Below are 72,089 nucleotides of genomic sequence, written 5' to 3'. Positions count from 1 at the left end.
AACTTCTGTATATCATCATCTAGATTACTGACACAAATTAGGAAAGCCAGTGGTCCTAGTACAGATCACAGTTGTACTAATTACTGTATATATATATACAGTTTTATTATCTCTGCATAAAACCACTTAAATTTCATTTTTTACTACATTTCTTTGCTTTTATTTATTAATTGTTGTTATTACCCTACTGTATGTAGATTTTAGTTTGTGATTTTATCACTATAACCATTTGGGGAAACTCAGAATAAGTAGCTTCTTCCTGTGGCGCATGATTTAATTTAAATCATTAACCATGAAGTCAAGAAAACTTTGCAATAGCAAATATACTTTAATAAAATAGAAGTATTAAAACCCTTAATCAAGCATCTGCTAAGGATATTTTACAGTAAATTGGTCCACAGCTGAAGGTTAGTGCCTTCAATTTATAGAAGACCTTATCTACTATACTAAACAAGTAAACTGTACCTGTCAGTGAACCCATATATTTTGAATTTATTGGAAATAGAACTGGAAACTGAAAACAAATAACACAAAATGTGAGGCCAGACAAAACTTCTCTTAGAAAGTAAAGCATTTCATTTCCAGTCTTTAATGACTTTTTTAACTAAACACACCATATTTTGCAATCCTAAAATGCAAAAATTACCAAAAGCTATTGTACTCCATTATATTACTATTACTCCTTTGCAGAGCGCTATGTAAATATGAAATTAGTCCTTTATTAAGCAAATACATTCAAATTTTAAGAAATGCATATATACTGTAAATAATGTATTTGTAATAGTCATATGTCAGGAAGAAGAATGATGGTTAAAAATATTAAATAAGTACATTGTTTTAAGTTCTCTTACACGCAGCCCACATTATAATTTACTGCCTTGAGTATGGTGGAATTGCCCTTCGGCTGTTCTCCAAGTCAAGACTGCTGCATTGGCAGCAAGTCCCCTTTTAAGTCATGTACAGGGTGGAAAGTTCAGCTATTGAGTAGAATTGCCACACTTGCCCAGCTGGACTTGAATTCTATACTTTTCCTGCAGAGATTTTCTTGTAGGATTTGTGATGCTTCCTTGAAAATGAAGTTCAGCAAATTTTTCATTATCTGATGTACTCCATATGTTTCCACACAATTATTTCCTAGCCTTTGACTGACTATAATACATTTTTACGTGGTACAAATTCTTGTTCAGAGGTCATAGGGTCATTTCTCTTTAAAAAGATCTTGCCTGATTGGTCTCATCACTAACACACTGAGGCAAATTTTAAACCTATAATATCTTTCTCTTTGGGGGTTTAGAGTGATCTTTGCTGCACAACAACTACTAGCAGAAAACAAAACCAGCTTAATGCAACTCCTAATAATTATTACACAGAGGATTGACATCCTCTGTCAGGAAAGGAACAGAACTTTTTGCAAAGCAAAACTTGGTAGTACTGCACAATGAGAAAAAAGACAGCTACACTATATATTATCCGGCAAAGATTTGCTATCTTAATTATAATAAATATTTTACTAATTTCTTCTAAATTGATTGGTAGTAAAGTGAACAAAGAGTTAAGAATAAATTAGGCAATGTGATGTGTGTCAAGGTGTTTGTATGTTTCCCCCGTGTTCTTGTGGGTTTATTCTGGGTGCTCCCATTTCCTCCCACAGGCCAAAGACACTGTACTTGTAGGATAACTGGTTGCTGGGAAAACTGGCCCTGGTGTGAGTGTGAGCATAGTTGTGTCTGTGGGTGCCCTGCGATGGACTGGTGTCCAATTCAGGTTTCATCTCGCCTTGAGCCTATTGCTTGCCAGAATAGGATCCAGTTCCCCCCTGACCCTGAATTGGATGAAGCAGTTAGAAAATGGACTGTCCGTATAAGTCAAGGAATTTTCTACTTTTTTAAGTTTGCACTGATAACCACAGAACAATTAAACAATAACATTGAAATATAGAAAATTAAAGAGAAGCTTTTTTGTTAGGGTTAGGGTTAGGGTTAGGGTTAGGGTTAGGGTTAGGGCTAGGGTTAGGGCTAGGGTTAGGGTTAGGGTTAGGGTTAGGGCTAGGGTTAGGGTTAGGGTTAGGGCTAGGTTAGGGTTAGGGTTAGGGTTAGGGTTACATTTCAGTGTAAATAATATCCTCTTTAACATATTTAATTTTTCTCTAGGTTTAACCTTTAAGAATACTACAGGAACAAGATCGAATTTGAATATCTGGAACATTTCTTCAAAAAACACCTTTATTATTATTCTTACTATCAGGCTTTTTAAATGTATTTATTTTCTACTTTAAAAGTATATAATCCTAACTGAGAAATGCAATGGTTTAAGTTGTTGTTGTTGTTGTTGTTGTTGTTGTTGTTGTTGTTGTTGTTGTGATAAAGGCTTGTTAAACACAGTCTATATATTTTTGCTATCTCAAAATAAACAGCAGGGCCACTATCTATTTCAAGAACTGAAATATTGGACTACTCCACACCCCACACGCACAGATACAGGCAGTGGAAACCTTCACCAGTTCAGCCAGCAGGTTTTCTTTCATTTCTTCTGGTCCATCATTCCACAAAGATCTCCTGGAATTTAAATTACCTGCAGGAATCAACTTATTTTTCTTTTACAAAGTCAAGTATATATCCAGAGCAAGATACTGTGACATTTTAAAATACGTACTTTTTCATTTATATTTTAGGCTTAAAATAAAATAATAAATTATAAAGCATAAAAACCAATATCTAAGAGATAATCAAATATAACTGAATAATATTAAAATAAAATCTCATCATAGAAGCCAGTAGCTAGTTACTGTACACTGTTGTTGAAGCACCCACTTAGTATTTTGAGAGCTCAACAAATAATATTCTTGGGCTACTTTAGCTGAAGGCAAAACATTAAATATTAATTGTTTTTGTACTGGGTCCTGGTCCTTGTAAAATATTTAACATTTATTTTATGAATCACTGTCTGAAATGGCTTAAAATAAATTGCAAAGGAACAGGTAAAAGTTTGTTCCTTGTCGAAATGAAAAGAGACAATGTTTTGGCTTCCATCTTTTCAGCATGGAATAAACCTTTACCTGTTCTTTTACAGCCTAAGCATGCTGACACAGCTACCTTCTCGAACACATTGGATGTGCTGTGTATTAGAAAATTAGTTCCTGCAGGATCTATACCAGGTGCACGATAGTGATGCTGTCTCTGAGACTCAGGAAAGACCAACCAGCTATTGGAGTATTTGCTAATATTTTGGTAGTGAAATGTGTATGTACAGTATTGTGACAAAACAGCTCAAAGAGAAACAACAAGAAAGATTTAATTACTACAAAAACCAATAGGGAACCTTAGCAGAGGTTTTATTAATTTTGGACTTGCTATAGCCTTGACAATACACAACAGCAGGGGCTCTTGTTAAGAAAACAAAGTATTATTGAGCTTCCTGTAAGAAAATCTTCACGTAGGTGGCTTGTGGCTTAGTGCTATCATGGCTGATGCTGTTGCTTTGCAGCTGTCAGGTTTAAATGTGGTCTGGAGCATGATCAGTATGGAGTTTGCATGCTCTCCTCAAATCAATACGAGCTTTCACTAGATGCTCTGAACTCTAGAATGATACACAGTCTAGAAAGATTGGCTTCTCTGAATTACTTCCTGTATGAGTATCTGTGCTCTGTTTTGGACTGGAATCCTATCCAGGGTATAGTCTTACCTTTTTACCTTTCCTGCCAGGTTAGGTTTCAGCTCATCCAGAGCCTTGAAGAATAAAGTAGTTACAAAAAAGGTTGGAAGGATTCTGTATTGTCCTCTCTGGGGCAGTGTAGGGTGTTCTGGAAGAAATATGTGTCATCTTGCTGGTCAAAGGCAAGGTCTGCAGTGAAAAGCAGGTTAAAGAAAATAACATTTTATTTATTATTCCTCTCTTTATTGTATTAGCAGATTAAAAATATATTTAAAATTGTAACATTTGCAGTTTTTAAATTTTCACTTTGATTAGAATAAACAAAAGCTTGCTCATAACTGAATTAAATCTACAGGTGAGCAGTCAATATAAGGCTCTGCAGTAACTAATTTAGCGGGAAATTCTAATAGACTTGCTGTCAGGTGTTCGGCGGAATTAATATCATATGATCCTATCTAAATAATCCATGAAGTTACAACTCTACCATAAAATACAGAATTATAAGGATTAATTCATCTCAGAATAAATTGACTCGAATTACTGAAGAGTAACACAATTATGTGTTTAATAAAAATAGTGAGTTAAAGGAGTAAAACTGCAACATGGCAAAGGCTTTTTTCACAGCAGTGTTCAGTACTACTCATCCGTCCTTCGGATGAGACGTAAAACAGAGGTCCTGACTCTCTGTGGTCATTAAAAATCCCAGGGCGTTTCTCGCAAAGAGTAGGGGTGTAACCCTGGCGTCCTGGCCAAATTTCCCATTGGCCTTTACCAATCATGGCCTCCTAACAATCCCCCTCTATGAATTGGCTACATTACTCTGCTCTCCTCCCCACTGATAGCTGATGTGTGGTGAGCGTTCTGGCGCACTATGGCTGCCGTCGCATCATTCAGGTGGATGCTGCACATTGGTGGTGGTGGAGGGGAGTCCCCATTACCTGTAAAGTGCTTTGAGTGGAGTGTCCAGAAAAGCGCTATATAAGTGTAAGCAATTATTATTATTATAATTACTATACAGGCACGATGTGATTATCTCTTTCAGTGTGGATTATTCAAAGTACAACATCATGTGTTCTAGTTACAAGAGAAGCATATGATTTTCATCTTTGCTAGTTTTAATCTGATCAGATTTTTACCAAGAGACTGCTTTTTGTGGACTATTATAGAATTGTCTTGTGGATTTGGTTTACCCTCCCACATACACTTTGCTTAAGCCTGTTGATCAATCAGTTGAATTCTAGATTACACCTGTAATGCAGGTGTAAGAGCACCTCCGCAGGGCTTTGTGTTAAGTTACTAGTGGAACATGCATTTCCATCCCAGGATGAAAACATCTTGGGATTGAAGTACCAATCTCTGGATTTCAGAGTATAGTCTGTGTCCCCAGTAAGCACCCCTGCTGGTTAATGTACATGGACGCCCCTCAGATGCATCACACATCAGTATGCTTAAAAATATGTCGATTTTAATTAGGAACAACATCAGAACAGTAATGCTGCAGTAAATATATAAATGGAAAAGTGCTGGCTTGTTGTATTATTAAGTAAACCATCTGTGATGCTGTTAATTAATGAAAGAAGCTTTGAGGGGCATTAGCTAGAGCAACACTGCCATCTAACGTTGACCCAAACATAGTTTATGGAAGCAGGGAAGTACAGTGGTTTCCTTAAAGGGGATTCATTTTTGTTTACAGGAAATATATATTTTTTATCAAACCTACTTGTTAGCAGCTACATTATCTTTTTTAGTTTACAAAACACACTACATGAGTGTATTCCTCAGCAGTATGCCTCTACAACTGAGATAATCTTGAGAACAGAATTACTGTGCTCTCAGACTTCCTACTACTCTCATATACATCACATTAGGTTACTGTGGTTTTGTGTCTGACAGTATGAGTTCTTATAATGTTCAGATAAAGATAGATTGTTGTCCTCAATACTCTTTCATTAAGAGAAGTCAAGCAAAATTAAACTATTTTGTCATGACACCATCCCACAACTTTCCAATTTTCATTTTTAAATATTTTTTATTTAACTAAATATTCTGTGTCTGGCACATGCACAACATTTTGAATTTAAAAATTTTGGAAAGGAGCTTTTGGTAAACTGATGCTGAATTTTCTTTTGATATCTATAGTACAATCGTTGCCCTCTGAGCAAGTGTAAATCCTTTTCTCATCCATTATTGTAAACCACTTATTCCTGGTCAGGGCTGAGGCAACCCTGAGCCTATCCTGCAGGTGGAGGGCACAAGATCAGACTACATCTGGAACGTGATGCTTGTGCATCACATGGTGCACACACCAGGATTTACTAATTAATCAAGCCACCATGACTTTGGAAGTGGGAAAAAAAAACAATGTGCCTAAGGAAAGCCCACACATCTATGGTAGGAATATCTACCACACAGAGGACATCCCTGCCCAGAATCCAACCCAGATTTGTCTGGCAGCAGAATTAACCACCACTACAACATGCCAGTCCCTTATCTTTGCCCTTTATTGATAGTTACCAAAACAAACAATGTTGGTCAGGAAAATACAATGTATGTTTTGAAGCATACCTTCAGGTAGAACTTTGACATACAGTTTTATGGGACTACATCCTATTAAAAATTTAAGAGGTACAAATTACAATTTTTAAAAATCTAATCATAAATATTAAAATTTCCTGAGTAGGAGATGAACAAAGATACATAGGGCAAAATAAGTTTTCAATTAGTGAGACAAAGTTTATCATCTTCAAACAGTATTCTCAAATAGGAAGTCTCACCCACAGCAGGAGGTTTAAATCTGAAAATAGGCCTTAAAGAACAGCTGAACTTGGCTCCATTTGCTAGATGTTCTGGCAGGAGGTGTACATTATAAACATTGTACTTTTTGTTGAGTTTTATTTTCTTTTAATAAAGTCAAAATGCCAGCTTATGCCCAAAAAGACATGTATGGATGTCAACAAACTTTTGATTTATTATATCAAAGTACACTGCTGTGAAAAAGGCAATGACATTAGACAGTCAATACATATGTTATGAGAAATTACAAGTTACTCAAAGCCTCCGCGCATTTTCTACAGCTACTATCATAACACTCTACACATTCATAAAGTTAAAATGCCACTTTCCTACAAGAACATATACAGTATATGAACAAGTAATAAGTTTATTCCATGCTGAAAAAAAGAAGAAAGAGAACACAACGTTTCGGCCGTGGAGCCTTCAGTATATGGTTAATATGTCAGGGTCAGCCACTGTTACAGATTAAAATAAAATTAACAAGTTTTCAGTAGAAGAACACCAAAGACTTGAATTTCAACATTAAGAAGTAAAAGATTTAAAACTTTTCTATAGCAGTATACTTATATTTTGTTCATTTGTAATGAGATACTTGAATACTTTGTGCCACCTGGTGGATAATTTGGGAATGCACTTTCTAGTCCTGATCCCAGGATTGTGACCCCTGTACCTGCCTGTCTTTCGCATTGCTAAAAAGCCACCAATTCAAACTACACGTACTTGAAGGCACAGATTAAGAGTTGAAAAATGAATGAACAATAATTACATTACTGGTTCAGTGATACTGGAGTATAAACCGTCAGATACCACGGACACAAGGAACAGGTATGAGTATTAAAGTCCAATTCTTAAAGATCACGTGATCATATGGATTTACAGATTTAACTTGCAATATAATTACAGAAATAATTTGACCTGATTATAGGCACACTATTTCATTTCGTTTTGCAGTAACAATTTACTTTTCTTTCCTCAGTATTTATTGTTCATGATTTATTTGTTCATGGAACAAATCCTCCTTAATTGGTAATGTAGCAGATAAAGCTGTATGTAAAAAAGTCCCTTGATGTGGGAGTTTAGACAGCAGATGGAATAACCCTGATGTTAAGTTTCCTTCCCTCCAAGTAAGCATTGATGTAAATGAATCCCTAACCCATCTTCACAAAACATGTAGAAGAGGAAAGCCCTGCCTGACTGGCCCCATTCAGGCAAGTCCTCTCAATACCGGTCTTATTTTTACTAGCAAATGGCATATCAACAATTGAGTCTGCTACCGAAAGGAGGGCTGTTTTGTTTTTGCATTTATCACTACTGGAATATTTTCCCCTTGTAAAATGTCACCCCTGATTTCACCCTGGGATTTCCAGTCTCACCATCAAAGAGACTTGTGAAGGTCTGAGTAGACAAACCCTGTTTACTCTGAGTGTATTTTTATAGGGAAACTGTCCACAGGTGCAGCTACTTTCTTATTCTTATCTCTATCTAATTTCCTAGTGAGAATGTCATAATATCCTGTTCTGGGGGTGTCTCAATGTCGCCCTCTGGCGGCTCTTTTTAAACTTACAATTTGGCTGCCCTGTTACACTCATAAAAATAAAAACGTAAAACATATGTAAAAAGAATCATAGTAAAAGTAATTAATTGTTCTTCTGTGTTCATATATGAGATGGTTGTAACTTTCCACTAAGGTTCTGGTAAGAAATATTGAATTTATCCTGTTAATTAAATTAATTACAGCAGTTATGTGTCTGTCAAGACTTTAAAGACCTAAAGACGGAGTAAGCATTAAATACAAATTGAGCTTGATAGTAGTGTCAGGATTTTCAATATTTATTAAATATAATGTGATCACAGATTAGGTGCAAAATGTTATTAACTTGACCTCTCAATCTTATATTTGTAATAAGTCTGATGTAATTGAGTAAATGTTTGAGTGGGGAGCCGTGTCAGTGTGCGTTGTCTGCAAAGGAACAAATAAAGGTTAATTTCACACTGAAAAATACAATGGGAAAATAACAACATTTTAGCCTTGAGCCTTCTTCAGATTCAGAATATCGTGTTTCTTCTTTCTACATTTTGGCCTGGAATGAATTTGACCTGTTCCTTCATTGAGTAAATGTTATTTATTCACTGCTTCATTTAAATATCAGGACCGTGTTAACAGAGGGATTTCTTATGCATTTATTTTGCATTCTGACTTAGACCTATAATGGTTCAGATGAACAAAACACCAGGGATGTATACTGTAAATTTTATTTAGCAATCAGAATGCCTTTTCAAATAGGATTTCAGAAAAAAAAACAGTAAAGTTCCTATCTCAAGTATCCTCTGTGAACATAATAAAACATGTCTTTTTTACAAGACACAGGTTTGGGCTTTAATACTTTTCTGCTGTGCAGATGCTTGTAACAGTGGGATGGTAAAAGGTACTATAAACCAGCTTAGAAGATTTTAGAGCTTTACCACAACCTCCCTGAAGACTTCTTGCAGATGCCTGTTCATCCCCTTGTGGTCTGTAATAGCAATTTACCATGTTCAGACAGCACACATCAGCAGTCACTGTAACCCTGGAGGTTCATGTTAACAAACAAGAGTGCTAATTGTGGCTTTCACTTTATGGCATTTATATTCTGAAGAAACCTGGGAACTTTTCCTTCTGTTTCCTTTCTTTCCTCTTACACCCCTCCTTATATTTTGAAAATAGGACAAATGGCCACCTGTAACAGTGCTTTTGTGAGAGAGGAAATCTGGAAGCAAACCAGTGAAACACAAGACTCTTCCTGGCCTGGCCTCATATTTTCAAAAGAGACAGTCTTGTTTATGGACTGGCGCTCGTTCTTAGTATTTTATATGGAAAATGAAGTCTTTTTTTCCAGCCAGCTCGGGTTTATATAACTATATTAAACAAAATGTCAGGCAAACAACACAAACCAGACTATGGGACATTTAGACCTTTTAGTCACTTATCTTCCACCATTTCTTCCTTCAATTTCAAAAATTATGTTTTCCTTGACAAACCTGTTTGTGGATGTGACATATCAACATTTTAACTTGCTAAATTTTTAACAATATAAGAGTTTAAAATACAATTTAATGAAAGCAAAACAATTAAACTATTATTAACATCTATAGCTAGATTTTATTGTTGAAATTGTTTTTTCTACGTTTAATTTTATTGTAACACATGCTTTTATTAATGATGAAATGTTGTTTTACATGCATGTAAGTTTTTCTTTTTGTGTATGAAGGCACTAAATCTTGTGTGTTCTAAATTGTGCATTCCTTCTGTCATTGATACCATGCTGTGTCCTGTGTTTTGGGAACCCCAATACTAGCCCTCTACAATACTAGGTGGGACAGTCAGTGGATTTGCTCCTTTTCCATCAGAAGCTACATTTGTCTCTTATACAGTACATAAAAATAATGCCCAGATAGGCCAGGATCCAGTGATCCCAGCAGAGACAAAGCAGAGGTCTAATGTAACTTTATTGGATTCAAAAGTGCGAGAATACTTAATATGAATAGAGTATAATCCCTTTTTAAAATAAACAAACAGGAAGTGACATGTTTCCAAAATCTTATGACCTCTTGACACTGCAAAAGCTGTGGAAAAATCAGCCTACAGTATCCTGCAGATAGAATGCCCACAGAGGACTAAAAAGCATTACACGATACAATCTATGAGGGCTCAGATACACTCTGCAAAGAAATGTGAGTGGATCATTCCATGGGTAGGATTCTTGAAGGTATTTGTATTATTCATCAGCCATATCACTCTGAAACTCACAACTCACAACTGGCAACCCACTGAAGCTAAGCAGGTGTGAGCCTGGTCAGTACCTGGATGGGAGACCTCCTGGGAAAGCTAAGGTTGCTGCTGGAAGAGGTGTTAGTGGGGCCAGCAGGGGGCACTAACCCTGCGGTCCATGTGGGTCCTAATGCCCCAGTATAGTGATGGGTACACTATACTGTAAACAGGCGCCATCCTCCGGATGAGATGTAAAACCGAGGTCCTGACTCTCTGTGGTCATTAAAAATCCCAGGGAGTTTCTCGAAAAGAGTAGGGGTGTAACCCTGGCGTCCTGGCCAAATTTCCCATTGGCCCTTACCAATCATGGCCTCCTAATAATCTCCATCTCTGAATTGGCTTCATTACTCTGCTCTCCTCCCCACTGATAGCTGATGTGTGGTGAGCGTTCTGGAGCACTATGGCTGCTGTTGCATCATCCAGGTGGATGCTGCACATTGGTGGTGGTGGAGGGGAGTCCCCATTACCTGTAAAGCGCTTTGAGTGGAGTGTCCAGAAAAGCACTATATACTGTAAATGTAAGCAATTATCATTATTATTATTATGAGTATTATAAATCTTCTTCCAGGCCTTATCAGCTGCTATTGAAAATGCTATTGCTGTTTGGAGTATTAGGTGAAACAATAGACATGGATTACAGAATGGAGACATATGTATAGAGAAAGAAGAGCCCAGAAGCTCGTACTGCCATTGCAAGTCCTGCATGAGTGAAGGACATTAAAAATGTCTGTATGAATGTGTATTCCTCTGTCACACCAATGTGAAAGAAAGTTGAAATGCCTATAAGATGTTTATGTTTATGAAAAATAAGAGAATAGACATACCATATCTTATGTGATATTCTGAGTCTTTGTAAATGTCAAGCCAAAATTAACTGTATCATCAAAATCAAAATCCAGTGTACAACATCAGGTCTTGAAGACTATATGGTGAGATAAGGCATTCTTCAACTGGACACCAAGACACAGGAGTGTCAGGGTTTAACTAACCAGTCGATGGACACAAAAAAATAAAAGTTGTCATTTTCCAGATGTTACAGTTAAACAGGATTCATCAATGACAGGCCATGGTATGTAATACCACAAATACTGTTTCCATACTATATTTTCAGCTACTGTATAATTGTGTAAAGCATTCTGCAGCAAACTGTTGCGAAGTTTTGCAAACACAATACCGAGACTGACAAGTCATCATGCTCCATGCTTGTTATAATTTATGTACTTTCAGTCCCAATGCTTCAAAAATACCAGGGCACAATGACTGTATCACAAGTTCACGTGTGAAGACAAAGTCATCATTTGCAGGTCGGATGACAAGGCAGGAAACCAGTGCTTGCCAATCTTTATCACCATGACAGAATGAAGTGATGTGATCAAAATCTCAGGAGGACTGAGGTGATGTGAGCCTGTTGCTCTTCACACGAACATCAGGGAGATCCTTGTTTGATTGTCTGGACAGGAGTGTCTCGTCAGTACAGAACTCCACTTGAACTGATAAATAGCAGCTTGACTTCAAAGTGCTACATTGATCAAATCCCGGGACCTCACTTGCTGCTCTTCTGTTATGAAAACATTGGTCTCATTTTGCAGTTCTTGTAAAATGAAAATATAAAAGCAATGCAATGAATGCCTCATTCACAAGGTTTGAGCTACACTGAACATTTGTAGGATGAGCTAGTACAATGTGTGGCACAAAGGCCATTGAACAAAAACAAGCTTGTCAAGACTCTGTGAGAAAAAAATACAAGATAGTATCTAAACACTTGGTTCAAATAATGCATTACAGATTCACAGTTAGCATTGCTGCAAATAGAGAATGTATTCTACTAGCCTGTAATATTCATCATAGGCCTCCTGTTGATAAATCCTGCTGATGACAGAACTGAATCAGCACGTTTTCAATAAAATGTCAGAGCTCCTGAGATAAAATCTTCTTCAATTTTCATGATAATAGCTTTCTGAATTTGTTTCTGTTACAACTGGTAAGTCTCTTTCAATGTTCAGGGTATATGATCTTACCTGCTGTGTTGATAAACACCAAGAATATATAACCAATTCTCTTGGACAATCTGGAAAATTCCAAATAAGATTTTATTTTTGGCTACTAGCAATGATGACCTTGGAAAACACATTGCAGAGAAAGATGTCAATAATGTATGTTTAATATAACTATGATGGTATCATTTTCTTTTTGCCTTTCATGTATATTAAATACATCAGCCATTATCAGACAGAATAACTTGATCAATGGGCTGTACCCCATATAGGATTTTAACTATAGGAAAACTATTGACTGCTTAGGAAAAGCTTTTGAATTTCATAACAGAATTATGTTCATGTGCTGTGATACCTTTTGCTAGGCAGTTTAAGTACCATGAGTTTACGAGGCTGTAAAAATACAGAGCTTTATAGTTTCTAGTAATGTCTACTGATTTTACTTGTGTGCACCTTCTCAGACAATGTAGAAAAAAGAAAATAAGAAGCATAAACATGCTCAAAATTAAGAAAGGCAAAATGTACCACATCACAGTATGTCATTTATTACAACACTAAACAAGACCATTATTTTACATTGAGCATGCACAGCCAAACATAATTAAATCTCAACAAAATTATTGTGCTTTATCTATAAATATATATTGCAGTATATCTATATGCATACTGTAATTGTGCTGTCAACAGTTGAAACAAGTCAAAACATCATCTGTGTTATTTTAAGAACACAAGAAAGCTAAAGACAAGAGAAGGTTATTCAGCCAAGCTTGGTTTGGTTACGAGCAGCTAATTAATTCAATGATTTCCTCTAGTCATTTCCTGAAAGAAGCCCGGGTATCAGGTTCAACAATATGGATAGGTAGCTAGGTCGTCTTTTTTTCCAAGTACCTGTTTTCTCTTTTCCGACCTAATTCCAGAAAAAGTGTACCTTTTTTTGGGTCATGGTGACCAAAATTGTATAGAATATTCTAAATGAACTAAATGATCTAACTAGTGCTTTGTATAATTTTAGCATTGCATTCCTAAATTTCAATTATGTATTGTAACGTTGTATCCTTAAATTCTGTTTGCTTATTTATTCATTCTCCATGTTGTCACAAAGATGTAAATGATGTGTCGACTTACATAAACATCTATTCTTTCATAAATTATTTTTTTCATAAGTGAGCTTCTTCAAGTTTCCCCTTATATTTATAATAATAAGTATACACTCATAACCGTGTTACTTTACATTAGATTCTATAATAAATGTCATTTTCCATATTTTTGTCCAGGTTTGCATTTTTTCCAAATAAGATTTTCTATTACAGTTTTCACAGTGCTTTCTTATTGTCCTATTTTGGTATCATCCATTAATTTAACTAGTTTACTGGCTGTTCCAGAATCTATGGTTGTCTGCTAATGTAATCACAATAATTTGAACATTTAGCACTTTATAAAATATATAAAACAATAACTTGTTCTCATTTCATATGCAATTCCTTAAATGCCTATGTCGTGTTTTTTTTTGTAAATGAACCTTTTAGTTTTAGTTTTAACTTTATCAAAAGACTTCTGAAAATCTGAAAATACCATTTCATGTGATCTGTTCATATCCATTACTGTTAATCCTTGTTTAAAGAACCCTAACAAGATAGTTAAGTTAGACCTACGTTTTCTAAGCTGATTATAATCTAGAATCCTATTGCCTCACAGATGATCTGCTAATGAATTTAATTCACTTATTCATATCCATAACCATACATGAGATGGAGTTAAACTATAGTTGCAAAGGAAAAAGTAAAAGTTTTATTCCATGCTGAGTAGAGAAGAAAGGAAACACAATGGTTTGGCCTTCTTCAGGTGTGAAGCAGCTACCTACTTGAACTACTTGTAGTTATTTAGTTTGGTTCTCTCATCCTCTTTTATGGATGGGTACATTTTTCCTAGTCAATAGAAAGTATCCCTGTCTTTAAATTGTAAAAATGGGAAAAAATCAAAGGATTGTTAAAAATCAAAAACACCAATTTGTTTTGATTAAAATTTGTACACAATATGACCTGAGTAAGGTGTATTGAACTCATCCACAAGGAGAAAGTATATTCAGGCTTAGAATAAGAGGCTGTTTACACAGATTTGTGGGTGTATGCAAAACTATCATACCATTTTCTGGATCCAATGTCACTCTTAAAAAAAACAGATAGGAGCTAGTCCCACAGAAAGGAACAAATCTTATTTTAACCGATTTAACCTTCCTTATGTTATTATGGAGTCAGATGCAGACAAAGTAGAAAAGAAAATGAGGAAAACTTAATTTTAACACACTTTTTATACATGTCATCATTCATTATTATGGGATTTTAAATACAGAGGATTACTTTGAATGGTTACAACACTTTTTTTACCTTCATATAATTCAATCTGAGTCCCTGTAATCATGTTTGTTCAGTCTGATTACAATTGAATCAAATGACATGCTAGCGAGCTGTTTTAACATCTGAATGTATATCCCTATCCTGGATTTTTACTTTTGGCTCTAAGTGAATACTGAGTAAATCACATCTTTATTGAAAGGTTTTAAGATTAAGCTTTGCGTTATTGTGTGCTGGGAAAAGCACCCTTTTCATTTGAACTGCTCACAGGAATCTCCTAGGACGGATATCTCAGAAAGTAAATATGCTGGCTCTCATCCCAGTCACAACACTGCTAATTCTCCATCTTGCACAGGAAGTCTCGTGGCATTCACTCTTTGTCCAATAACTCAGTATAGATTTACTTCAATCTGTATAATACAAGTCTTTAATCCCACTGAAGCCTTCAACGCACTGATAACACTACAATTCTAAGATAGATCTCATTTCTCTATATCAGTGATTTGTTGAGGTTCATTGTGTGTATGTGCATTTATTTATTGAGCAAGTCAGTACAGATGATACACTTTAACAAAGTCACTATGTACTTGCTTACTTGATCTATACCACTTAATCTTTTTGATAAGACAAAAGAGCCTTTGGCTTTTATCTTAAAAATGTTTATTTTATTGGAAAGCTGTCACATTGGGAATCGTAGCTACCTGCTAAGGAAGAGCTCACCTTGATGATAAATGATCATGAGCCTTTGTTTACAGAAAACGTGGAGAACAGTTCCATTTCAGAATAGCAGTGTCAATATATCATTTTTCTTTTATGTGAAATCCCAGAGATAGCACTTTATCTTTGTGATGCATAAGATAAAGTACCATACAATGCACATTTTGAGAATCAACATGAACTAGAGAATATAAAGAAAAATTAAGAACATGTGCAGTTACAGTAAAACAACAAAGAGGCTCTTTTTTACACAGATGATTGTGGCAGTCTGGATGGGACCTGGGATTCTCAACCCATATTATCAAAACTGGTGCCCTAGTATCCCTCAAGAAATGAGTGGATAAGATTCTCAGCATAATCAGTTACTAACAACCAAATAAACCAGATATTATATTGATAATACTCCCCTCATTTTTAACATTTCTTATGTTTCCCATGTTTCTTGAGGAAGCCTGGAATTTTTCTACATTCATTGTAGTCAATTTGCAATGATAAATTTAAAAAATCACATATACAAATACAACATATCCATAAGTCTAACTGTATATATAGTCATTAAAATCAACTGCCCCCATTTAATTAAAACTTATTTTTTTAGTACTAATGGGGTCAAAATTGCATGCAGGTTTCTCTGTACACATATTGTATGTAGAGCTGTGAGTCATTTTGAATACTAATTTATTATTGTGTTGAATATTCTGCTCCTGCACCTGTGCCCTTTGGTCACATAGGGAAATCTTTCCACAAGGGAGAATTAGAAATATCATACATATAGTTTGCATACTCTTCCCGAGTTCTCTATTTTAAAGGGAAATGTTATGTAAAGTAATGGAATAAAATGGAAAATATAGTTTATTTCCAACTGAAATAATGTGTTTGGTCATAACTAAAGATGACCTTTGCATTCCCAAAACAATATTCTCAAACAAATATTATCTATAACTTTACAAGACTACTCACATTAATACTTGCACCAAGGCCAAATTTCTGAAATACACCATGTTTCAATCTCTCCAGAATGGTTCTGGATGTTCTGAGCATTCTTTTGATCTCCAAAGCATCTGCTTAATTTTTACAGAGAAAGACAAACTATAGAAAATTCATAAATATCAAGGTAATTTGAGGTTCTGCAGAACTTTATAAAAAATGTTACACTTATGCTTTTTAACACTTCTAGAAATGAAAAAAAGATTTTAATCACTGTCATTGACAGTGACACTGACATTTAAAGAAAAATCAATATTGTTGATCCCTCTTCACTGTAGTCCTTAGATTCACTACTATGTTTTCTACACTGTTTAAATAACAGTCTCCTCACAAAGTAATTGTCTAAGCCTAATGGCCCAATTTGCCTACTTTGTAAACTAGGTATTAGTAATAACATTTAAATAATGTTTTCTCTCCAACAACTCAGAACATGAAACATGTCAAGTAGTTACCTTAAAAATATCTGATACCAATGTGTTTTCAACTGAGATGCTTGGGTAACATCCTGAAATACTGTAGGAAGTATTTACATGTAGTATTGAGGGCACTGAGATTGTTACTTACTCATTTTATTCATGTAACCATATTTAAACTGATATGTAAGATATTGACTTTCATATAGTTTGATATGTGCACATGCTTTGAAATATTTATTTGTATGTTTCCAGTAAAACTTTCAAGATGAGAAAAAATATTTTTAAATGCTCCTTTACATTTCTTTTAAAACAAAATACAATGCCAGTAATGATGATATTGACAGAAATGTCTGATTTCTAATATAAGTGAATAGAAAATCATAATCTACCATTGTCTTGTATAATTTCACATTTTAATTAATGATTTAGGTAACCCTAGCCAAATAGACAAAAGTATCATCCATGTCCCAGATCTGATGATAAACTCACTCAAAAATACTAATTCAACGGTATCTTAAAAGCTACTTTAATTTTATCATGTTTACTGTATTAGCCCTTCCTTAAGTATCATTTACGCATATATTTATATTAACAATATTTTAAGGACTTAATATATGATAGATATAGTATAAACTTTTACTTAAATGTTTGTTCATAGTTTCAGCAAAGGTCTGGAGGATCTTGTCAATATTAAGCTGAAAGGTTATTTGAATATTGAAACAATGAAAACAGTTACAGTTCAGTAGGGACAACAACATCCAAGAATTTGATGCTTTGTGAATGTTTTGATTATTTGGTGGGATAGCTCTGTCTTACCCTGCTTGGTTAATGGGTAGCCCTTTGGATACAGGACAAAGAGGCTTGAACCCCATGCAGAAAGGAGTGAATCAAGGGGTATTTACAAGCTGGAGGAGGTATACTTCAGGTAAATAGGGATGTCTCTGCTTGATATACGTATATCTACTGTATCCTGCATTGTTCCTCTTGCCTGCTGGCATTTGCTCCGACTCCTCCGAGACCCTGAATTGTGGTTAGGAAACGGATGGATGATTAATTTCTCTAATTATTCTAAATTCAATGCAGAAATGTCCAGTAGCTTTAGAGATGAATATAATGAAAAATGTATTTGCTGAATTGAAGGTGTAATAAAGCAACTGAAAGTTCCTCTGGCTTGAAAAGGAGAAGAGACTGGGGTCATGCCTTGACTGTACCATGATAAATATGCTAACTGATTTTGAAAGTGAATTTACATTTGTTTTGATTCATCAAGGATATATTTATGATATCTCTGGTATAGATCAGCATACAGCATTTTCCTATTAAAGAGAAAAAGCAGTGTGTCCTAAGAAATATTTTCTTCTATTTTACTTCTATTGAGCAGAGGTATATCAGGGCTATCCAGTCCTAGGCCTTGTAATCTTAGTGTCAGTTGGACACTAGCAATTGGACTCTTAGTTGCCAAACTGAAACCTTAATTGAACAAATGATGTGATTGAGCAGATGTTTTAAATTAGTTTTTGATTCCATAGAATGTATAGGTTTTGAATGTGCATTGACATTTAAAGTCTCTCCACAGTTACAGATCCTCCCAAGTGGCTCAATTGTTAAAGGTGTTCACTCAGTTTTATAATCATAGATCCAAGCCTGGGTCACACTGTTAGCTGATTTTGACCATGATTCCCCAAATGGTTGCTTTCAATTGGTCGGGTGCCACTGGGGAACGGATGGAGGCAGTCATCTAGGACTCTCTCAGATGGTGCTGTCAGTGAGGGATATGTCTCCACAAGTGGCTCTGAACCACTGGTACTTGGCTCTGGTGTCAGTGACATGTTGAAAGATGAGTGTCTTGAAGGAGGTTGGATAAGAGGAGCCCACTACAGTACAGCTCTGCATTCTCACCTGAGTGAGGTCGCCGAAACAGAAAAAAATACACCATTGGCTATTCCAAATATGGTGGGTATGACAAAAATAACCAGCATTTTAAAACATTATTTTTGTAATTCAAATCTTGGTTTTGATTAACAAAGCAAAAGAACAAAATAACACAAAATGAGGTAACCAAGACTGGAATTCAAAGCATTAACCTATATGTTTCACATATTATAGCAAACCATGGCATTTAACATCACTTTATTAACCCTTTACAATTTCTTGCATTAGGAATGTTCTTTTCACATACCCCAGCTTGCTCTCCATGAGACACACAGATACACAGATAGGGAGAGAGCCTGGGGTCAGAGCGCAGGGTCTGCCATTGTACGGCGCCCCTGGAGCAGTTGGGGTTAAGGGCCTTGCTCAGGAGCCCAACGGAGTAGGATTCCACTGCCGGCTGCTGGATTTAAATCAGCAACCTTCTAGCCACAGGCGCAGATCCATGATACTGTACCTGCAGTAGCTTAACATGAACTGAAAAGAATATAAATTATTTTCAGTTTAGGTGAGAAATGCCACCTCTGCTGAATAAGTTCACCTTTAAAAAAACAACATTAGAAATCAAACCTAATGCAGTCAATTTTTGCATTTGTTCGAATAAATATTTTATGTAGATTTGTTAATATTATATATTTTTTAAAATATACTGTATACAATGAATGTTCAGTGCCCATAAAAAACAAAAACTCTTTATTTTTCCATTAATTTATTTCACCTGATATTTTTCTTTAGCTAAAGCTAAAACTGTTGAATAATTGGTGGCAGATTTGTGTTTTTGTGCATGCATTTGTCTGGACAGTTACAAAAGGAAATCTTTACAACTCAATATGTACCTTCTTAACAACCTTAGTCAGCCTTATGTACATACTGAAGTTTGTTTTTTATCCCATGCACTGTGAATTACATTTTTCCTCTATGCACCCTTGAGACAGAAGTGTTAATAAAGAAATAGGATGACACATTTTATCTGTTATTCCAGTGTGAGATGCTCAGATCCAAACAAGAAATATAACTAAAATTTTACTTACAGGTAGCTAGAGAATTGATCAGCAATCATGGAAGACAACAACGTTCACTAAAAGACATCAGAATGACAATAATTATCAGAGTATTATTGTCTCTCAGGTATTAAGTCTGTATGTAGTCTTAATTATTTGAAATCTGTTTTACTTTTGTGGCTTTTTTTTTTTGCTAAGCTTACAGATTAAACAGAGATCCTTACGGATATACAGATATTCTTTACTGTTTATTTTTAAGAAGGAGAAGAAATATAATTTTGATTTCTCCCACCATCCAACATCATAGATTATATATATACATCATAAATATCATTAAAAAATATTACATCTTTATTCCTTGTAGGAGTAATAACAAGCTGGAGTCTACACCTAGCCAGCATGTTCTTTGAAAGGTAGGAGGAAAAGAGTACCAAGAGAAAACCCATGCAAACACAAGGAGAACATGTGAAGTCCAAAAGATGGTCTGTAATCAATTTGTTTATTTTACTCAGCTTAATTCTTATTAATATTGCAATGTATTACATTTGCTTTGGTTGCTCATTAACTGTCCTGTAATTTCTTCAAATACGTTAGATTTTTGTCACCTTTTCCCTTTGTTTTAGGTAAATTTCAACAGACAAAATCCAGACAGAATCAGTATTTTTTTTAATTTAAATACGTGTGTTAATTCATAGATACAGTGCCTTCCACAAGTATTCAGACCCTTGCACTGTTTCACAATTTGTTGCTTCGAAGCTTCTACTTATAATATTTTGAAGTACAGTAACAATTGCTATTTGTTATAATAGTACTTCACACATTAAAAAAACAAAGAGAAAGTAAATACATAACATGAAAGAAAAATGGAAATGTCATGCACACATAAGTATTGAAACCTTTTGCTGTGGCAAACATAAATTAATGAAGGTACACAAAATTACTTTAACAAGTCTCACAGTTATTAGACTGACCTCTGTCTGTGTGCAGTAATAGTGGTTCTCATGGCTTCAGAATAAATATACTGTCTCTGTCTCTGAAAGGGTCCCCAGGCTGGAAGTGAATTTCAAGCAACAATTCAATCAAGAAGACTAAGGTGTTTTCGAAAGAACTCAGGAATAAAGTTGTATAAAGGGACAGATCAGGAGAAGGGTATAAATACTATTTAAAGAACCATAATATATCTTTGAGAAGGGTGAAAATAATAAAAAAAACATCTGAAATCCCACACAGGGTTTGTAACAAAACACCTACGTGACACATCAAATATATAGAAAAGATTTTATGGTTAGAAAAGACACTTTCAGGTTAAAATGCAAAGAGTCTACCTTTAAGGAGGACAATGATCCAAGCACAAGGCCAAAGCTACACTGGAAGAAATTAAGAAGAAGAAAGTGATGTTTCTTGAGTGGCCTTGTCATAGTCCTGACTTGAATCCTATTGAAGAGTTGTGGAATTAAATTTAAAATTGCTGTCTATAAGTTTTCTCCAAGCAATCTAAGAAAAATTGAGTCAGCCTGCCAAGAAGAATGAGAAAATTTGGTATCAAGGCAGTATGAATAGTTGGTAGAGACTTATACAAAAAGATGGCAATAGTTATGTCCAAAAGTGCTTCCTCCAAATACTCATGGGTCTAAATACGTATGCAATCAACATATTTAATTTATAACCATAAGAGAGAATATGATTCATTACTTTTAGATTTTCAGAAAGCTTTTGATAAGGTTCCTCATCAATTATATCTGGTATTAAGAATTAATTTTCATTTATACATATGAATATTCATTTTCTTAAATTGCAGGAAGTAGACATTCAACATAATGCAAGAGTTTGTATTATTAAATAGTGAATGGATAGAAAAAAGAAAGTAAAGAGAAGGACAAATGTTCACAATGGTGTGTTGTAATAGGTCTGGTACTACAGGAATCTGTATTACGACACTGCATTTCCTAATAAATACCAATTCTACAGATCAAGTTTCAACTTAGAGAAGTTGAAAGTGAAATTAAAAAAAAGATTTCGATGTAATGCAAAAAAGGGTAAACACCTACCAGATGATGTTTAATTTAGATAAGTTCCGAAGATTATATGTAGATAGCAAAACCATAAACTATAAATATCAAATGGAAAACAAGGAGACAGAGTTCTTGTCATGTTCAAGTAGGCCTTCACCGGGTGCTTTTGTTTCTCCCTGCTTACAAAAAATATTTTGACTGTTTTGATATGGCTATTCATTACTTCTCCCCTTTGTGGCCTTGCAATAGGCTGGGGAGAGGAGAACAGCACAGTATGTGTCTGCAATCCCACTTTGCATCCTGTTCTTCTGTAATAGCCTCCAGCTTGCTGTGAACGCCATCGAGATAAGTAGCTTTCCATGTAGTAAAGGGTGGATACATTCCTACAAATTAAACTATTTGTAAAACTGCTTCTATATGCATATGTGAATGTAATGTGAATCAAAGAGGACGTATTTCAAAACAGAGTCTTACTGTGCTTTCATTTAGTAAAGCACATTCACCTTGCGGGAAATTTATGGCACTTGTTCACACTTTAACTACTGTAATTCAATCTCTATGGTCTGAAATGTGATTCAGTTTAGCATACAAAGGAAAAGAGCAAAGCAGAATACGGTGCAAGAATCTAATTTAAATATGAATGTACACTGGCCTGAAAGTCCTCCTACATTCAAACCACATTAGTGGTAGAAGTTAAAAAAAAGTTTGATTTAATGAACACCATACATGGGTCATAGAAGCATTCACGCAAGAACTGTTCTGATAAACATTCGGTGTTTGTGGACACTCGTAAACATTATTGATCCACTTTATTGATTTTTTTTTAATTAAGTGTTGCGTTTCATATTGAAATCAAAATTAATCAGAGAAAGCTGCAAAATCATTACTGGGTTTATCTTATTGTATTACAGTATATATGAAAAGTAAGAGCAGATTGTTTTAAGAGTCTTTCCTGTATAATGTTGATTAAAGAATGTCTAGCAAATTAAAGGCTGCTTGATTAATAAATGAAAGGACATGACTGCTGTTTTTATAAAAATATTTTTATACTTCTCACCTCCTGTACAGCTACAGCTACAGGTTAATCTAAACTCCAAACATATTTCAGACAGTGCACTAAAATAAAAAAAGTTTTAAAAAATACTGTAAAAACATAAACAAATAATAATAACTAAATATATAAATTTAGAAAACATAAGCATGAAAGTAGATGACATAGAGGTGACAAAATTGTAAAATTTTGTGGTGGTGTGGTAGTTCTGGAGTTAAGGATCTGCACCTGTAGGTGGAAGGTTGTTGGTTTGTATCCCACAGCTGGCAGAGAAATCCTACTCCATTGGGCCCCTGAGCAAGGCCCTTAACCCCAACTGCTCCAGGGGTGCCGTATAAGTGGCTGATCCCAAGCTTCTCTCCCTGTCTGTATGTCTCATGGAGAGCACATTGGGGTATGTGAAAAAAGGCAAAATGTCTAATACAAAAAATTGTATATGGCCAAAAAGTGATTTTCTTCAAAATTAATGTTCACATAATCAATAGTTATAGATGTTGAGATGTAATAAGGGGATTTGCAAAATTGTACAAGACTTTTTAAAATGATTTTTTCAGTCCTGATAAATCTATATTTTGTAATACAGAAGTATCCTGTTAACATTATGGATCTTTAGAGAGGAGCAAATGATGTGAATGCTGTTGAGCAATGAGTCTTTTAGAATTGAGTTATAATGGTATGGATCAGTTACTAAAAAACTTCATATTGGATGCCTATGTAGAGTTTACCTTAAGCTGTTAAGAGATCATTTTTTGATGTGAATTAAAATTGACAAAATTACAATCTTGGTAACCTTTCAACCAAACTAAATATTACTAATAAGTCTAAGTTACAGAAGTAAAAACAGTAGCAGAGGCTTTTAGTAGAATGTTGGGTCTCATAACATTCATATCTTGGAACTGCTGATTGAGTCTAAGACTTCTAAGACTTCTGAACATTGGGGCATGTGTGTTAAATATAGTTTATGTATATTATATATAATATTATATTGTATATATGTATAGTTTGAAACAAACTGATTTAGTGATGTTTTTAGATTTTTAAGTATTGTGTAAAGTATATGTATAAGCAAGCAAACCAATGATCACATGAAGTAATTTATGAAAAAGTAGATAAGAATGGTTGCAAAGAGTCATTTGGTTTACTTGTCTTACATGCTACTAGCTAATACATCTAAGAATTTCCTCTGTTTCTTGCCCGAAATCATGACCATACTGTTGGGCGATTTGTACGACATTCCCACAACCATTTGTGTAAAAACGTGCCTTCTGGGAGTCTCAAGCAGATCATTCAGTAAAAACACTGGGGGCACCAGTTGAGGTCTGTGACCAGTATGTTGGCACGGATCAAGTAATTTGCACTTCCGCTGATTTCCTTTTGCTGACGCAAGCAATTGGCAAGACTTCCTGATTGTGCAGTAGTCAGTCACAGGCTTGTGGTAACACCAGTGAGAGAGACACCACTCCTCTAGTCTTCACAAATTATCCTGTAACAGTATGTCATTTTTAGCTTTGGCAAAAGATAAATGACATTAACAGGTTGGTATGTCATAGGAGAGGTGCTGTGCTGCCCTTGAGTATATGTATAAAAAAAAGAAAAAAGCCAAAAGCGAGATCAGCTGTCTGTGCATAGCCCTTCACTTCTCATTTCTTCTGTTTTGTGTTTCCCTGCTGATCCTGAATGGGTCCATGAGCTTGGCTTTGTTATGACCTTTGATGATTCAAATTACAAATCGCTTAAAGTCTTCACTACTCAAGACCTACTGTAAAAGATTAGCGTTTCAAACATGCTAGTGCAGGACATTCCTTTAAAACCAATTTACCCAAAAGTATCTGTAGTTTCTAATCTTTAGGCAACATTCATACTACAAAACATATTTGGTGATGTAGAGAATTGTTCACAATGTTCAAAATACATCTTAGTAATGCATTTTAAATTTTAACATACTTTTCTTTGATTTTAATTCAATGCTTTATATATATACCAATATTAGTCTTAAAGTTAATGTCTATTACATTTCTGTTGACTCCATTAAATGACATTTTTCAGGTGTTAATCTGATGCAGAATACTGTCTAAACCACTATGAATTTCTATTGCTGATTTTATTGTTTGTTCCTCATCCTATTTTTTTATCACTTCAACTTTTAAAGGTTTAATAAATATACTAGAAGGTAAATTATTTCAATAATAATACTAGGAAGAGCTGCAGAACTATTACAGATCCCTGTGGCTTTCCACTAAGTGCATCACAGCCAATGAATGTATACATGGTGATACAGTATACTGCAGCATAAAAATATGCAAACAATTTTCATGCTAGTGTTGTGTCATGCAAATGACAAAGTTCAGGTGTCTTTGAAGCAGAAGTCTCTTTATTTCATATGCATATGGAAGTCCGGCTTACAACCACCACACTTAAAAAATAAGTAGATGAAGATGATCCTTTATACCTTAAAACAAAAAGAGTTACTATGACACATTCTAAACAAATGATAAGACAGCAACATATGCCAATTAATTATATCTACTGTAAGTTGCAGACTGGACAACAGTTAGTTCTTTTCATGTTCTGGACGTACAGCCAGCTTACCAAATACATGCCCTTTATCTTACTAACCGAGGACAGGCAGCATCTTTATTTATTTGAGCGCAAAGCTAACTTCAAGACACTGGACTGCATAGTTTGCAAAAATACAAAAACAAGAAATTATATTATTATCTCACTTCCCAGGTGGCTCTCTTATCTCTTCACTAGTGTTGTGTGAATGTGATAATAATGCCAATTGCACATATTGAGTATACCACAAAAATGTGTCATATAAAACGTCACATGGATCCATCCATTCATTTATTAGTAGAGTGTTTGTAGTAAATGTATGAAACAAAACCATCTCCCATCAGACACAGTGTTGTGCTCACAGTCACGTTTTCAGCTTGAGCGTGCCTGGAAAATGAAAAGCTCTAGAGATTAATGTGATAGATGTACAATCCCGCTGTTTTATACAAGAACCAGTCAGTTTTCATCATGCTGCAACCATATTTGTCTCAATCAACAAACGTATGTACAGTAGAAGCCCTTTCTTTAATGTGATGTTTGATCCCTAGGTCCTATTGGTTGTTTCATTAAGCATACATGTATGCTGATAATTTTCTCTAAACCCAGAAATATTCTGGTTAAACATCGACAACATGATCAATGGGTATAATCAGCACTCCATTTTGCTGCGTTTCTTTCTGTTTTAGAACGTACATGCATTTTGGTGCTGAAAAACATCCTGTTGGCTTCAGCAATGAGCAGACCAGATAAATGAATTTTGATGCTATTTACACAGACATATGCACGAAGACTTTATAGCCTATAGTCACTAAAATGGCACCATCCAATGACATGTTGGTCACAACTCACAGAATCACTCAGTGAACAGGCCACAGATCAATGTACCACCTGATTACACGTCTACATCCCCTCAAGGCATACCGGACATGTAACACAGACAGACCGAGGAACACAGGTAGGACAAAAGCACATGACAGCACCAAGTTAAAAACAGTAACAGCACCATTTTATGTTTCATCTATAGTCTTTTTTCTTTCTTAGGGTTTAAGTGCCCAGCTGGTCCTATTAGCATATTTCCCAGTGCCCTTAGCATTGAAGCTGTCTCCATTAGCCAGTGTTACTACTGTATATATGTATTAACACAGAAATATTATTATAAGCAAAGCAGTATTTATTAGTTTACTATAAAATACCAATGTCCCTGTTTACATATTTTTCACGAGTAATCTAAACATCCAATAAAGAACACATGCAAGAGTGGTCATAAACAGAAAAATCTTTGGCTTAATGAGTTTAGCAGAGGAGTTTCCATCTTGCCTTAGGACAAAGAAATGGAGATCTTCATTCAGAGAGAGGACCAAGCTATCAGGGGGTCACTGGGAAGGTGGAGATGGGATGCTGAAAAACAATGGAATGGAAGAGAGGGGTTTACTGTGGTACTTATTTATTTTCATATGAATTTTGATTGATAATGTTTCGGAATGTGACATCATGGAGAATTACGAGCTTGAGTAACAGAGGTGAAGATAAACATAGTAGCTGCCATCCCTCCTGAACTTTCATTAAAAACCCCATTTACCTGCTAATTTAATTTCATAAGTATCTCCACTGATTAACTACTTTGACAGAATTCATCATAAGCCCCCTATTTGGTTAAAAGCACCAGTTTACACGGCATGTTTCAGAGACACCTGTGTACAGTTTGGTACTTACCCTGCAGTTATACACATCCCCTGCTCACATCACACACTTGCAGCACACATCCTCAAATAAAGACACCGTTTGATCAGTGAATGAAAATAGTTATGGCATGGCTGACTGGACACATTCAAGTCTTTCTTTATATTTTATCATGAAGGATGTAAATATTTAAGGAAGGTTTCTCGCTCTGTGAAACAAAAATATGCCTTTCAAATACTAAATGTGTTTTTTGGGAGTATAGAACAAGCTATCCAGCCATTCTGTTGAAGCCAATACCATGGCTTCCTTTGAAAACTTGCTAGATGAGGTCCTTGGATCAATTTTATTATCTACTTTCAAATGGGTTAGATGGACCAAATCGCCTCATCTCATTCGCAAGCAGTCTGCAGTTGTGATAAATATATCTTATAAACTATACCCGACTTGCCCACCCAGATGACTGGAGATGTCAGCTCCAGTGAGTTACAGAAAGTCACATACCGTGCAGACCGTACAAGAGTCTGGTCCATCATTAATTTCACAAGTCTGCAGGCATCACTCATGGTGGTCAGTCTTTTTGCCAAGAGGAGAGGGAGCCAAAGCTAATTAATCCTAATCCTACCATGTGTAAATTAAGATGTTCAAGTGAATTAAGGAATTAATGATAAAGGATTCCAAACTGTATTTCAGCTGTATCCTACTCTGACTTCTTATCCTCAGCAAGTCACTGAAGGCTGACATATTCAGAGTTCAAAAAGTCAAATTAATTAAAATTTTAAAAACAGGAAAATGTACCATCTGAAGTTCTCTATAAACACATTAATAAGTAAAAAAACAAAAACATTTAATAGAAGTTTAAACACAAATCCTGGAGACACAATCTCAGAAAGCATAGCAAACAGATTTTTATGCTTTCAATATCCCTATGGAGATAATGCCTCAAAGTAATTAGAGACCAAGGTCCTTTGAAACAATCCCAGAGGCACAAGCAAACTTCCTCCGAATTGTTAATAGAATTAAATAGTCTTTCTGCTAAAAGGATCACTCTCAGTTACACATATTACCAAAGCTTTAATAAACATTTAAAAGTGTGATGATTAAAGAAAACTCTGTTCCTTTAGCATAACTGGTTGTTCAGAGGCAGGTGATTCACTGAATAAAAATGAAGGCTGAAACTGTTAATACTACAAATAATTTAGAGCTATTCTATAATGCAAAGCTATACATGCAATCAAATAGTTCAAACATTATTAAATATTTAGAGCAGGAATGGTCACAACAAGTGTGTTTAAAATTAAGAACAAATGATTGTGTTTAAATCTTTCCTTTTTATATGTAACTGCTTAACAATGAAATATACACTATATTATAAACTGTATTAAAGACCTTATATAATGTGATTTCAAATTACATACACATTTTACTACTACAGTTTTTGTAGTACTTTCATTTCCAGCTTGTTTTTGTCATTTGCAATTCTACCACTCAGAACCTAAACTTTTATTTAATGAGTGTAATAGCCTGTGTTTGAAACAGAATATAAGATAAGTGAATTGCACTTGTTTTTTAAATCATTCTGCCTCTTTCCATTTAAAACAAGTGGCCAAGGAATTAAGAATTAAAACTTTTCTGTTGAACAAAAGATACATGGACAATATGCAGTTATAATGCAGCAACGCCAAGGTATGGAAAGTGTGAAACCATTTCTAATACTTGTGAATTACACCCAATGGCAGCATAAGACATCCGTCTATTTACAATAAGTCCAACAAAAGAGTGTGGTGAACCACAGCCTAACCTGACAGACAACAGGTGTCATGCCCAGTACATGTAGAGGGTGCTCTACTTCTGTCCTGTTCCTAGTTCCCTGTGATTATTCATGTCTTTCTGGTGTGTCTTGTTGTGTAGCCTATTTGCTTCCAGTGTCTGCTCTGCTCCTCGCTCAGCATTCAGGGTACAGATGTCCTGAGACCCGCCTAGCACCAGGTCGCTCCTGTCCGTGGCCTGAGGGCATAGGTTTCATTCCGACATCATCTGACCCCCTGAGCCTGGGCTAACCTCAGTGTTGCCCCTTTTACAGCTACGCATAGGGTCTCTACTGCTCTCCTAGTCATTCCACAGCTTGCCCTTCCTCCATCCATGACAATAGGCACGATGCAGGATACACAAGGCCGGATGGAATGCCAGTCCATCACAGGGTGCACACACAGTGTACGATTTAAACTAAACCAGGGTCTTTTGAAAGAAACTGGAGCAAGTGAAGTCCACATTCACCACAAGGAAAACTCCACAGACGGCCCCGTAGACTGGATCTGAACCTAGGACCAAGAGCTGTAAAGCAGCCTGCCCGACTGTCATGCTGTCCAGCATAAAACAAATGAGGTTGATTTTCTTTTTATAAAACAAAATCTTCTTCCTAGAGGCACTTAGTTTCTTTTAGTGTCCTTTGCACTTGACATTTTGATTACCTAATTTCACAAAATATTTGATTAATATATTTTCCACACCTTATCTTTTTAATTTAATTTAAACATAAGTTTACCCTGCTGGATTGAGAATTGAGTTGAGGACACGTAGACTAATACATGTTCATCTATATGTTTATTTTCTTAAGAAACCTTCATCACACTTACAGAACACAGCATTTGCCCAGCGCTTCAAAGAACACATGGTGCAGACCATTAATTACTCAGATAACTGAAAATAAGTTTAGTTCTTTAGAAGGGATTAGTTATTAGTCACAGATTTTGTATATAAGCAACGTAAATAAGCAAAATATGCCCAATGATATATTTGAATGTATATGTACAGTATATGCTCAGAAGAAAACCTGTAGACTTTAAACCTCCCTCTGCACATTTTTTCTTAACATATAGTTCACAGTCAATCTGTTGTCTGTTCAGTGTGAGAAACATAAAAGAAATGATCTTTGCATGTTAAATCCCATTATTATTTTAATGTTGCATGAATTATTCAAGTCCTTAAAATTCCCCCAGTGAGTTCCCATCATCCATTCATTAAATACACAGTGGGTAAACCTTCTCTTAATATTAGATTTTTGCATTTTGAGAGCCTTTATCTTAATCATAAATGTGGACAAAATGTGGTAAATTGTATTTTTTTTATGATGGAAATCATGGAAAATAACAATTCCAAGTAATTTAGGACAATCTGACTGGTAATTTATGATATATAAACAATTTGTCTGAAAGAATTAAACAAATTCAAGAAAATACTTTTTCAATTTGTTGCTTTTTTATCATTTAGTAAGATGTGGCTGAGTTATGGCCTAGTTATAGAGAAAAAATGAACAGTTTTCAAATCAACTCAGGTTTGCAGGATTCACTGTATGAATGTCTCCAACCAAGTCTAATAGAGCAATTTTCCCTCTAAAGAAGCAAAGATTAAGTAAAGCAAAAAGAAGGGAACTTGAATCAAGAGTGAAAGTGAAAGAGACCACAAAGCTTGTCATGTATCCATTTCTCTCCCTTGCTCCCTGCCATATCTTTTTCCTGTTTATGCTTGTTAAAACAGACATTTTTTATACAGTAAAAGTGAACATAACAATGCAGAAATGTTCAATGTGTTACACCACATGCAGCCTACAGCAATTACAATTTCAAAATCACAGTAACCACATTTGAGAGATAACTCCTTCGTGCCAGAAATGTGGCACATCTACAACATAAGCAGATGTTCCTACTGGCTGCTACAGTTTGGGATGTAATAAATGTTCTGGCAACTATATTTGTAACCTAAAAATAGAATGGTAACCTAGTCATCTGCATGAAACATTTTTCACAAAATATTTGTATCCAGTGCAAGCATTATTGCAAATGTTGCAAATATTGTACCTACTAGAAATCTGGTTAATGGGGAAAAGCAGCCCATTGATCTAACTGATAATATCATTTTTGCCTACACTACACAATTAATGGGAGATTCCATTTCAGGCTAAGTGAAACCCTTTTGTGATTTTAAAATGCACTTCTCTACATATGTCATGGTGTTGTATGGCCTCCATATTAATAAATTATTGGGACAGTTTGTTTTCTCTAAATGTAGAATTCTGCAAAACACCCTTTGGCTGTGTAACAGGCTTGCACTTACCCAATCACAGAGGTGATGTTATCCCCCTCTAAATTAGACAAAAGAGTAGACACTGTAAACGCTAGACAGGGTTTTTGACTTAGTCAAAGGGCTATCTGGTCCCAGATAGTGTGAGTTTTAATTGCAAATATACAATGTTTCAATCCAGTTATATGCTATTTTCTTTGGAGTTTGTGCAACAAGTCTTACCACCCCAATGATCTCAAGCAATGTGGTATTATGGAGATCTGATAAATATGAAGAAAGACTGTCAACATACCGTTGTACCAATAAATTGATAAAAGCTTGAAAAAATGCTGGTTATTTGAAACAATTAATCTTAATGTTTGTACAAGACGCTCCATTTCTTTATGAACATATAAACATTATGGTTAGCCTGCATTAGCTGAAATCATTTAAGATTTAAAGTAATCAAAGAATGTCTTTTTCCCAGACATTTAAAACATCCAAGATTGTATAATTTTCCAGAATTTTATCATTGACTTTTTCTCTTTTAGATTTTAATAACATTTGTGATTAATGGTTAAAACATACCACAGAAGTAATCCTGTGATTATTGTTTTATATTTTTGTTTTATATGTTTGTATAACTGGCTTATTGTAGTGCAAACTTTGTTGATTTCCAGAAGTTTGCACCTTGACTAGATTTGACAAGGTGAGTAGGGGAGGCTGTACTTGTGTGCAAACTGTCTAGGAATACGTAGGACACTTGGTTGACCATAAAGCTATAAAGTAATGGTCCCCAAGCCTAGTCCTAGAGGACTCCTATGTCTTCATGTTCTCACTGTAGCTGAGTTCTTAATCACAGGCAAACTGATTTCAGTTTTCACAATTTTACATTTGCTTACAGTCCTGAATAAGATGAAAGGGATTTGTTGTTGGTATCGACCATGTACTAATTTCTCATTTTATGGACTGCACAATTCAAGTGTTAAGTGTTAATATAATTAATCACCTACTAAGAGCTGCTTAGTCAGAAATGAGCAATTTGAAGAGAGTCTGCTTAAAGTTCTGTAAGTTAAAATTGCTTGAAACAATGCCCCTGAAACAAGATCATTTTAAAAAAGTGCAGAAACAAACAACGTCTAAACAAGCAAGCAGATCAATTAATGGATTTGCACTGGAAATTAAAAGCTCAACTGAAAAGAAAACTGGCAGACAAAGTGGTCCTGAGGACCACTAAATAAAGAATAATGCTCTTATTTCCAATGTAAGGAATCAAAGCAAGCTTTTGGTGTATTTACAAAGAGTATCCTGTCACCCCAATGTCATTATAACTTATAAAACATATATTTTAAAGAAGACCTTTACAAAATAGTGCAATAGAATGAGGTGGAATTTCACCACCTCCTACTGTATGTATAATTACGTTACACCATACACATAATCAACATCTGCTAAATTACAATATGGTAATGAGTAAAGTAACACTTCATTGTGTCCATGTACACGACAGAACTGAATTGACCTTGTTTTTGTTTATTGTACAAAAATTAAAACAGGCCAGCAAATAGAAGAAAAACTAACATCTACATTAGAAGCATTCAAAAAGGGATAGAATTGTTTTGTTCTTCTCTTTCTCCTTCTTTAGATGGAGACCGATTTGGGAGACAAATGCAGGCATAAACAAAGGACAAAAGAGGTGAGAATAGGCACACAGCAGGGTGAGAAAGATTGTCCAAGTGAGGGAGAGGTGTGAAAAGCAGCAATCTGTACATGAATGGAGAGATTGTAAACAGAAATTAGTCAGTAGAAGAGGGAAGGTAAAATCCACATTTAAAGATAATCTTGGCTTTTAATGTCTTTCTGAAGTGGAGTCCTGCAATCCTTGTAAAAGAATGCAGACAAAAAGGTCAGTGAAATTATGACTGGGAGAGACAAAATGGAGACCTACTGGCTTAGAGAAATCTTTGATCCTCACTACTCACTACTATAATTCACTATTTCTTGAAATGGTCAGAGTGTCTCCTTCCTATTTCAGTGATGTAAATGCAACAGCATTTTCTGTGAAAAGATGTAATAAACAAGTTTACCAGATACACATGTGTTTGATTTTGAAACGCCCTGATGGGTCACATACTGTACATATGTGACACTGGATATGTATTAGCTGGTGATGCAATGACTTCTGACAGGAAGAGGTGCCTGGTGTGACTGGTCGCTGTGGGTGCTTAAGAGAACTGGAGACAAGAACGTTACATACTGTAGATAAGGTGGTTGGTAGTATGAAATGATACACATACTAGATGTGATTATTTTTTATTTTTGTTTTTTACAACAGTAAAACATTTTTTAAATACATTCAAATTGCAGTCCCCACAATAGTTGTGAGTTTCAGAGGGTATGTAGAAGCAGAAGTTGTAAAACCTTCTGATGGAAAAAAAAAACAAGATTCCCCAGGCAGATTACATTTAGAGAACTACACACATAAAGGAGGAAATGTCTCAAGAGTACACTCCCTCTTATTATGAAGATAAGCATGCAATGATACACTTCAATAACCTAAACTATTTTAATGCAAAAAAATTCTTGATACTATTTGAAAAAATGAGACACATTAAAAACTACAAAAGGTATTCTTAAAATGTCATTCTGATGGGTTTTAAATTGAAGGGCTAATTTCATATGAAAGCAAGAAGAAAATAAACACTGTACAATCCACACTTTTAAATACTATATATAAAGTGCAGCTGAGATTTGTTATTAATGATATGTTTTAGTGGTCCAAAAAGTCTTCTACTCAACTACACACAGGTTTAGGAATCCACAAACATTTAAAACCTCAATCAGCCAGATAATAATAATACAGTACATTTTAAGGAAAGAAGATATTTGATTTTTTTTTCCACAGAAAACGCTGAAAGACAAATACTTTTCTGGTAAAAAGCTGATTTAAAACAAAAATGTTATTAGACATGTAAAGCATTAATCTTAGTATGGAATGAGTAATGGAATGTTATGGAAATACTGTGCTACAGTATTTAATATCACGAAACTAAAATTTCATCCAGGAGAGTGCTTAGCCATTTTAACTTCAAATATGAGAAAGCAAATTATTAGTGGTTTAATCAAATTCACCAGAGCAAAACCATGCACAGTGGCAGGAATTCACAAACCTTTTAGCTGCAGAGGGCTCCTTGGTAAATGAGCAGTGGTTGAGAAAATGATAATGATGGTAGGAAAGTGGGCAGGAAAGAGTGCATGCCTAAGCCTCGAATAAACAAATAGCATGGTTAACGTTTAGGTTATGGAAAAGTCCTGTTGCTCCCTGACAAGATTTCTCCCTTTATCACATTTGACAAAGATGAGCTCTTCCAGTAACACATAAACCATTTCCAGACAGCAAGGAGGAGTACTGTATGCTTACATTCTTTGGAGAAATCCCAGGCCTCAATTTCAGCCCGATCAGCCTTCTGAGGACCATACATGAGGCTCTTCAAGACATAATCACAAAAAACAAAATACTCCATTTTGGAAATGAGAAAGTTGTTTGCAAAACAGTTTACTGTGAAACCTCATTTTATCAAACCATCTCATTGTTTTACATTTTTCTTGCAGTTAGGGTGCCTGTGGACTTTGCAGGTTGTGTTCCAGGGGGCATCAGTGTGCACTTCCAATCTCTTCAGATTGCTTACAGCTATTATTTTCACTTCACTGAGATTTGATTCAGTGTATCTTGAGTATAGCCCCCCTTTCATAATTTCACAGGTAGCCAATACAATTTACATAAGACTGGAGTTCTGTGTCGATGCAGATTACAATTCTTAGTACGTGCTATATAGTACCTTAGAAGACAACCTAATCTGTAAGGCATTACTTAACTAAAATAAATACCTACCAATATTTATGTCAGATAGGCAGAACAATGCCAATGGCCCTCTCCATTGCTTCTGGTGACATTCGAGGCATTATGGAATGCACAGAAAAGTGTGGCCTTTTTCTTACAGTGACCTAAGCTTTGAATTAAGGCCTTTTTAAAGGTGACTTGATCAGGTATTGTTCCACCTGGACCTCATTGGGTAAAAGGGTACCTAATGAGCTTTTGTGTGATTGGCAAGTTGCAATACCTCACTGCACGAGCTGTATTGCTAGTCAGGGGGCTTAAAACAAACTGACAACTTTTTGTGAAAGTTCGTAAACTATAACTAGGATTCTCAATCCAGAAAATATTTTATTTTTTCTATCAGTATACTTCTAAATGTTGGCAAGTAAGGTGTATATGATATGAGATTAAAAAATAAAATTTAGATATAATTACCAGATAAGTATACTTTATGGTGAAACTAAATATGTAATTGTTTAAACATTTCATATAAATATTGAGATAATGCTGATGACAGTGACTGTGTTATGTGAGCTGCATATCTGTCACTTAAATTGTAAACAGTTGTGGTAATGCTAAATCTTAATAAGTAACGGGAAGACGATACAGAGATACAACGTCGCATCTAAAAATGGAGACGAAAGCCGTCTATGACGATCTGAAGAGGGTGCACCTTAATGTGACGTTTGTCAAACAAATGAGAATTATTTAACTGGCTTCTGGTTTCCTGAAATGGGATTCTGAACCAAGACAAAAAATAACGATTCCTTTGATATTACGACTACAAAAATGCAACGTGTAGTTGGGAAAGTATATATTCCCGTGTTGATTCGGAAAGTGAAGTGAGCTGTCGAATAGTCTTAACATTTGGGGGACTTTTATTTGCCCCAAACCACAAGTCAAAAACCAAAAATACACAAACTCAAATTTAACAACCTTAAGCGAATACAAACTGTCATCGGTAGTGACTTAACGACTCTTTGTAGGGTATCTTAAGACGCCATAAAACCAAACGTACCCTATACTTCCCAAAAGTTACAAAGCAGCACCGCGTCACATCACTGAGACGGACAGGGTGGAACCTGGTGGCATGAACACGGTACCTCCAGCTGGTTGCATGAAACTCAAAATGCAACAACAAAGGAAACGCTCAGACACTACGCGCTTCCTTGGCTTATTGTAATACCAAATGAAGCATGACATTCACCGAGGGCAGAGGAGCTAAAACATTACGCCGCTGAGACACAGCAGATGCGGCGCAAGAACCAGACCGAGGGGCTCCCTGAAATGGGCGCGTGCCTGCCTGCTAAGACGCGTGCGCGAGCCCCAGCGTTTGAACAGGAAGCAGCAGCAGGAGTCGGTCAGTCGAGTGACTGAGAGGAGGCAGTCGGCGCTGGCTTACGGTCCGGGGCTGTATTCTCCACCCTCAAGAGGGGAAAAAACACTGATACGAGTTCAGTTAGATTAACGACGGGGAGTTGTAGATCACGTCTACTTTTTTTGTTTTGTGAAAGTCGCTCGATTATTCGTGTCGAGTGAACCGTTTCTTTTTTTGGTTGCCTGGAGTAGGGCGTGTTTGTGTTTTTTGTTTCCCGTGGACCACCCCCTCTTCTCTCCTTTTCCCCCGATTCTTGCATGTTTGTGCTGGACAGATTTAATTTTCCAACTTTCGTACTGCTGCGAGACGTTTCGGTCTGAGGATGGGGTGCACCTTAAGCACTGAGGACAAGGCGGCGGCGGAGCGCAGTAAAATGATAGACCGGAATCTGCGGGATGACGGAGAGAAAGCGGCCAGGGAGGTCAAACTGCTCCTTCTCGGTAAGGAAAGGAGGGTGGCAAACTTTTCGAGCTAATCGTGTACAGTTTGCTTGTGTTGCTAAGCCAATCCCGAGTTTCAGCTGACGGATCAACGTAGCTGAATGAGAAATTTTAATGAATGTGTAGATATATGAATGGATACTTTTTTTTAATGTCTGGAATCTCATATCTTTTTTTTTATGAAATAGCCCTTTTCCCCCCACTAAGATGACTACATAAGCAATGTAGGAGCAACATGTATAATTATCCTGGGAAGGGTCATTTAACATGCAACATCTATCGGTTTTGATGGTTGTTTTCCAAATTGGCGAAACGACTTTTTTTTTTGTGTTCCTCCGTGCGGTAGTGGGGTTAGCTACTCGTGAGGCGTTGAGAAGAAACTCTGTGAATGCGACAAAAATGGCCACAAGAGGCTAATTCTTGCATTGATTTCTTTTGTGCTTCAGCCGTGCGGTTACCATTTTTGGGGAGGTCCAGGCGCCTTGTAGGAAGCTTGCGAGAGTGAAGGCAGGCCGAACTGTTTCAGAGGCCCACAAGCGCCTCTTGGCTTTATTTTTGCGAGAAAGGAGCTTTCAAAACCCACCTACCACCATTTCCTAGTGATGGGGCTTTGGTTGCGTGTGAAATTGCTTTCAGTAGGATTGAAACCTGTTGATTTGTGATATTGTTCCCCAGCTGATTCAAAATGGCACAAGTGAAACAGTTAAATTACCATTTAAATTGGGGAGATGTTTGATTTTTTTTTGTTTTACAGTAGTTTCCTGTCAGACGTCAGCTAAGCTTCCGTTATAGGCTCGGCGTTTGTATCTGTTCAGCTTTAAAATGTCTTTTGCAGTTGCGTCACACTGTTCTCTTAAAACTTTTTGGGTGGATGTGCGTATGCAGCACCTGATGTTGATTTTCACAGTCGCTGGCGAGGCACGAATTCAGCAGTTATTATATGGCTTAGAACAATCGTTGCCCACAAAATACATGTATTGTTTCCACTCACACGTCGTTAAATGGACTTGAGTAGTATGTTTATTGGTAAATTACTTGCATAGCCATTGCGTGCACACAGTACTGAGTGCATGCAGCGATCTAGCCTATATACCTACACGGCAGTTTCAAAGATGCTAGCTTGGAGATAAAATTAATTCTTTGAAGTGTAGCAGTGGAAGAAGTCAGTGGATATTTTAACAGGCTCTCGCAAGTGGCACCTTTCGGATTTATATAGATAGCGCGTTTGACTGTGTACATTTTCTTCACAGCCCAAGTAGAAACAAAGGAACTGTACCTGTGCTTCTTATTCTAGTTAACAGTAGACCTCTCTTTCCTGGCCTCTTGTCTGTTAAAATACAACTTTAGTTTGGGCAAATGAGTACGAATAAAAAAAAGTGTCCATTGGAGTTGTACCTCGGAGCAAACTACATAACATTAATTGACGCGTTGTATTGAGTATAAAATATATCAGAAAGATAATTTGTTCAAGTGCGCATCTATAATGTGAAGCAACAATTTGAAGCAAATCTAATACTCTTCACTTGCTTGTCTTTCTTTTAATATTCATTAATTGTTTTTGGTAAGAATGCAACAGGTGATTTGCTGGATTTTAGATTTTTTTCTTTCAGTATAATTCAGCAAAAGAGCTTGTTTTGAATGAGAATTCTTCTAGATGATTGCTAACAAATTAACTATTGATGTAGCCTTTTTCCTAAAGATCTTCTATATGTAATACAGGTATAGACCATTTTGAGCTTTTTTTTTGTAATTTTAAGAACACGTATCTTAGTTATGTGCCAGTCTTTAGTAGATTTTTGAGGAAAACATAATTTCTAATTATTAGACTACAAGAAAGTTGTGCAGAGAGAGATGGGCATCTCTTTTGGCTCAATGCTGAAGGCTTATTATTTTAATGAAAACTGACATATATTTTGAATTTGCAGTCACGTGTTGAATATTCTTAACCACCTGTTGGTAAAGACGTAAAATTCATAGTTTCCTTTCTCCTGTCACTTGATCTATTGTAGAAATCTGTTTGTGTCCTCTAGCCTTCTGGAAAGAGCCATATGTTAGAGCTCAGTGTAATGTTGCATGAGCTATTCACCTTGAAAGTCAGAAGGTGTGTGCCGTTGCTGCTCTGATGCATTTGCGTTTCCAGGTAACATAGATAGCTAGTTCAAATTACAGGCAACATTGGTAAAGACTCAGCTGCACTAAGCGAATGAAACAAAAGTAGACTGAGATCAGTCATTTGCATTAAAAATTAAGTGGGTGCTTTGCTGCTCTTAGCCTATCAGCATGTTGAAAATTATAAAGTCTGTGGTTAACTAGAATGAACAGGATTTAGAGATGCACTGTATCCTGACCTCATAAGTATCAGGGGATTTCTGTTTTTGTGGTTGAGGCATTGTCACAAATGCTACAGAAGATGTACCTTATTATGGTACTGTATTATTAATGTAGAGAGATGGATATTTGAACCTGTTTACGTAAAATGTAAAATCTTCATAAGGGTTCAGTTCTCTCACTTAGTATTCGGTATCGTGAGCCCACCATTAACACTTACAATGTAACAGTATGTCTTTCTGTGATGACATGTTGACAATTAGACTTTCCTGCACTGTCAAAGTGTCTGTAGGCCTTTCAGGATTAGGTGTCATGTAATTGGTTTGGACTCACTCTGTACAGCATTTGTTCAGATTATACAGCTTTGTTGTGAAGCTGTTATTTGTAGTTGATATTGGTTTTAAGGACTGCAGTATTTTAGATTTCAATGTTTTGAATTGGAGACATTGGACCACACTTGCAGCACCAGAAAAAATAATTGGTAAAAGAATTTTAGCTTGATACATCTCATGTTTAATATAAATTAATAGTTCCAAAAATTCTTAATGCGTATCCCTAATTACCAAGTGTTTATGTTTTGTACATCCTTAGGTAAGGTTGGATTTATGTAAATTGGGAAACACTTATAGCATACATGTGCACTTATAACTGTTATTACAGCACTGTGATATAATGTTACAGCTTTACTGAATATTGCAATATTATGATATGCCATACAATACATTAATAATAAACTTAATTCAAGTAAAAGGCATTGCAAAAATATTTATCTTAATTCCGAGTGTTGGCTTGCTTTTCACAATACTAGAATGCTTTTTATTTGTGACTGAAAGGGTTACACTGGAAAAGCAGTGGAAATTATTCCCGACTATGTACACATGAGAGAAGATATGCACACAAGGTAATGTGGGACAAGACCATAAACAACTTTAATGAAAAATCTAGGAGTACCTATGTTAAGATGTGGATGATTTGCTATTTCAATTTTGAAGGAGGGGTGATTTTTCATTTGGAAATCACAGAATGCATATGTAAAGCTCACATGGATTTAATTTATATTCTTAGGGCTTACGTCTTAAGTAGTTCAGGTGGGTAGCTGTGTCAGCATGCGTAGGCTGCAAAGGAACAAGTAATAGGTTTATTCCATGCTGAAAAAAAGAAGAAAGAGAACATGTTTCAGCTGTGGAGCCTTCTTCAGATGTGAGAGCTTACATCTTACGTCATACAATAAGGCTTACGTCTTAATCCTTGCACGTCTTGTCTCTTCGAAGCTGGATGTAAAAAAATCACTTGGTGTTATACTTGTGCATTTTGGGGTTATGCCTCTTACTATTTCATAATACAAGATTTAAGTATTACATGTAATTTAACCCTCCAATGCACCGGTTTCTTTATTTCAATATTGCGGTAGGTTTCTTTTTTATTATTCCTATTATTTTATTTATGTATTTTAAATTTTCATTTCTTCGTTTTTAAGTAATCTGACTATATTTTATGGTTTTATGTTATGTTGTGCCTGATGTCTTTGTTACTGTTTTTATTGTTTTATTGTTTAACTGTCATGAACACATGGGAAGCAAATTCTTAACTAAGTTGGTATGGCAATAAATATTGAATCTTAAAAAGAAATTCCCCTTTCTTGCTACAGATAAAACCTACTTGCACCATGCCTCAGCACTGTAAATGTAAGTCAAAGTGAAACCTTTGGACATCTAACATGAAATATTGAGTGTTCCTTTTTTATTATGCAAAATCAGTGTTTTTCTTTTACTTAAAGCTATTTGCACAATGTAAATTCATACTATGCATCATCCTAGAATCTGTACCACATTACACTTCAGAAGCTTTCAAGGTTTTGTATTTTTTGTACATAAAAGTAATTGTGCTGTTTCTGCTGCACATTTTGTTTTTATTTCTTCTTTGTGCTGTACAATATCAGCTGCAGTGAGTTATCATCTTGTTGCCAATTCTTAATCCTACTGTTTTCTTAATTCTTATTAAACCAGTCTAGGCTTTCTTTAGTCATTCTTTTCATGAAAGTTACTTTGTGTCTTCACATAGTGCTGTTTTGTAAGACCAGTAACTTCCTGACCAATGTGCTGACACTGATGTTTTAGTATGTAGGCTTATTTGTCAATTGCAGTTCATATTTTTGCTTCTGTTCTGCTTGAAATTGTGACGTAATGTGGTTTATTTTTCAAACTTGTTCTTGTAGAACATAATTACCTTAATATTAGGTAATTGGTATTTCTCATAACACTGTTGCGATGGTTTTCAAAGTATTTTTCCAGTGTGAGGTTCACCAATCAAATTTTCTATCGGGAAAATAACATTGATCTAATTTTACTACATAAAAGTGGGGAAAAAACCTTTAAAATTGTACTGTCCAAAAATATACGAGACACTTCTTGCATGACTCATTATAGACAAAATAAGAATTACGTCGTTAAATGAACTCTTTAGCAAAATAATTTTTTATTCACCAGATCTTTAGATATTCTAGAAAACTAGATATTAGATTATCATACTAGATTCTCGATAATCTTGTATTTTATAATGCTAAGAACTTAACATATTATACAGTAAACAGTACAAGCCCTTGTTCTTCATTAGCAGTAATACAAAACTTGAAATACAGCTGAAATATTTCACCACCATATGAACTGTGAATACAAGAGAATGGTTTTACTGTACTAGTGGAAGGTATACTCATTCAGCGTAACTGTATTGTTTTTTAGTGCAGCAATTGAGTCTTAAACTCTGTTCACAACTATCTTTTTGTTTTCACTGGATTTTTTTGTGGGTGGATAGTGTGTGGCAAAAATATTCAGAGATTTTATCGCTGTTCCAATACTGCAATGTCCTAACTGGCTTTCCTTAGTGTTCAGTATTGACTAGACCCTTGCTTTGCTTCTGTAACAGCTGTCATGTTAGCAAAATTACTTGATTTTGTCTCCTGTAGTTTTGATAAAAACATCCAGAAATATGATGTATGTAGAAATTGTTTGCATTGTAAAAAAATGATTCTATTGTTAATCTTCTGGGCTATCTTAAAAGTACTTTTTCATTCAGAACTCTAAAGAAAAAATGTTTAATTGTGTATTAAAATTTAAAAGAGCTTAATATTTACAAAGGGGAAGGAATGCAGAATATTTATGCTATGTGGCATTATTTAGCAAACATTGGCTGATGTAGTTTATATATTGAGAAGGCATCTGGTTTATATTGATGCAGTCACTCATCATTTTCACAGTATTTGTTAGTCTTTTTTGTCTATTATGGACTTTGTTAAATATGAGTCTTGCTAAGTTTCATTTAAAATATCCCCTCATTTTCCCCTTTGCAATTCCTGTTTATGACTTTATAATCTTTAATTTTAGGCAAATTGGTTTTTCTCAAGATTGATTATAGGGTCTTTTTTGTAATTGTCATTGGTTCATTTATCTCATAGTGCAGTGTCAAAATCATTTTTGTGCACATGAGTCTGATTTTCATGTATGTTTTATTTTTAATTGTTGTGAACTGATAAGAGGCTGCATAACCAAGTTCTAATTTAGGATTATGTGCCCTTATCCACGGCATTATTACTGTAGCTAAATTGTCAGATCCCAATTCCTTTTATCCCAAAATGGGTAAATGTTGCTTCAGTTTGTGCCATAAAAGAAACGCCTGCGTTATTATCTGCAAGTGCAGGATGGTTGTGACATTTCTGCTCATTTTCATATTTTTTCTGCTAATTCCCTGTAAATTAGTTTTGGGCAACTATGAAGTGTGATTTTTCCCAAGATCTGTACCCTTTCATTCAAAAGACATTTTGTTTTCTGATTCTATGTTCCCTGAAGTCTAAAAATATTACTGTGAACTTGGATCTGAACATTAAAGCACAAAAACATGGTTATTGCTATACGCTTATCAGTGCCTAAAGTTGCATGTATTAGTAGTGGGGAAACTAGCCCATAAGCAGCAAATTGCTATCAAATTACAAGTCCTCAGTTCAGGGTGGAGGAATGAGAAACAAAAATGAGGTGATGAGGTTGAGATGAAATCTTTTTGCAAAGTAAAAAAAAATCTTAAGGGTGATCATATTTTCACAAAGACTAAGGCTAATACTCAGTGATGCTAAGATTACCACGGTATATAGACTTTATTATATTATGTATAATGTGCTCATTACTTATGAGTTTTTCTGACTTCATAAAATTACAATGCAGTAACATCTACTTAACATACAACGGGTCACAATAATAGAGCTATAGAAATGTGCTTATAAGTTTGATTTAAAAATGGAATTAACTGGGGTAGGTTAGGGTTGGAACTGAAAATTGCAAACCCTTAGAGAAAAACCGTGTGCAGTTGTGAGATGCCTGACAGTGCAGAATTTTGATTAATCTCTTGAAATTAAGTCACCTTTTGGTGCACAGCAGCCGGTTAAGGAACACCCTTAATGACCTAGGTGATCAGATGCACAGGTTCAGATATACCTAAAGAAAAACAAACCATGCTTTGACAATTAGGTTCAAGGTGTTCAGTGAAGCTTATTAATATATCCTTCTTGCCAGCATTTGTGACTGCAGTTTGTATTGCCCCAGAGAGCAATTTAACAACATTTGCTTGCAGTCTCTGGGCTAAAGTTTGACAGAATGTTTGTCTTCAGGGAGTCCCAAATCACAGTGGTAATGTGGCTAATTAAAATTATGGTGTACACTAGTGACATCTATTTCATTACTAGTATTTACTGCTGACACAGGATGTTCGGTGTCTGATTGTAAAACTGTGAAAAAGTACAGGAGGGCCATGCTGTGATGGTGCAGTAGTATAACTGGGCAAACACATGTTTTAATGTAGATATGATATTGCATTCAGGTAGTGAAAACATAAATTATAAATAGTTGTGAATGCTGAGCTATAAGATGCTGCTTCTGAACCTTTTATATCGACGGTAATGTGGGAAGCAATTAAAAAAGCAAAACAAGTTTGGTCACCACTCTTTTGAATTAGCCAAAACTCCTAAAACTTGATTTGAGAAACTAATAATAAGTTGCAGTAAAATCCAAGCTAAGGTTGTTGAGCCAGCAGTTACTGAATGTAAGGGTTCATAGACTGTTTCATATTTACAGTCCGATCATTTTGTTAAATCTGGTTATATGTTTATTTTATTAAGATTTGTGAAAATCTAATGAACAATTTAAGATTAATATACTCATGTATATGGACCAATGTAGAGGATTCACAAACTTTCTCTGCAATATCACATTTATTCAGTGTGCCAAGTTCATATCTGGTGTATGCTCCTTGTTTAATTTTTTTGTAAGCTGGTGTTTTGACTTGCTTGTTGAAATGAACTTTAGTCTTACATGTGAACACTTAATTTGAAAGGAGATAAACATTTCAGGAAGGAATCAATGTCTTTATTGCTACAGTTTTTGTTTGCAGAAGGTTTGCACATATGATAGCAATCCAGGGTTTCACCAGAAATAAAAATAAACATCAAACCTGTAATGCTAGATAACACTCTACAGGTGCCCATAGGTACTTTAATATAACATGTGTGATTAGTGGAAATGAAATAATTTGATATTTTTTAAATGTGTACAATATGTTTTATATGAATATTGCATTTGTTTTCATCAATCAAATGCTACATAACTAGATCTCTGAGCTTTTTGTCTGGTCTCTGTTGCTGCATACTGCTATATTCACTACTCTGCATATTCATTTGACAATTGTATTAATTGTTATGTAATTGTTCTCCAATCGCTGTCATTTTAAAGCATTTGGGTAAAAGTCAGCTCTGCGTGTTGTACACCTCCAGTTTCCTCAGAAGGTATGTACTTAAATAACCTGTTTAGAAAAATGAGACTTCACAAAATTTGGAAAATATTTTACATGCTGCATGCTTAGTCTGAAATTATATGTTGGTGTTTTTCTTCTGTTAACTATGAGGTGCTTAGCAGGAAAAAGAACAAACATCTTATTTATATGTCAAAATGAAATGTTTGGCAATTACGTAACCTGGGGCACAATTAAAAATTAAAGATGTTTTTTTTTTTCAAATCAACTCACCGCCTGTTCTCAACAATACGGAAACAGTAGTACAGTCTGTACTGAATGAATCTTCATTCAGTTATTGTTCTTAGAAATGTTTACATTTTATGCTTTTTATCTTGTCACTTATTCTCGAACACAACTCGGAGTGCAAATCCTATATCCCGATTTAGAATTTTCAAATGTTCATCTACCGAGTCCTTTTAACATCTCCTCGGTGATGTAGTCTAAATATCACCAAATATGTATCGAAAGAAACTTCCTCTTAAGTTGGAGATGATGCAATCTTTCCTAGTTGAGACATTCAGGAGCTCCCTAGTAGTGTTCTGTATCTTAAGCAACTTAAACAGTTGTCATTTCTACAAATTTTTCTGAAAGCGCTTGCCTTTATAAATTTGTCTTTTTTTTATTCTGTGCTATTTTTTCTGCTGGACCAGTTTGGGTGCAGTATTTGTTGTCATGCCTAACAAAAGGGAAATTTTGGAAGACGGAAATTAGGTACTGTGTACCTGTATACACAGATGTTTCTGAAGCTCCCTAGTGAAAATGCTAAATTATTTCTCCATCCTGTTTACTAATATAGCAAGTATGAATTCTAATAGAAAATATATGCTAGGTCCTTAAGAAAGTAAAGAAAACAAGAAATGAAATTAGTAGGAAAAGGAAGGCGACACTGACCGAAACTTTGGCAAAGAATGGCATTACTTCTGCTCGGTGGTATAAACAATACAGAACCTGAAAGAGGGAAGAACAGCATCTTGCAACATGTTCTTAGCTAATGCTTTTTAGCTTAATGCAGAGGTTTTTTGGCAAGACTTCCAGCATGATTGCTTTTTTTTGTTCAACTATACATAGTGGCACTGTAGCCTACATATCGAGCTGTGGTTTTTTAAGGCAAGTATATTTGCAGTGCTGTCAGATATCTGGACGTTTTCTGGTGATGGTATTTTTGTGACTCAAGACTTCCATATTCTTTGAGCACCTGGAGGAGTGGCATTTGAAGTACTCAAATTGACAGAAACAATGGGCCATAGCAGAGCTGCATAATGTGTGGGCCTACTAATCCACTTACTCCACTGCAGTAGTTGGGTGGAATTGGCACTTTATTAATCCTATTGGATTTGGGAAGGAAACTGGCAGAACAGCCCAGCTGTGGGGTTCCAAAGGCTCTTTGTAAGCACAGCAAATTTACTTTTCAAGAAAGATTTGTTTACAAGCAACTTTTTGCATGACAGTGTCATTTGCTCCCCTGCTTTACAAAAGTCTCAATTTAGTGTTGGGTATTTACTACTTCAATACAATATATATTCAAATACCTTTGTTCTTAAAAAGTTATCATTGTAAAAGAGTTTTTAAATATTGTTTATAACTAAGTGCATTGCTTCACGTACCTAAAATGCTTGAACAAATGAGGGTTTTGAGTATCTGCTTTAGTTGGAAGATGGCTGTATAAAAATGGGAAATAATATGTACTATACATTGGTGCAAAAGACTTAATTTAAAATGCAGCTTAAATTTAAAAATGTTCTATGGGTTTTACTATATTTTTGTCTCTGAAAAAGAACATTATATGGATCAGAATCTGTAAATGTAAAGTGACACATGCAGTGTCAGTATCACATGACCTGCATCCCTATTAAGATCTAGATTGTACCATGCATCAGTGTGCAAATTTTTCATTTGCCATTGAATTATTACTTAGGTGACGATTTTTACTTTTCAACAAAAGTTTTGAAACTAATAGCAAGTTAATAAATTAATAAAAACAAAATGCAGTTTGTGTTGTGCGAGTACATTTGCCTTAGTTTCAATGTGATATAGTTCTTTTCAGGTTATTTGGTATTAAAAGACGCAATGAGTTGTCTTGCAAGCAATATAGATGGTTGCCATAGCTACATGATGTATAGTATCAGAACAGGAAGATGGGCTTGCACAACAGGCATCAGGACTCAATATAGATGTGACACTTCAACTGAGTCACTGTTCAACATCAGTTTAAGCAAAGCAGTAACCTAACCATGGAATGGACATAGATAAGTTCACTCTGACTTCTATATGCACTATATTTACTATAGTAATTTAAATCTGTTTTTAGTCATATTCAAACCTGAGTTTTATTTTAGCACTGTTTTTCCTAGAATTGCTCCCAGCATTAGATGAAGAAAAATGAACTTGAGTATACAGCAAAAATGTACCTGAAAATTTCATCAGGAAATTTGTGAGGGTCAAGTGATATTGTGAAGTATATTTATGTGTTGAAAGCAGTGTTATTGAGAAGGATTCAGAAGCAGGCAATGTCAGAAATGATTGTAGCAAGAGTAATCCTAAACAGTTGTAAGTGTCTTAATGCTAAAGTTAGGGCAGAACACCTCACAGAACAAGTTGCTCAACCAGCATGCAGTTTAAAATTCTATTTAGATATTATTAATTCTGTACATTCAGACTTTTAAAGGTCTGTTCTAATGCACATCATTTAGCACACCTGGGAATAGGACATTGTTTTTTTTTGTAGGTATTAAGCAAGTGCAGAGCAGAAATGTGCCCAAACACAATATTAATAAACCTAATGCCACACCAATTGAATTCTTTAGCCCAGTTATTGCAGATCTCCTTTCACAAAAACTGGACAGATAGTAGATTAGGTGTCTCTGCCATGCTTCCAAGGCAGTTATTTAAAGGACAAGTTTTTGCTGTGTTCGATTTGACACATTTGTTGGTTTGTCTTGTTTGTATGATGTATGAATCTAAAAACTTTATTCTAAAAACCCTTTTCTACAAAATCAGCTCAATTTGATCAATCAACAGTGTCTAAGGTAACGTCCGCATACAAATCGAAGTGGAATACGCTAGCAAACAGCAACAGCACTCCAGGATTGATATCAATACATTAATTTGAGGTTCAAGACAAAGCAAGAGAGAGACTGTAGATCAATGTAATCCATCAGATTGCCATTGTCAACATTGGGTGCGAGCAGCCTGTTTAATCAGAAACAGTCTGCCAAGAACTCCAAAGAGCGGTGTACTGTATTTGGGTCACAGTGCACAAATTGCGCATTGCAACTTACAATACATGTTTGCACATCCAGAGGTATACAAAGCACAGGAACTGGAGAAATGAGATATGGTACGGTGAATCATCCTTCACCATATTCCTTACCAAGGATGAGTGCATGTGTGGTGCCAACATAAAGAGCTCTACAGCCCTGAGTGCTTGGTTACAACAGTGAGGGACTGTGGTGGCTCTGTAATGTTGTGAGGCTCAGTTTTCCTGGCATGGTTTAGGTGCCTTCATTCCCCGTAGAAAGTAAGGTCAGCTCTACTGGTCAGTGATACTGAGTGATCTTTTTTAAGCCCGAGGGGAAACAGTCAGTTAATAAAGCACGGGAGAACAAAAGACGGTAGTTGAGAGGAGGCGGGAGCAGGAGAGAAGTATCGACGCTCAGGGAGAACTGGAAGAGAGATGTGAAGTCAAAACCTGTGAATGAATAAAGAGGGTTTGAAGGAAATGAGTGTCATTAAGAGAAGGGGGAAGGTGAGATCCTAGTTTCAGGAGAATTTTAGTTTTGGATGTGTTTCTGCAATAGGAGTTCTGAAACCCCACTGTGTGGAGGTGGGAGGTGAATTGGCCCAAATGGTAGGCGTGTCACACACCTGAAGAAGGCTCCACGGCCGAAACGTTGTTTTCTTTCTTCTCTTTTCAGCATGGAATAAACGTATTACTTTGGGTATATATTTACAAGTTTGACATATTTAAGAGCTTTGAAAAGCCACCTTTAAAGGTGCTATATAAAATAGTTTATTATTATAATAAGAAGTGATGGAGCATGTTCTGTTGCAGGGAAAAGTGCCTGGTGTGCATGATTGCTGTGAATGGTTAAGGGAGCTGTGAACAAGAAGGTTATGCAGATTAGGTGGTCAGCGATATAAGATGATGGGGCAGTCAAAAAAGTGCTCCCCAATGGAGGGGTCATCCTGTAGAACGGGGAAGTTGTCATTAATGGTCCTGTGAATAGAAAGGGTGTTAGGGTGGTGGGGAGCACTAGTGGAATGCGGTTGTGAGTCTGGGAGTTCCTAATTATGTTGTTGATCCTTTGGTTATTTTTGGCTCTAGCAAGGACTCTGTCAATAACATAACGTCAATTAATTTATTTTGTTTACTGGGATATAATAATCTTTCTCAGAAGTTGGGACTGCAGTTCCCCTTTAATTTTATCTTGGTCATTTTTAAATGTTTATTATTAACTGATATGGAATAATAAAGTAATAAAATTAACTAGTAATCCAAATAAAATACTCTTTACCCTCACAGCTATAGCAGTACCAGTGAAAGCTAACCAAAGAACCACTGATATAAATAGGTTACAATAAAGTAGCACATGGACTACAACCATGTTGCAAAGTTATGAATGAAGGAAACAATGATTCCCCAGAATGTAGGAGTGTCATTTAAAAATGTTGTAAATAGGTGGCCACATTATTTCATATTATCATTGCTCCATGTGCATTGATAAAATTTGCATTATCTGGACCTAATACGTAATAGAAACCACCTGGTTAATGTTTAGCGTATACCACTTTTCATCTATGGTGTATTTTTATCGCACAACAATTCAAGGTTTTGTAACATTGCAAATACCTGGTGACTTAGTGGACATTGTATCCTTGACTAACAGCCATTTGTTTTTAGCTTCAAAAACAAATCTTATTTTGACTGTGAGGTATTTCTGTGTGTTGTTTTAGTTTGTAGTTTGAATGATTTTGTTTTTGTAAGCTATATTAAGACAGTGTTGCGAGTTACTGTTGTCATGTGTTAGTTTTCCTTGTGTTTAAAATGGCATTGACACCAGATGATTGCCTTCACAGTCTTGAGTAGAGGTTGGGGAATCTCTCATTTTAAAATAACTGCTTTCCTTGTCTGTAATCCGAAAATGAAAACTTCCTCAAATCACATCATTGAATCAGAGTGACAGAGAAAAACGAGAGGGGTGATTGAACAAGCTCGTATTCGGAAAATAATTTACAAGTTATCGCAAGCGTCACAGCTGTTATTGATTTAAAAGATGAACAAACTTTAAATTGCTAAGCACATATTTTAGTTCAGTGAATTAAAATAAGCAAATTAACATTAACCAGTAGATTAAAAGATCTGTGTTACTATTAGTTTTCATAAACCACAAAAAATCTCAAGACTATGGGTGATCCAGACCATTCTGTCTGTGCATTTAAGTTGTAGAATTTCTGCTTGCATCCAAGCAATGTGTCAATATTTTTAAGTTTTATTTAACTTGTTGCTGCTGCTGTTTTTGGTGATTTCTTTAATGTCTTTGTATTGGAGCGTACATGCAAATAAGCGCTTCATTGCACTTGTGGATGTGACAAATAAACTGAGCTGAATAATTTTTAGACTTGGCAACATATGGCCTGGCACATGATGCAGAAAATGATATAGTACATATACCTTGTCAACTACATTCAAGAACCTATTAAAATTATTTTTCTATTTACAAATGACATGTAGTACTGCTAATAGTCTGAATCCCCTTGACCTGCAAATTATTTCCCCATGTATTTCCCCAGTCCTAATGCTTTTTCTTAAAACATCATAGCCACTCCATACTTGTGTTTAACTTTCTCTGCTGGTGTTCTTATTGTACCAGTCAGTGATTTCCTGCTGCTGTTCCTATATGTATCAAGAAAATCATTTAAAAAGCCAAATTCATTGTCTTGAGTGCAAAAAGTTAACATCTTGGTTCGTCTTTGAGTATCCACACAATGCAATGGGTAGCATTTTCAAAACATGAATGAGTGGTGTCATCCAAGTTTCTCCCTTTCTCATTTTGTCCACGACACCTGTTTTTATTTTCCGCCAGCTGTGGAGCTTTGTACTATTTATCTACAGCTTTTGCATGAAACTGTACCCTGAGGGAAATGGGAGCCATAACCTTACCCAGGTCATAGTCGATTGTGTGGCTCACGTCCTATTGAGGTATCTCAACAGAGAGGCACGTCTCTTCAGTGCAGGCATTGCATTTCAGTTTAGCTATTCATGAGCATCCAGAAATACTTCAAGTCTAAAATTGTGGGGATGATGTCAGTGAGTTCTGTAATCTTGTTTTGATATTTGTGTAGTAGTGCATTTATTAACAAAACTCACAATATGTAATTCATTGGACCAGTTTTTGTAAACAGAATATATCTATAGCTTTCGATTCATTGAAAGGTCTGTTCATGGTGCCATCATTTGCCTCATGCAGGGAGTGATGTGCTTTGAGGGTGTGATCAGCAAGAGATTTCAGGATTGCAACCCATTCTTAGGCCATAATCTATTTTTTGGATTCCACAGGACATACGTGACCCGTTACTAGTCTTGTTAAATTTATAACTCAATAGAATAAGTGCAATAGAAGCCTGTTGGATTGGAACATGTTCTGCTTTCTGGGTTCTTAAAGTAAGAAATGGAGGTGGCATATACCTGAACTCCAACTGTAGAAATAATTACTATAAACTGGTAAATTGATTTATGTCTAATAAGAACCATTTTCTTGAAAACAGCTTTGAATACAGAAAATGCGAAGGTGTGAAAGGAACATATGACTGTTTTTAACAGTGTTACTTTTTGTATAAAAAACTGAGATGGATTGTAAACATTTTGGATGGTTCTTGCTCGCAGCTATGGATGTCTTTTTTTAGAGAAGACCCAGAGTATTTAATGTTTTTAAACATGCTGCTCAGGAGTTAAGGAAAGTTCTCAAGATGCAGGATTGTTTACGATGAAAACATGTCTTTGTGATCTTAAAACTTGTATTTGCTTACTTGCTGAAAGTATAAAAGTCACTGTCAATATACCTTGAACACTGAAGATTTTCTTGTTAATTTTAGGCTTATCCCCTTAGCCATCTATCCTATTTAAGGTTAGCAGTTCTCACTCAAGTCTCACTCCTGTATTTGTGTCAAGTGTGTTTGCTTACTGAGACCGCTGTCTTGTACCTGACCTTGTGACAAGCACTCAAGACTCCTTGCTTGAGAGAAATTGTTCTTCTGTTTGAATCTCAGGAAGCTTCTGTGTAAATTGTCTAATGATTTTTAAAATGTTTTTTTTTTTAATATTTCTCTCCCCTAACCTAATCCAGGGTCAACAGAAATAATTTTAGGTTTTATATGTGACTTGATATTAAGGAACCTCTGTCATTATAAATTGCACATATTTTCAAAACAGTGTATACAGCATAAAATGTGTTCTACAGATGCACTATACCCCAGTTAGGTTTGTTGGTCATGCTGAATCTACACATAATATGATATTTCTAAACCATGCGAATGTAGGGTTCACTACTCAGGCTATCCGTGTAGAGCATCTGTGTGATACTTCTTTCAGCCCACACACCAAATGTTTGGACTATATCTGTCCTCACTTGAGGCTAAGCTATGAATGCAAAGCCATTTAGATAAAAGTCTTTCAGCCACGTGTTCTTTCTTTTCATATTCCCTTTTGTAGTGAGATGTTTTTTGAATACGCAATGCTCCTTGTAAGTGATGTAAATAAAGGATGAAGGACTAATGGAAAACATACTCCCAAAGTGTAATCTGGAATTTTGATCTCTGAAAATAACAGGGTTTTCTAGAGCTTTGGGCAAAAGTTAAACCATGTTCTTATTTGTGTCCTTAAAATATTTTGGGAAGAAAACACTTTGTGATATAACAGTGCTATATTTGTGGACATCCCCATGTCCTTGAAAGTTAAAATGATAGTTGTTTTTAGAGATGTGCTTAAATATTTGTTTTGGGTTTTCAGTACTACAATATAGCTTCTTTATTGGAAAATATAGATGTCTTTAAAACCACTCTTTCCCGGTAAGGGTATTCCCGTGCAATGCAGAGCTACACCCTGAGCACACAAATATATGGATAGTTTAGAGATTCCTATCAATGTCCTTTTTTCCAAAACTGAATAAACTGGAGTGTCTCATGAGCTCAAACGGCAACACTCTGTGGAACTTGAGGGTGTGCTGAATGTGTTACTTTTTGGGCATGCCCAAGTTTATCTAAAATATGTCAAAGATTGATTCACATGTAACCTACTTTAATTCCACTGCAGATTAAATGACACTTACTCTTCCACATTGCATGATGTTGCTAGGAACTAGCTATTAGAATTTAATTGCAAAATGTATTTTATTAAGTAAAAGTTATTGGGCTTGTAGAACATAATGTTATTTTTTTCTAATTCCTCTATGGCATCTCATGTTCAGAGGACTAATTACTGAAACAAGGCTTGATCATTTACAAACCTAAATGGAAGATGTAAAATTAATATCCTTGCTAGGTTTCATTCTTCTGCACGGTAAAGTATATAGTTTGAGAAGCAAATCCTAAAGAAAATGTTGTATGAAGACATTACTTAGTTTGAGAGCTATTGAGTTTGGCAGTTTAGGGCTATTCAGCAACTCACTGAGCTCTGAGTTGGGAAGTGAATTATTTCCTGTTGCGACTTGCTTGGTTCACTCCTTGACTCCTCTTGCTGAGAAATGAATAGATTTAAAATCAAATGAACTGATCATTTGGGAAATCGTGAAACTATATGATTCACTAAAATGATTTGTTAAAAACAAGGAATCATTTGGGAACTTCAGCTCTATTTGCCAACGTGCATGTGTGTTGCAAGATAACTGGGGAGCTGGGCACATGCACACCCTAGAACAGGTCCGCCGCCTTTCAGAAGCGGCATGCCAAGAGTTATCTCATGCATGTTTTATGGATTTGCATGCTGTATATATTTGTTTAATTGTCAATAATAGCCCTACTTATAGTTTGATTTATAAATGTAATATTAAAATATAATATCTAAAATTTAGTGAATTAATGTGCACGTCTTACTGCAATTCTTCTCTTTGCTTTCCCTTGCAGAATTGTCCTAGCTCAAGCAGTGTTTAAAACTGCCTGTGCATCAAGGCAGACTGAGCAAGAAGGTGTTTTTTTCACCACTGTAGTCATCGGATTATTAAGATGATAATTCAGGATTTTGCACAAAGATTTTCGTAATGAATTACACAATCAGAATTTACCGTGGAGTGGCCAATGTAATCTATAATGATGTTTATGAATCCCTCCTCTTTTCCAACAATACTAGGGGCATAGTCAGTCGTCACAGATAATATTTTTTTGATTTAATTTCCGCTTTCCTCGAAAGGATTAATAAAAGTCTTTGCTCTGTCTTCGCCCGTAAATTGTCATGCATGGGTTTCAAGCAGCCCAGCTCTTCTCAGGGTCCAAATGTGTCACAGTATCTTGCAAGAATTACTAATCTTGGTACATTGTTTATATCCATACACTCGAAACACAGTGTTCATGTTGAACAAATCCATATTCATCTCTTCAAAGGACTGAGGTGAGCAAACATCTAACATCTTTCTTTGCAACTGCCAATTCATCCTAAATACTTGACTTTACACCTAAGTGTGAAAAATGTTATCAGCGGTACAGCAGGCTAGGCCACAATGCATGAAATGAAGCAAGGGATTTTTTTTTTAGCCAAAGAACATTCATTGAGTTGCATGTTGTAGAGGATTACAGAACATTCAGTTTCTTTTAACTTAATTTCTTTTGTGGCTTATTAGAGTTTTATTGCATGTGCAGTTAAAAATCCCTATACTTGCAGTTAATGACATGCTTGCTGTAACTGCAGGTTGTCAAGCCCCTTCTTAGTGGGAAATCAGGACAATGAACCTAGATAACATGTTGTGGAAATCAGAGGAGCTGGAGAAAACCAATGCAAATTTGCACATTCAGCACCTTTAATCCTTTCACACAGAAGTGGATTGCTGCAGCTCCAGGTTGCACCCATTGTTCTTTGACACTAAATGAAAGATGCGTGAAGGGGGTGAATGATATGGTAATATTTTTTTATTGTAATAAATTCTCTACAGTTATACATTAAAGATTTTTAAAGACGCATACGTTTAAAAGTGGGTTCCTGAGTGATTGTTGGTAAAGGTGCCTGCTGAAAGCACAGGTCGAGCTCTGTGACCCACAGTCTGCGAGTTTGAGCCTGGATCTTATCACTAGCTGTCTGCGACTGGTATTCCTTAAGCTGCAGAGCCCAACTGGCCTTGTTGCTGAGTTACATGTGGGATTAATCAACAGGGATCTCCTTGTTCCAAGCAAAACGGTGCCCCCTGTGACTTCCTTGGCAGCTGCAGGTTTTTGGTGATGTCGGCAAGGGGTTTGTCCTGCCTCCGATCAGTACTGAACCTCCTCTGCGTTGCTGTGAAGCTTGTAGTTTGTTAAACGCTGAATGGCTCGATTGGTAGAGATGGTAAAGAGCCTGCAAGAGTCTTCACATCCTTACTGTTCTTCTGTGGATACAGGGGCCATGCTGTGAGCCTAGACTCACGAGATACAATTATACATTACAGATTATAGACTATAGATTCCAGACTGCTATAATAAGTCTTTCAAAGAAAAATAACATTTTCAGTGCTACTGATCTGTCACAAACATTACTGATAGTATTGTTCATCACACAAATTATTCGAACACTTCATTGTTCAGTGTCCTGTGTGCGTATTTTGTTAATCAGATATGGCATCTACCTAGATCATATTTCCTGAACAATACAAGTTTCCCACTTTTCATGAAACCTGCACGGTTGTAGAAGAGTTTTGAGTATATACCATATCGATGACCAGAATAACCATAAATTTGTAAAAAATAAGAACGAAAAAATATCGTAAATTGCATAACAAGTTAAATACAAAAATATTTCATATCTGTTCAATGTGAATTATTAGGCAACGATCATCTTACATGTGCTACAGGTCAAGGTCAAGGGTGAAATATCAGAAATATGCCACAGTACCATATTAATCCATGGCACAAAAGCTCATTGTCGTATTGTAATTGAAAATTATTGTACCAGGATATAAAAACAAAAATTATGGTTTGTTTTTTGAAACGTGAGCAAAGAAAAACATTGATATGGTATGTTATCTGAGAAATTCCGTTCTTGAGAAAATATCAGATATTATATTTTCGTGTTCGGGGATTGTCAGTGTTTTAAGAGAATTATTGACATGTAATGTACTATAATTGATGAGTGACTGAGATAGGGACATCTCATGATATTCTTATAGAGGGGGTGATTCTATTGGTGGTAGTGGAAGGGAGTCCCCATTACCTGTAAATCGCTTTGAGTGGAGTGTCCAGAAAAGCGCTATATAAGTGTAAGCAATTATTATTTGTAAATGTGTGTGTAAATGTTTTCAAACAAATATTCAGAAGAAGTAAGTATTTGATACCTTGTTTATGAAGTAGTGTGGTTTTATTCTTAGACCTGTGGAGTTCATATAGGCTTGATATGACTGCATTTCAGTAGTGCTTTGCCGTCTGCTGATTGGCTAGTTTGCAGTTAACTTTACTAAATCTCTGTTTTACTGGTCACTGGCAAAACCTGCAGTGGGCTGTGGAAAAAGTCTTGGTTTGCTTGGACATCTTGGCTGTACGGAGAAAGGAGGTTTTGGAGCCAGCAGAAACAGGTTCTCCAATTTTTAAAAGCTTTATATCCACCACTATGTTTAATAAGCGTTTAAATAACTGGGGAATGTACATCATCCAACCAAAAGCTGCTATGGAGTTTCTGGACTTTGTTTGAAAGACATGAGTCATTATGGTCAAGCCTATGCTGACTCACTGCACCTTAAACCCCCCCTGCTTTGATGGTAAAAAAAAATGATTGGCCTGTGTTTTGCAAATCTTACTAAAGGTCTTAGGCAGTTGCGTAACCATTCATGGACTGTTTTAACAACTGGTAAGTGTTATTAGGGGAGCTCTTGATCTCAAGAATTTGGCTAGAAATTGGGAATTGTTCTAGGTTGCTATCTTCTGTATCTTTTGTACTTTTAAAATGCATTATGACCCCAGTATTTCAAATGAAGGCTAACCAACATTGCTTCAACATCAGCACCAACTATTCAATACTTATTATTGTATACATATTTTCCTACCTGACTTTAATTCTTTTAACTTACTTAATTTGTCAAGTATATGTCCAGTTCCAAGTACCTTTGCATTTTGCACTGTTGAAAAATAACTGACATTGCCACTCCTTTAATATCACCTGTAAATTTTAAAGGTTTACTAAGTGTAGCAAAGCCTAGTAACTGATATCACTTTAAAAGACCAATGTATCTCCATACCACAGACTGGAATTGGATTTTAGATCCTTTTAGTATGTTATTGTTTTATTTTGCACAAGAAACTTCTTAATTCGTGGGATTGTATTACCCTGTGTTCCTAAAGCTTTCAGACTATGTATATATGCCTCTTTCATCAAAAGCTTTTTTGATAGAATTTGTTAGTTCTTAGGATCTTTTCTGTTCTCCTTTGCTGTTTTAGGTGGACTGTTTTTGTATTTTGCAAGTGGTTGACACATTTGTAAAACCACTTTTTGTGATTGGGATAAGAAATCAACCCTTTTTGTGATCTATTCAGTGTTGAATATGTGCATATTCCTGTGTATTAGATGTGCACCTACCTAGTTTACATTTCCTGAAAGTAACATATTAGCCTCTGATTGCATAATATATATGAAATATGCATGACTTATGGTTGGATTGCATGTTTATGGTACAGTTTTGAGTATATACCAAACATGTGGCAGAAACAACACTGTAATTTCTCAGAAACTTAACATTGCATAAAAGTAAAATAGAAAAATATTTCATATCTGTGCTGGTTGATTATTTAAAAGGGAATCTGCTTACATTTGTATTGTTATAGATAAAGGATGTTGACAGGAATCAAATTATGGTACAGTAGCAAATAAGTCTGTTGCAGAAATACAATGACATCATTTTGTTGTATAGTGGTTGCTTAACACCTTGCAAAAAACATGATAGCAAAGGGAAATCTTAATGTTGCACGTTTAGTGAGAAATTGGTGTCATTATAACCCCAAGCTTCTCTCCCTGTTTGTGTGCCTGGCTGTCTCATGGAAAGCAAGCTGGGGTATGTGAAAAGACAAATTCCTAATGCAAGAAATTGTACATGGCAAATAAAGTGATCTTATCTTAATAGCTTTGGAGAAATTAGATCATCATAAAACCATCTGGTCATCCATGTTCCTGTAAGAATTAAATATTCTTCCTACTTTTATATTTTAATTGTTAAATGCACTAAACATTAAATCTTACTTTTTACAATAACTCATTTAACTTTACAGAAAAACGTTATCCAGTCATAATTGTATCCTATTGTTTAATGAAAGGGCTTTCATATCAGCGTTTGAAATATGGCTGAAAAAGCCTGAGGACAGCTGAAGTAAGAGAGAGAGTGCTGTTTTGGTTGGAAAACCTGGGAGCAGTGCGTGTGAGAGTGTAAGAGAGAGTGCTGATTTTAATGGGAAAACTGAGCAGTGCCACAGCGATGATGAGGGTGAAAGGTTCAGTAGATGATGTTGACCCTCAGGGATTCTCCAGTTTTCTGACATTTTGCATTACGTCAAGATCAGAGCAAAAATAACACAAGGTGAAGAACCCAGAGCTTCTGTGAAGAACATTTTCTATTGCTTTCATAACATAGTCATTGTTACAGTCACAGACCTTTGAGAGTTAATCTTTGGTGTTTCTCTCGATCAGTTTATTTTTAAGTTATGATTTTTCTATATAAGGAAACTAATACATTTTATATGGAAGTACATCTGCTGCTGTCTCGATCATTCTCTGGTTTGACTTGAAGCATAAATGCAGCTTTGATTTGTATTTGATACATGCCCGTCAGATGTATGAAATGCGAGTACAACATGCATTAACTTGAATTTCATAGAGTTGAATACAGAGTTTAGATTCAGGAGAATCTAAATGAAGCAATTATACAGCTTATATGTTGTCTTCAGTCCACTTCATGCACATTGAGGATTATGGCCATACCTAACATAATTCAAACTATTTGTATAGGTAAGCTGTGGTGTTCATTCTTGAACTGCTATTCATACTTATAAATTAACCCAGGTACTCTTTTTAACAAAATTAACATAAACAAGTACAGCTCAATTAAGTATAAAATAATGTTATATGCGCAGAAAGTAATATTAAGTTCTCATGTCAGCATGGTTTCTATTGTATGGAATACTTACTGTTCAGATGTAAGGAATGGCTGAACCTGTGAAAAAGTAATTATCAGCAACACTTAGGATGGCTGTGTAGTTCTATGAACTTTGAAAGTGTAAATATTAATTAGCTTTGATTGTTTCATCAATGTTAGAATTAAACGGCACATATATAAATCAAAGTTATAGACCTTGTTTGTTTATTCCCGATTCACTGGTCACAGCTAGATGTGAAGTGCTGATGAGCCCTAATGAGGGTTTGAAAGCAAGCTGTAGCTATCATTGTCTTTATTTGTACTGTAAATTGAAATTACAAGTCCGTTGACCGTACTAGAGCTAATTATCATTCATTTTTCTGAAACTAATGATTGTGTTCTTGTGGAACACACCAGAACTCCGAAGAGTATCCTTTTTTGACAGAACATGGTAAAATTTGTTGACCAATTTCTACATTTCTCACAAACTCCTGTAACATACTAGTAAGAGGAGATCTATTGCCTTTGCCAAAAATTTTTTTTACTGCTGAGGGTGGAAACACTCCCTTGCGTAATACTCTTTGGTGAGTGTGGATATGTATATTGTCTATGCAAATATAATATGACTTTGGCCTTCAAGAGGAATTAAGGATTTTCTTCCAATAGCCACATATCTGCAGTCATTTTTTCTGCTATCGATGTTTGTGCATCTGTATGTTGAATAAAAAAAACTAATTAAGTTTAACAGTGATCTGTTATACTAATCAAGTTAATACTGTTAAGTTGGTGCAACGTTTTTTGAAGTTTGTGTTGTCAAAATAATAATTTAAAGATTTACTCTGTTAAGAATGCGTACCTACTGGTTCTAGTAAATGCTGGAGGGTTTGTTATAATCCAGAGCTAATGCAAAAACCGAACTGAGTAAATCACTTTATTGAAAAAAGAGGTTTGGTATAAAATTTCCTATTACCAGAAAAATCACTGTTTTATATTGAGATGTTAGTTTAATATGGAAGCCATTTAAAAAACGCAGGAGATAAGTGTAGCTGGTAACTGCATTGAGGCATCCTTAGCTGTGCAGGTAGTGATCACAAGGAGAATGTGGAAAGGGATGTCTAGTGTCAAAGGTCCTGTCCACTTCTATAATGGAAAGATAAAATGCACCTGAAACAAAAAGACGTGTCCTGTGGTCATTATATTTAGATTTTTTCCAGGGCTGTACAACTGTCTTTTGGCTTTAGGTATTATTAATCCTGAAGGTCATAAACGTCAAATTTATTTTAGATTTATCTAAAAAGAATCTTATTCTAAATGATTTGATTTAATTGAGAATTTCTGAATGAATTGGATACTGCAAGAAGTAATAGTACTGCACCGTCTTTCAAGTTTTAGAGGTTTTTAAATATTACAATTATTGTATTTTATTGGCACTTCAACAAACATTAAATGCTGAAACAAAAATAATGAATAATTGTCTGCAAAATTCACAGGTTTAGGAGTTTGTTTTAGGGGTATGTTGGTGTTTGAGGCATGCATTGATTTTTAGTCATAGTATGCAATTGAAGTTTACATATATTTCTCCTAAATAACAAATTTCCTTTTCTCTTGCAGGGGCTGGTGAGTCAGGGAAAAGCACGATCGTGAAACAGATGAAGTAAGTTTGCTTTGCTGAGGAATTGGAGAGCTGTACTGTGGAATGTGGCCACTTGTTTGTTTGATTTAACCTATTTTATGTATTTTTTTTTTAGAATTATCCATGAAGCTGGCTATTCAGAAGAGGAATGTAAACAGTACAAAGCTGTTGTTTACAGCAACACCATTCAATCTATAATTGCTATCATCAGGGCAATGGGAAGATTGAAGATAGACTTTGGTGATTCAGCGAGAGCAGTATGTATTTCTTCATATAAAAAGAGTACTGTGAGCACAAAGGGCGTAATGTTAGAAATGAAAATGATTGATTTGTGGTAAAATACAAGATGAAGAATAGTAATATATTCAACATTTAACAACCCCACTATGGTCAATTAGAACATACTGTATAAGATTACAATTTAGAGGAAGTCACTTCTCTTCCCATCAAGCTCTTAGTGTCTGATAGCTAATTGATCAGGATCCATGCTCAATATCAGGCTTTTTCTTGAAAGAAGCCAGTGAGTCAGCTTACGAACTTGGCTGTGTGACTTATCCAATCTTTTCCAATGTTATGTCTTAAAAATGCCTCCTGTTCTTAGTTTTAAGTACACTTTCCTGTTGTTTCCATTTATGTCCATAGACACTGACAAATGCATTTGTCAGTATCTAAGGGTTTTTGAATTCTTGAGCTTTGTTCCCTTATAGTCTTCTTTGTAAGTTTAAAAAGGTTCAGTTTTCTTAAAGCCTCTTCTTTTAGGACTTTCATTTAAAATCCTAGAAATATACCTCTGAATGTATTCCAGAGCATCAATACAATTATTTTGTAACAGGGTGACCCAAAATTGTACGCAATATTCTAAATACAATTGCAAAAAAACAGTTTGTGAACCCTTTGGAATTACCTGAATTTCTGCATTAATTACTCATACAAATGTGGTCTGATCTCCCACTAACTCACAGTAATAGACAAACACAATCTGCTTAAACTAATTACACAAACAATTGTACTTCTTGTCAGTACTGAACACATCATTTAAACATTCACAGTCTAGGTTGGAAAAAGTATGTGAACCTATGTATGACTTCTCCAAAAGCTAATTAGAGTCAAGTGTTCCAATCAATGAGATGAGATGAACCGTGAAGCATGGTGGAGGGAGCATCATGGTTTGGGGCTGCTTTGCTGGCTCATGGCCTGGACAGCTTGCTATAATAGGGGGAACCATGAATTCGGAATTGTATCAAGAAATTTTACAGGACAATGTCAGGGTAGCAGTCCATCACCTGAAGCTTGGTAGAAGTTGGGTGATGCAACAAGACAATGACCCGAAACACCAGAGTAAATCAACAACAGAATGGCTTAAACAGAAGAAAATTTGTGTTCTGGAATGGCCAAGTCAGAGTCCAGACCTCAACCCAATTGTGATGCTGTGGCATGACCTAAAGAGAGCTGTTCATGCAAGGAATCCCAGAAATATCAATGAACTGAAACAGTTCTGTAAGAAGGAATGGTCTATAATTCCTCCTAACCATTGTGCAAGTCTCATTAGCAGCTACAGGAAATGTTTGGTGGAGGTTCTAGCAGTTACTAAATACAATGGTTCTCATACTTTTTCCAGCCTGTACTGTGAATATTTAAAGATGTGTTCAATATTATATATAAGTATATTTAATATATACAAGTACAATTTTATATATAAGTATATAAGTATAATTGTGCGTTATTTGTTTAAGCAGATTGTGTTTGTCTATTATTGTGACTCGAAGATCAGACCACATTTTTATGAGTAATTAATGCAGAAATCCAGGTAATTTCAAAGGATTCACAAACTTTTTCTTGCACCTGTAAGTAATGAATGTGGTATCCCATTTAAGTCAAGTATTTAAGGATTTTATCATTATTGTTGTAGTTATGAGTGATAAGTACACTCAGCATCATAAGAAACACAACTGATTCAGTGGGGAGGCTTGGTTTTGAATCTTGATTTGTATTTGTAGCAAGGCTTCTAAGCTTGAGTATTTCACTGCTTGATGCCTTCCTCACTAGGATGATGCACGTCAGCTGTTTGTGCTAGCGGGTTCTGCGGAGGAGGGGTTCATGACTGCAGAACTTGCAGGAGTCATCAAGAGGTTATGGAAGGATGGGGGTGTCCAGGCCTGTTTCAGCAGGTCAAGAGAATACCAGCTCAATGACTCTGCTGCATAGTAAGTGGCCATTTACTTGAATTCATTTCATGTTTTTTTTAATGAATTGTATGCTAGACAAAACATAGGCAGTAAAAGCTTATGTAGACTACATAAAGTACAAAGTAATCCAATATTACCATCCATTTCTAATTGCATTGGTCAGCTTTTCATTAATACAACCTTGAAATGTTATTCATTGCTATAGACAGTCTGAACTGAAAACAACAGTATTAGTTATTCATAAATGTTGACATTAGTGAAATAGGATGGTGTTTTATAGGATGCTGTTTTGACTTCATGGACACCAGTGCCATAAACAAATTTAACAAGAACTGGACTTTTGACATGTTTTATGTTCCATTAGACATTGGTAAGAACAAACAGAACATCTGACACTGTCTAGTCTGCTCTTTGCTGTAAACAGTATTGTCCATAGTAGAACATCCTATTTCTAATTGACATAGTGATAGAAAAAAACTTTAACTGATCTGTTAATATAGTCTTATAATCCTTGCACATTATACTGAGTACACTGGAAGACCTGCAAGAAGAGTTCTCTATATGCAATATGGTAAAAAACAAAAGGCAATAGAGATGTTAGTCTTTTGGTTTTTAAATGAGCCAGTGCATTTACAGTTTTCAAACTGTGGTGCTCTACTAGCATGCCAGTACTCTACTGGCATTATACTATCCAACAACGGATTTTCCCTGAGCTATCACTAAATGGTAGTATTATAAGTTTGTCATCTTGTGCAACATGAGTTTGGCCTCAAAACAGTCTCGGCTGGTGGTTTGCTAAAGGAAATCGCACCCTTGTGAAATTTTTACAAAAGTGGAACTTGCTTTAATATCCTACAGTTATAAGTGTACAAATGATTTTCATTGTGCCCACTGGGTGATAAGAGTTGGAACGTCACAACATTCCCATTGTGTGTCCCCACACTGTAATTTCCCTGCTGACCACATGGGAAATAATAATAATAATAATTGCTTACACTTATATAGCGCTTTTCTGGACACTCCACTCAAAGCGCTTTACAGGTAATGGGGACTCCCCTCCACCACCACCAAATTAATTTACTTTTTCAGGTGGAGTTTCTATTACATTATCCTTGTTGAATAGTAAGTATGAAGGACAAACATTTGATGTCATGCACCTTCTAAAATTTAAAGTTGATTGACAAGACACTAATAAAGGACCTTATACAAAATTATTGCTTTGGTGTGGTGTGAACCTAAGCTTATGCTGGGAAAGAAATCTGATGGGAGATTAAGATAATATGGAATTTCTTTATACTCTTTATTATTGTATAGAGGTGATAACCTTATTTGCTGTTTGTTTTATGTTGCAGTTTGTAATCTGTTAAAGATGCATCTTGCTCTATTTTGTGCTGGATATGTTTTGAGCCAAATATGGTAGAATAAGGGTAGAAATGGGTTGAATATGCACTCCAATCCATCCTCTTTACCCCTTCTTATCGTCCCGAGGAGGAATGAGGACGTTATACTTTCTTCCTCGATACTAGCCCATTAGAGCCTCTCTGCATTTATTTAATGGAATGTGAATTCCACAGTCCTTACATGAGAATTGACATTGCTCAGTCCATATACTGTGGCTTTCCCCGATTGAGGACACACCTGTCAAATCAAGCTTGGCCAACCCTGGTGACACTCAATCTGCTACTGTAAAGAATCCTAGTCCCTGGCTAATGGCATAGCTACAACTTGCTTGTCTTTATTTACCCCTAATACCCTTAATCAGAACTTGTGGATGCAAACCAGATGTTTATCTTGTAGAGGCTCTACTCTACAAATAAGTGTCATAAATTCAAAACAATTTAATATATTTTTGTAACTTTAGCTATATCAGTAAATTCTCAGAACCATTTATTGGTTGCCATCTTTAAAACTACAAGATACATGATAGATAAATAAATAATGTTAATTGGTTTTAAGTCATTCAATTAATTCCTATATTCTTTACTTTTTCTGTTTTTTTATATTTTAAAATTTAATCTTAGTAATGATAATTTCATGTAAAGTTGCATTGATGGTTTACTTTACCATTATTTCAATGGATAAACTGTCCTACATTTTTGTCTTATGTGAAGAAATGACTTTTCTTTTGTTCTGTGTCTAACAGCTACCTGAATGACCTGGATAGGATAGCACAGACGACCTATATCCCCACACAGCAGGATGTCCTCAGAACCAGAGTCAAAACAACTGGAATTGTAGAGACACATTTCACTTTCAAGGACTTACATTTCAAGTAAGTGCACAGGTTCTTTCTAGGCCGAAATTCTGGATTGAAATGTGAAAAGAAAGAAACTGTTTTTTTTTTTTAAACTCAGTAAACTGTTTGGTCTTGTGTTTCTTAAAACATCTACCAGACTTCTGTGATCACCGCAGAACAGCCTTTTTGAATATTTTTTTAGGTCAACATTAAAACTGCAAGGAACACTGTTTTTGGAAACCATTGTGACTATTTGAAATTTAACTATACATACAGATGACTGTGGGTCTCTGCCATTCTTTATTTTAAAAATTAAACACTATTTGTGGAAGTAAAGCCAGAATCATATAGCAGGCTAAGATTACCTATGTGCCCATAGAAATAGGAAATTAAAAAATACATTTTAAACATGCTTTTTTTAGTGCAAAAGAATTTCTTCAAAATAGAATACTATTACAGAATGTTAGCACTGTACAATGTCACAAAACAGCATAATATAGATATATATAAGACAGTTCAGAACAGCACAGTCTGCACGACAATGTTGTAAGCATAATAAATGACTGTCTCTTTGTTCTCAACTCATACTACAAACATGTAATGAGTTTTACGACTTCATGTACTGTGGTGTGCAAAACTTTAAAAACAATACTGGCAGATGAAGTATATATGTATAATGTTTGAAAGACTAAATATAAAAAAGCATGCAGATTGTGGATCTCAAGTTCTTAGATTTCTATATAATAATGCACTTAGAATCTAATCTGAGTATTCCCTTTTAGAATGTTTGATGTTGGTGGTCAAAGATCTGAGAGAAAGAAGTGGATTCACTGCTTTGAGGGTGTCACAGCAATCATATTCTGTGTGGCACTGAGTGACTATGACCTTGTTTTGGCTGAAGATGAAGAAATGGTAAGCAAAATCATTTCATACCATACTTCACCTAATTTGAACTTTTTTCATTAAAAAGGCTAAGATATGAAGCCTATTCAAATTTCTCCTTCTTTCATAGAGGGAAGAATATAACATTTTAATTATTTAATAAATTGCCCCCATGTTTTTTGTGCACAATGTGATATATCTGATATGAACTTTTACCTTTCAGACTTTGTAGTGAAATGCAATATAATGCTAGTATCTTGGCTCCTTAACCAAGCCTTTTGTTTTTCTGGTCTTGTATGAGATTAGAATTGAGATGGCTTTGCTGGATGTAGGGAGTTTGAGTCGGGTTTAGTATTTTTTAACTCTATACAGCTAAGGTATTATTTTAGAAATCTTTCTATTTCAATAAAGCCTTATTTTAAAATACCAGTAAGGATCTCCACATGCATGCATGGATTATTTGAAAAATGTTCAAGTAGGTAGCTGCTTCAGCATGCGTAGGCTGCAAAGGAACAAGTAAAGGTTTGTTCCATGCTGAAAGAGACACCCGAAGAAGACTCCACAGCTGAAACGTTGTTTCCTTTCTTCTCTTTTCAGCATGGAATAAACCTTTACTTGTTCCTTATTTGAAAAGTAACCATAATAGGGTTCACATGATGTAGAATTTGTACTCATAATTGCATTTCTAAAGAGGAACATTGAAATGAACTCCATTATTATGGTGTTAATAATTGTTTTGTAATGGTTGTATTTTTGTTAGTAATTATGATGTTTGAATTTGTTTTTCAGAACCGGATGCATGAAAGCATGAAATTGTTTGACAGTATCTGCAACAACAAGTGGTTCACAGACACATCTATTATTCTTTTCCTTAACAAGAAGGATCTGTTTGAGGAAAAGATTAAAAAGAGCCCTCTTACAATTTGCTACCCTGAATATGCAGGTAAAGTAATAGTATTTTGAAATGTGATTATTAAAATCTGGAGAGGCTAATGTATATTACTATAAAGTGTTTAGATTAATCAATGTTATATAACTTGATTTAAGAATTTGGGCTCATTTAGATCTTTTTAAAGTGTTTTTAAGTTCAGCTCCCTTCTTTGCCAGTTTATACTATTGTATTCTTCATGAAACCCCACGTGGCTAAACATTTTAACCAGCAGCCCACAAACTAACCCTGTAACAAACAGTTTCTGAGGTGTAAGGTTCCACAGAGTTCCAGTATTCTTGACACTATATAAAAATATTTTCCTATGATGTTGGAATTAATTTTAAGATTTTCCTAGATCTTGTGATATAAATGGACAAATTTGTGTAAACTATACATATTTCCCCACCTGGAAAATTACTGTTTAAGGAAATGTCAAATTCCGATTTATAACACTTCTCTAGGCAGTTTGTCACAAGAGAAAATCCACCTGGCACAACTTGGTTCTATTTAGGAAGTACATTTGCTACCAGTCTGAGAAATTCCTGTTAGTTTAACATGGCTTGCTTAAGTCCTGATCTGCCTGAAGAAATACTCACAGAATGTATTGAAGTTAACATAAAATGATGCTTCTGTATGTGAATGCTATCATAAAAACGAGGTAAATTGAAAAGGTAAAAATGAGGGACATGCCTACATTAGTCATGCACACAGAATAATAATTCTGGAAAGGCAATTACTTTATTAATAATTGCTGTAATTTACCACACCCAGTAGTATTTTCTTGAATTGGAATATAAATATTATAAACCCTGTAACATAACGTTATATAAAATTGTTTTTTACCATAATTATGCATTTTAACAAAATAATGGTGAATTCTGTTAGCTGAAGGGCACCTATTTTACCGTTTCTTTGGAATATTTCTGTACTCAGTGACCTTGATGAATTAAAATTTTATTTGTGGAAACGTGTTTTACCTTTTATTTTCAGTGTGGAATTAACCTCTACTTATTCCTTTGTAACTTATACACTGAAGCAGCTCCCAGCACTAATGCACTTACTTCTTCAGGATAGAAAATAAACCACATTCTGTGCAGTGATTACATAACAGTCAAATGATGGAGAATTGTTTCTATGCGAGGGTCATTTTAAGATTTAGTTTAAAATGATGTCTTCTAATTTTTTTATCTCTGTCCATTGTCATAAGGATCAAACACCTATGAAGAAGCTGCCGCTTATATTCAGTGCCAGTTTGAAGATTTGAACAAGAGGAAAGACACCAAGGAGATCTACACTCATTTCACCTGTGCCACAGACACAAAGAATGTGCAGTTTGTGTTTGATGCCGTTACCGACGTCATCATCAAGAACAACCTGAAGGACTGCGGCTTATTTTAAACTTGGCAAACCTTGGTAAGGCATTTCAAAAACCTTTCTATTTTACTTGGTAAGAAGAAACTCCAGTGAGTGTAGTTATAATAATTTAAACTATGGGAATTTGTAGCGTTATCATCACATGCCTTGTTTCCATTGTCAATCCTGGCCAAGAATTCTAGTGCCGTTTTCCAAATATTTCCAATCTCAGAGCTGTGTGTTAAAGGTCACGGTGATTTTGTTTAGAAGTGTCTCACATGGCACTCAGAACAGTGATTCAGAGCAAAGCTGTCTGACATAGAAGTAGAAGTTTCAAAAATAGCTGATGCTCATTGTGACAGACCAGGTTGTTTCCATCTTATGCTATACTGAAGACTGGGAATTTTCCAAAAATACATATAAAACTTGTTTACTTATTTACGGGCTATTCTAATTAAAAGGTATGGTCCTTTAGGCATATATTTCAAGCTACAAATTAGATTTGTTTACTGCCTTATGCAAAAATGAGTACTATGACAAATAGTTTATGGTTAATTTTATGTAATTAAATCAAATGTAATCTTTTTCATGGTGATTTTTATGGTCATGTAGCCTTTTTAACAATTCTCCTGTTATTAAAATCTGAAACCAACTTGTATCAGTATACTAATTAACCTTTGACTTGTAAGACCCACAGATACCTTTAATTTTGATGGGTGTATTTATCTAAAGTCATTTTATGATAAAGCATCAGAAAATAAAAGGAGTAATTTTTAATTGTTTTATTGGAAGGTTCCAAAGACATAGTGACATGTCAGTTGGCATTGCTACCTCAGTTTTTGGATGCTGGATCTGGTTTAATTACTGTAGTTTACTCTTGCGTGGAGATTTTATATTCTCCCCAAGTTTGAGTGCCTATTCACTGGGGGGTCTCCAGATTTCTCCCCTCTTTTTAAAAGACATGCTGGTTAACTTAGTGACTAAATTGTGCCTGTGTGCTAGTCATGCTTCTAAGCTATGGTTTGCTGTGATCCTTACCAGGACTAAGCAAGTTTGTTAATGGATTAATGAAATTAGGAAGAAATGGATTTTGGCTTGTCCACTTTCCTAAAGTATTAGCTATTTTATTGTCATTCATATCACACGTTTCTATCACAAATTCTTTTCAATTTGTGTAGTTCACAGTAAAAAGACCCTTATTGTAGATAGTACTAGTGCTTTCATAATAATGAAATAATACAATGCAAACACATAAGATGGACCAAAGGGCTTCCTCTCATTTGGGAATATGTTCTAATGGCAGCTAGAAGTACTTTGTCAAATGGAGATCACATTCTCTAGTATTCCAGGATAACCATAATGAAGTATACATACTCAGAGGAGTGTGCACTACAGGCAAGAAATATCCAGTTCAGTGCATTTTCATTTGAAGACTGCACTTCATGACAGGATATTGTTCATGTCTTGCAAGAAGACATTGCAGACTGATTATTTTTCCATTCCATCGCATCAGATATTAGAGATTTAGAGCAGGTAAAAACATGTCCATATTCAGCCTGGACAATTGTGAAAAATGCCTCATTTCCAGTTGGAGCTGACACTTGTGCTTTATTGCAACTGTATAATACTTATATAGAACCACGTAAGCACTAGTGAATTAACTAACTGATTTCTCAAAAATGAACTGACAGGTAGAATATACATTTGAATGTCTTATATCGGTGACATCGTGTCCAAAACAAAGGCACGGGTTTTTCCCATAAACTTTAAAACCTCTTTGAGCAGTCTGTACATCGACTGGACTAGTAGGACAGAAAGGTTTTCTAATGTAAAGAAATGTAAATTAGCCTTGCAAAAAAGCTTTGCACAATTGCAGCCTTTGATATGCATCCCCTATCTGAGACCGATACACGGAAGTGACAGTTTTTGTTATACTTTTTTCTCTTAATGCTTAAAAATTATTTTCCTCAGAAATGCACTGGTAGTTTTGAATGTTGTCACTTGTGATGCTTGTGTTGTGCAATATAAGATTATTATTTAAAATAATTGTTTGTTTTTTGTGCAGATTGGAAAATAAATGACCAGGCTCAACATCCACATTTTCTGGGGAGACTCAATGAGGAAAATGAAATTATGGACCAGTACTGTACTTTTTGCCAGTTTTAAGAGCTTTATTTATGTTTTTTTCCCAGTATATTTTAAATTAGAATTTAGAAAACATTTGTCTAGATTTTATGTGTAAATGTAACTGTTGCAGCAATTGTTTTTCATAAATAGGTCATTTTATGAAGAGAGTTATTTTTTAATTGATTTGTTTCTTTACCTTTTGGCCTTTTTAAAAAGGAGCTTGCCTTTGTGGTAAAATGTTTTCCCCACTTTTGGAAAGAAAGGGGTCAAATGGAATCTGATTTGTAGGCTCTTGTGCCATTGCATGCCTTTTGCAGTCCATGTTAAATGCTTTGTTTGCCTGCTAAATTGTTCCAACATAAAGTGTAATGTTTAATATGAATTCCTTATGTCTGCACATTCCTGTCAGATATTCCCCCAGTTTACTCACTTTGACTAAGTTGATTATCTTTCAGGACTAGTGTTCACTCACGTGTAAGTTTCCTGTGCATCCAACAGGATGGCGTTTTTGGGAAGCAATTATGAAAACCAAGACATTACTGTTTAGTGCATCCTAAATAAAATCTCAAAATATGTTGAAATGAGTTGAAAATCCAGCTTTCAATTGTTTAATAAACTACGATTTGAAAATAAGTTTAGAAAATCATTCTGGATATTTTTCCCAGAAATATGTCAGTTCTGAAAGTAGTACTTTCAGAAGGTAGTATGAAATCGACAAAAGGATGTAATCAGAATATTTGTGAATATTGGAAGAAACAGCTGAAAAAAACTAACTTAATACTTAAGGCATCATACATTGTTAAAACATTTTCCAATTTTTGCTAATAAAAGTATGTATTTTACTATTTGTATGGTGAAACCATTGTATCCTTTACTACAGGTCAATTCGATATTTCTGTGGAGTAATGGATTTAAAAGAAAGTGTGTCCAAAATGAAATGTAAATTACTGTATGTGCATGATTTTAGGTCGATTCATTCCAGTATGAAGAAAAGAGTTGGATAAATCAGTAACTACAAAAATATTTACAACTTTACAGATTTTATATGTGCCTTTTCTTGTGAAATATTTTAATTTTCTTTTTTTTGAACTTAATGAGCATTAGGGTGGGATTGTACAGCCTTCATGGGCAATTTTTTAGGTGGAGTTAAGCGCGGGACAACCCTTTGTGACATTTTAAAATGTAAATCATTTGTACTACAAGGAGGACCAGTTACTAGAACTAGGAGCCTTCTCAACATTAGTCTGTACTTAAGAATATCCCTAAGAAAGTTAATAAAAACTAAGAATTCTGAAATTTTGTAATGTTCTAGACCTGTTTGTTGCATCTTTTAACAGATCTGCAAAAATACCTTTATAATTTGGAACTAACATCTATGTAGATGTAGAAATAAGGTTATATGGGGGGGAGGGGTGTGCATTCACACAGTCAACTTATTTTTTTAAATATGAATGGACATACAATACCAAAACAATAATAAACTGAACCTTTTTCTTTATGGACAGTTTAGAGCTTCCTTCCTTAAATTAGGAGTTCACTAGCATTTAAAACATTGCTTTCAGGCTTCAGCAATACCTTTAACATTCAGTTTCTTTT

General features: G+C 35.3%; 1 protein-coding gene across 1 annotated transcript; it reads left to right on the top strand.

Annotated features, from left to right (window-relative positions):
- Positions 1-35,979: 35,979 nt before the first annotated feature.
- gnai1 (guanine nucleotide binding protein (G protein), alpha inhibiting activity polypeptide 1) lies at positions 35,980-71,789 on the top strand. The gene is made up of 9 exons (XM_006633430.3): positions 35,980-36,697; positions 60,757-60,799; positions 60,894-61,035; positions 62,825-62,982; positions 65,108-65,236; positions 65,983-66,112; positions 66,872-67,025; positions 68,221-68,426; positions 70,432-71,789. The coding sequence occupies exons 1-8, from the start codon at positions 36,580-36,582 to the stop codon at positions 68,409-68,411; spliced, it is 1,065 nt and encodes a 354-aa protein (XP_006633493.1). The 5' UTR covers positions 35,980-36,579; the 3' UTR covers positions 68,412-68,426; positions 70,432-71,789.
- The last annotated feature ends 300 nt before the right edge of the window (positions 71,790-72,089 follow it).

This window comes from Lepisosteus oculatus, chromosome 7, assembly GCF_040954835.1.
Source record: "Lepisosteus oculatus isolate fLepOcu1 chromosome 7, fLepOcu1.hap2, whole genome shotgun sequence".
Classification (NCBI taxonomy): domain Eukaryota; kingdom Metazoa; phylum Chordata; class Actinopteri; order Semionotiformes; family Lepisosteidae; genus Lepisosteus; species Lepisosteus oculatus.
Note: the sequence above shows the minus strand (reverse complement) of the source record. Positions and strands in the feature narration are given on the sequence as shown.

Coding starts and splice junctions, on each gene's coding strand:
- gnai1 (XM_006633430.3), top strand. CDS start 36,580: ATGGGGTGCACCTTAAGCACTGAGGACAAGGCGGCGGCGGAGCGCAGT. Junction 36,698..60,756: donor GGTCAAACTGCTCCTTCTCG/GTAAGGAAAGGA, acceptor TTTCTCTTGCAG/GGGCTGGTGAGTCAGGGAAA. Junction 66,113..66,871: donor TGGCTGAAGATGAAGAAATG/GTAAGCAAAATC, acceptor TTTGTTTTTCAG/AACCGGATGCATGAAAGCAT.